Source organism: Amborella trichopoda, chromosome 12, assembly GCF_054954075.1.
Source record: "Amborella trichopoda isolate Santa Cruz 75 chromosome 12, AtrichopodaSantaCruz75HAP2 v2.0, whole genome shotgun sequence".
Lineage (NCBI taxonomy): Eukaryota > Viridiplantae > Streptophyta > Magnoliopsida > Amborellales > Amborellaceae > Amborella > Amborella trichopoda.
In genome coordinates this window covers 43,416,078-43,488,166 of record NC_142347.1, presented here as the reverse complement: position 1 = coordinate 43,488,166, position 72,089 = coordinate 43,416,078, and the positions used below count along the sequence as shown (strand labels likewise).

Sequence of the window (72,089 nt, the reverse complement as noted above, 5' to 3'; positions counted from 1 at the left end):
GGGCATCCCCTCTTAGGTTCTTACCACAGCGACTCAGCTAATAAAATTAAGGGAAAAGAATATTTCCAATAAGAAAAAAAATGTCAAATGCCCATGGCTTGTAGAGGTGTCTTAGTCATTTTATTTGTTAAAATTTGTTTTTCTTATTTTTTCGGGGTATGACTCTACAAAGAGTGAGAACGCCCCAAAATTCATGTTATGATGATTTGCAGGAAAATTTTTTGGAATAAAACAATGTTAGTTGTGACATTGTAATTGAAGTTGTTCTAGCCATCATATCTAGAAGTTAAAGTACTTAACATCTCACTTAATCTTTTTGACTTAATTTCAAATAAGGAAAAAGTTTATACATAGTCAAGGCTCTAAACAATCAAATTAGAGCCGACCTAAAAAATTTCACTAGAAGAGGTTATTTTGATGCCCAAATATATTTAAATTGATCATATGCATGGACTTGTGAAAAAAATAGATTTCAAGTTTTTGGAAATTGGGCATCTTGCAGTGTATTTTTGGACTATCAATTTTCAACATTTTCAACTTCTCGATTTATAGTATTTTTTAAAATTTTAATTTTATAATTAAAGGTGAAAATATATTTTAAGGCCAACACAAAGATTTCCAGTATTGAGACCACGACACTATTTGAAGGTGTGGTTTACTTTGATTGTTTAGAGCCTCAGCTCTATACAAACTACATCCTTCAAATAATATATTTTTTTTATCAAATTTCAAATAGCCCTATCAAACGAGTCATCATCATGAGTTATAAATTGTTGGAATTATTGGATGACATATTAAGGAGGTTCTCGCATGCATGATTTCAAAAAATTTCCCATCAAGTCAAATACCTAAACATGCAAATTGGCAGTAAATAACAAGATTGTCCATTATCAGGTGGGACTCACCACGATAAACTTGACCTTCCTGGTCTTAAAAGGAGTTGTCTACTACCTAGCCAAAAAAAACAAGGACAAAAAAAACAAGGAAAAAGAGGGGAACTGGGGTTCTGAAAATCCTCTTTAGGCCTAATTGTGCCACGCCTATGTCCTAGCCCTTCCCCGATCTCCTGTGAACGATAATTGGTGGAACTAGAAAATGTCGGTCATGGTCATCAGCCATTTGTTGGGGGGTGGAATGAATATATATGGATGAAAGGGAAAATTACAAAAAAAACCCCCTTAAGTACATTATCTATATAATTTATCTCCCATCTAATTTTTTCTTTCATTTTTTTTCCCACAACTATCTTTCTTCGCAAAACTCCCAATCCAAAAGGAAAAGAAAAAAGACTAAACTATCCTCCTTTCTCTCCTCATTGCTTTTACCCACGACTCTCTTCCCCTGCACTCCGACAGTCCATTTAAATGCTCCGGCAATACAAGGACTCGCTCCGATAATACACCTTCTTGAGCTATAATGCTCCGGCGGTTGAATAAGTCGCTCCGGCAACGAGGACACATACTCCGGCAGTACACCTTCTGGTGCCACAGCGCTCTGGCAATAAAGACAAGTGCTCCGACAGTACAAATATGTACTCCGACAGTACACCTTCTAGAGCCACATCTCTCCGGCGGTTGAATGGGTCGCTCCGGCAATACACTACTTGGGACCGTCAATTGACTTTTTTTTTTTTTTGTAAGGAAGGGCATTTCTATCAAAAAAAATAACAACTTTTTACCTTGAGGGGTTTTTACGAGGAAGGTGATTATGGGAAAAAAAGTGAGTGGAAAGGTTAGCTGGGGGTAAGTTGCATAGATAATATCCTTTGGGGGGTTTTTGTAATTTTTTCTAGATGAAACATCCAAACATAATAAAAAAAATGGATCGATCATTGATAATGTCCAATTGGGCCCCTTTAGGGTGGGCAATGGGCCTATTGGCCCAACCCGGCCTAAAAACCTAGGGCTTGGGCCACAAAATATGACCTGAGAACTGGGCAAGGGCCGACCGTGACACCTTGGCCCGAGAGCCGGTCCGAGTTAGGGCTAAGACAAGGCCAGCCCGATTAATCTTTCTTGTTTTATTTTTTTTAATTTTATTTAGCCCGACCCAGTCAACCCTCAAGGAGCTAGGGCCAAGGTTGCAGTTTTGTTTAGGGTTTTAGAATTAGGTGATCCAATGACGAATTTCGTTGGTGGGCGATCCTGGTCTCCCCCCTCCTTTTTGAATAAGATGGTTTTGTTTCTATTAAACTTATTAATCAATTTTCCACTGGTTCAGTTGATCCGGATCTGAACATGGATTTATGATCCAAAACTTAATTGATCATCTTAACCTCGAGGTGCGGATATGAAAAATAATGATTCTAAGTATTGAAAATAATGCATCTTCAAATGCAATATCTAGACCATCTATTTTTTATGTTTTTAATCATATATAAATATACTTGATTTGCACTATCTTAGGAGCTTTAAATTTTACAATCAAGAGCTTTTTAGGCCATCATAGGTTTTTTCCGCACAAAAAATACATATTTCTACATGATTTTGCGGTGCGCCTTACTTTGATTGTTTTCGCTTGAGACTTTATAGGAACCACACCTACAAAGTTCGAATAATTTTTAAGTCTCAACCTTAAACAATCAAAGACGCACTTCTTAATTTCCATGATTAAAAAAAGAGAGAGTAAATTTTCCTCTTTAATAGTACATGTGGACACCGTGACCCTCAGGCAATGAGGTATCGGTGTGCCTTCAAGCTGTAGATGAAGGGAGTGACTTGCAGGTGCCGTCTCCTTCCATTGCCCAATAGGGATGACAACGGGTTGGGTTCGGCGAAGCCGAACCCAGACTTGATTGGACCCAATGTAAAAACAAAAAATAAATATATTTAAATAAATGTAAGTATTATGTTAACATTATACGTGTATTATTTAATAATAAAGCTTACAATAGCTGCACTTATATAATGAATAATAATATATGTGGAATTAGAGTCGTCAGATATTCATCATATTATTCAGAATGGATATCATTTTATAAATTTTAATATTTTTTTCTAGAAATTGGATCATAATGAAATTTTAGACTTGTGTACTAAAAAAAAGGGCACATAATTAAAAAATATAAAAAAATATTTATCAAAATATAAAATGACCAAAATACTCTTGAAAAATGGTGGGGGTAATTTAATCATTTTAAATATTGAAAATAAATTTTTTATATGGTGTACAATAGTGTTAGATATATATACCAAAAATTTCATCTTAATCAGATTTATAAGAAAAAATCAAAATTCATATGGTGATATACATTTTGAATTACATGATAAAGATCTAACGATTAGGATTCTACTTATATTACTATTTATTATAGCTGCGTAACTATTGATAACTTTTTTTATTATTTAAATATTATAAATATATATTTAAATATTATTAAAATATTATATATTAAATATTATTTAAATAATAATACTATTCATATCCAAGTCAAATCCACATGAACTCAGACCTGGACCCTACCTGTCGGGTCCAATTTTTGGATCCATACGGAGTCCATTGCCATCCAACCTGGTGCTTGGATAACGAAGAACTTGGTCATTGACTGTTGGATCATATTTGTACATTCTTACACGTATTGGTGGGACTGACTTCCTCCACCACCGTCCAAATCATCAATGGAGGACAATAACCTCAGGTCATAATGGTAATCGGGACCACATGGATCATTGTAATCCGGTCCCAACAAGAATGACAATGAAAAAGATAAAATGAAAGGAAAGGTAACATTTGAATAACCTTCACCCCACCCCCCACTGTCACATTTCCCTATGCAAGCAGCATGTTTCAAATTTGAAACGGTCTCCATCTCTCTCAACTCCGAACACTACCGTTTGCATTTCAAATTCTCAGCTACTTCTCTCTCTTCCGCCAAATCCCTTCTCATCCCAAGGTACCAAAACCTCTCTCTCTCTCTCCTCTGAATTCTGAAATCTCAATCCAGAGTGTCTAAATCACTTCATCTCTCTCCTTTCTCTTTCCTCTCTAGTACCAAAGTACCCAAATCTCTCTCTCTCTCTCTCACTCACTCACATACTGCAGAGCACCTGAATCACTTGCATTTCTCTCTCTGTGATTCCCAACCTCTAGAAATCGAACATGGTTGTTTTCCCACCTTCTTACAAATCCCTCTACACAAGCCCCAGTTACCACCTGTCTCTCCTCTCTGTAAAACAAACCCATTAAAACCAAGTGCTTAACATCTCTCCTTTCTCTCTCTACTATCTCCAATGGCTGATTCCAAGAAACCCAACATGGGTTCTCACCAACCATCCTACAAAACTCTGTACACAAACCCCCTTAATGAACTGAAGCATGAAAACTCCATTAATGGCCGAAACCTTGGCCTTCACCTTTGCCGAAATTCTGTAATTTCAGGCAAAGAAAACGCAGTTCCATCCGTTAATAGAAGCCTTCCAAAGAAGAAGATTCCGACTGAGAGGTCAAAAAGTTGCCCTAGAAATGGTTGCAAGCAAAATGAGTTGGGCATTTGGGAAGCAAGGGTTTTGAAACCCTCTTCTCTTCAAGTTTGTATGAAATTGAATGAGCGTGAATCGAGAGTTGGCCAATTTGGGGAGCGGTTGATCAATTCTTTGACACCTGAAACTTCAATATATGATTGGGAGTATTCCGATACAGAGGCTGCTCCTGCTTCTTCATGGTCCACTCTGCCTAATAGGTATGTACAATGTGGAGAATGGGGGAAATCGAATGTTCTTTCTCTGGGTGCGGAGCTTTTCATGCCATGTTCTACTGTCTGTGTAAGAGAGAGAGAGAGAGAGAGAGAGAGAGAGAGAGAGAGAGAGAGAGTTTATAGAACTCTGTTATTTGATTTTACTGTCTTAGCTCTTTATGTTATGCCCCGTTCTAACTTCTGCTTCTCTAGTAGTCCATAGAAGTTAGGTGCTTTACAAGTTCTTTACTTCTTTTTTTCTGGTTTTCTTTGAGCCTTTTGTGGATTCTAGATTGTGTTTTGCAATGTGGGTTTCCAGGTCATTGCTATGTCGGCCTCTTCCAATAGACATCGGGCGCTGCACTTGCTTTATAGAGAGGGAACGATTGCAAGAATTGAATGGGGTTTATGTTTACTCTCTCTACACAAATGTAAGGACTTAAAATTCCATGAAATTGAATGAGAATGCACTCTTTTGTTATCTACTCTCATGAATTTCCAGTGTTAAAAAAATCGACTACTCTCATGAATTTCCAGTGTTAAAAAAATCGACTGGGCAAAAGTATTCAGGTCCTGGCCAAGCCGATTTATTCAGGCGAGTCCGAATAACTCACCGAATGACTCATCCGAGTCCAGCACATTTTTTCTTAAAAGAAACAATCAAATTTGAGTTTTCCTCAAAAAGTTCACAAGAAGAGGTTGTTTTGATGCTCAAATATTTTGAAATTGATCATCTCGACATCAAGATGCATGGAAATGAGAAAAAATTGATTTTCAAGTTTTGGAAATAGTGTATTTTGTAATGCATTTTTAGACCGTCAATTTTTAAGATTTTCAAGTTTTCATAGATCTATCGATCTATACTGTTTTTGAACATTTGAACTTTATAAAAAAAATAGGAAAATATATTTTAAAGCTATCACAAATATTCTCAGTAGTAAAACCACATTTCTCGATACTATTTGAAGGTAGGCTCTAATTTGATTGTTTAGAGCCGAGGCTCTATACAAACCGCACCCATATATATATAATCTCTTTGGTTAATACAGTTGAATGTGATAACTTTTATGACAGCGCTATTTTATTTTAAAGAACTATTAATCATATGTAAACTATTGTTTAAATTGATGAACGTGTCACTTTTGTGGTAGCACTATATTGTGCTACAAAAGTAATTCGCATAAAATTTATATTTTATAAATGATACGAATATGAAATTTATTTAAATTAGATGTATTGTTTCATCATAAAAGGGCTTTTGTGATTAGATTACCTAGAAGTTAAAAATATTAAAATTCTTTATGGTGATTTTGCCGGACCCGAGTGACGGCCCATTAAACATAAATCTCTCTCTCTCTAGCGAGCCTTTGAAGTCAGAAGGCTCTATATATTCTCTCTCTTGCATTTGAAGTCAGAAGGCTCGAGTTTTAGAACTCTGTGAATCCCTGTTAGAGAGATATATAGAGAGAGATGGGTTGGCTACACTAATTTTGCTTTGGTTTCTTTTGTTCGGAGCAGGAGGGGCATGGCCGACAAGATCGCAAGCTGGCCATTGCTCTGCATAGAAGGAGAAGTGGTCGGTCTGAGTTTATCGTAGCTCAAAACTTTGCAGGAATTCTCTCTTCTACTGATGACGGTTTTCTAGGAACAGTAACAGCTAATCTCATGGGATCAAGATACCACATATGGGGCCAGGTCAGATTAAAAATATCTTCTTCTTTTTTCCAAAATTGCAAAATTGAAGTTTGTTTGGATGAACAAATTAAAATGTTGGGCACCTAATTAGTTGAATGTAGCTTGAACCTTGAATTTCTGGATTAATGATTGTTCTTGGCTGAGTAAAGAGGCTTGACTGGTGAAATCTCATGATTGTTTAGGGGAAACGTCTCGATTTGCAGAGGAAACAATTAAAACAGCTTCTGGCCGTCATTGGGTATGCCGACTTATCTTTTCTTGTCTGTGAAAATAATGTTCTATGTGAATTCTCACTAGAATTTTCCTGCTCTATTTATCAGATTCATCCCAACTGTGACAACCTGGATGGGAAGATTTAGAAGCATGCGTGCATGGATCCCAAAACATCAATCAATGCAATTGAAGAGCACAACTCAGGTGGATTTCTTTTCTCTCCCTTTTTATTTTGAATCGATGCGATTCACTGAATGACTCTTCAATTAGAATTCTTTCAAACTCATTCTTCTTTTGGGTCATTCAGATTCAGCATATTAATGGACTTCCCAAGAACTGGGAGGAAAAAAGTAGTCGAGCTCATCAGTTGGTTTCGAAAGTCCCACGCTACAACAAGGTAAGCCTAGCATGTCTATCTCTCTCTCTCTCTCTCTCTCTCTCTCATTGTGCTACTGTAATTGTTAGGTATGGTAGTGCACTTTATTGAGCATCTTAAATTCCTAGGGCAACTTGGGTTTTCTCGACGTGGTACCAAATTAAGAGACCCGGAGTCTTAGCTCGTTTAGGTGTATCTTTTTTCCATGCATGTAACTATGTATATCAGTGTTCAAAATCAAGGCTCTGATTTGGGACTTGGCAGGGTCCCAAGTCCGAGTCATTTGTACAATTTATAATACTATATTGCAGGAACCAGTCAAGTTTGGCTGGTTCCTACTCGGATTCAGCACATTGCGGAGTCCAAATAACTCGTCTGAGAGCGACTAGACACGCATGAGTTTTAGAACACATGTATTTTCGCATTTGACAATCATTGTGGATCAACTCCTATCTGAATTCTTATATGCATGCTTGTATAAGAATAGAATAAGCATTGAGGTGCTTGGATGGATGACCTCCTAAGCTCTCCGTACCATATGTGATCCACTCTTGCAAGTCAAAATATATGTAATGGAGAAAGAAAAGATGGGTTTTTTTCTGGGTTCTGTCGTTTTTATGTGGGACTATTTTCCTTCAGTGGTGTTCATTTCAATGGATCTCAGTCTCTCTCTCTCACACACATGTTTTGATGGTTTCCTAGAACTCCAAGCGATACGAGCTAGACTTCCGTGAGAGGGGAAGAGCAGGGCTTAAAATTCAACCCTCCGTGAAGAATTTCCAACTTACAATGGAGGTAAGAATGCACCTCAAGTTCTTTAAAGATAATGTAAAACCAGGTCTGACAACCTATTCATATGTGCAGGAGAATGGAAGGCAGTCCATCGTGCTCCTTGGAAAAATAGGGAAATCAAAATATGTGATGGATTATAGGTAAAGAGTTTCTTTCCTTGCATCCAGCTATCTCGTTTTATCTCTAACTGCAACCCCATCTATGACACGCATCGGAATTTCTTAATTGTAAAAGAAACAGAACATTCTGAAACCTTCACTAGAGGGGCTTTTTTTAGGTAGGAATCGAATTTGGGATTTAGCATTGCAATCATCAACCACTAACCAATCAAGCCAAAGGACGATTCCTTTCACCGGAGGGGTTTGTTAACGTAATTACACCCACAATCACAATTGAATTTCCAAATTGTAATTAAACCTTCGAAAACCTTCAATGGAAAGGGCTTGTTAACATTCTTATGTATGTGTATCTTATTTGTTGTATTAATGCTTGTACATCCATCACATAGTTGTTGGGATCGGGAGCGGAAATGGTACTAGGATTGGGTTCGGGAGTGAGGGATCATGAAATGCTAGAAGATCCTTATGATTAGGATTCTTATCTTTGGGGTACGAGATCCCAGAATTTAAAATTCGAGATATTTTAGATATCCGTTCTGGGAGCGACATGATCGAAATTCTAGAAGGGATCGCCTACCAAAGTAGGAGATCCCGATAACTATGATCCATTGTACCCTAATATAACTATAATAACCACCATAACAATCCACTTTGCTCTGATTTTTATTTGTGAAATCAATAATGAATGTTATGAGATATGAAAGTGTGACAACTGTATCTTGGAAAATGTCTATATGAGGCAATAGCATTTAGAAATAACGCTATTGTAATGGGAAAGGTTTCTATACTTTCTTTAGAAGAACTATGCTTCCCTTACCATCCAGCCATCCAATTTTGATCATGAGAGCCGCTCACCATTTGATCTTAGATCCGACGTCTCAAAGTATTTTATTTTTAGTTTTTTTTATACAAATTGTATGAATATGAAATTTGGTACGTGCTATCTTCTCATTAGGGCGCACCTATAAAAAATATTAAAAATAACTTTTCGATAAAATATTATAACCAAAATACCCCTTGAATCTTTCAGGGGTATTTTGATCATTTTATTTTATTGAAAATATTTTTTTTTATATTTTTCACTAGCACGAGTTTAATAGAGGATTGAACGTACAAAATTTGGTGTCAAAATAGTTTATAGAAAAAAATTAAAAATAAAATAGTGTAGAAACGTGACATTGTGATTGGGGCAATCTTGGCCGTCCATTCAGAATGAACGGTTGGATAAGGGGAAGTATATAAATTTTATACCGTAGGGGAAGCATAGAAAGCTTGCCCTATTGTAATCTTACACCGTTCATTTACTTGAACAATGTGAATTTGGCACTATTTTGGAGGTGTCAAATTTCTGCATGTGATGTCTTAAAAGAGATGCCAAATATACTACTAAGCTAAAATAAATGGTGTAAAACAGCCGAACTTCTACAGATAAGACTGCTGCCTTATATAAACCACACCTTTGTATTATTGGCTTCCCATATTTAGTAATTATATACTATCATAAATTGGTTATTTGTGATGCTTTGCAGGTTCCCCTTAACAGGTTATCAGGCATTCTGCATTTGTTTGACCTCAATAGATTCCAAACTCTGTTGCTTCATTTGATACTCCATTTCGAATTCAACTTGAAACCTCTCCATACTTTCCCATCCTTGTGATGTTAAAAACATCTAGTTTTTTATTTCATGGAAGGATGCTTTTGTTAAGATGTTTTCTGTATCGAATTCTTCTTCAAGTGAAAGAAAATTTTGGCAAAGAAATCGTAAATTCATGTTTGTATGGAGGAGATTTGTTTAAGTCATCCTCCTTGTATTGCAGAAGCAAAGGCACACCTCTAAATTTTTCATGTAGATGCAGTTTTAGTGTTGAAAACCATTTAAAGGCTTGAAAACCTATTTTATTCCCTAGTTACGGAATTCAAAAATTCAAAAATAGTACAGATCCAATATATCTATAAAAGTAGAAAATCGTGAAAATAGGCAGTCTATATAACTCGTTGCAAGATGTACTATTTTTAAAACTTGAAATTCTTTTTTTTTTCTTCATATTCATATATCTCGACCTCGAGATGATTGGTTGGAGGGTTTTTGATACAAGCAAGAGGGGGAATAATATAAATAAATTACAAAAATAAAAGAAAATAACAAAGTGTTGAGAGATTATACCATCTCCTAAGGTTTGTTAGGAGTCTACTTCCAATAAGGTCTTTTCACAAAATCCAAAATGAATTTTTTTTTTCTTCATTTTTGTTCAGTAATTATATATTTTATAGAAGAAAGCGATCCTTAAACCTAAAGAAATCTTAATCAATATTATATTTTTTAAGTTTGTCCCTCAAATCTTTACAACTAAAAGAGCATAAATATTCCTTAAAAAACGAGAAATCCGAAATAACTTCAAATCTCAAATCTAGAAAATAGTAAAATAAAAAACCCACTGTAATATTTTTTTGAGATTGAAAGAAGCTCGACCTCAAGCTTGTTGATTTCAATATATTATTTACAGGCTTTCACAAAAGTTAGGGATGAAATCCTATAAATCTCTTCAGTACTTCGTCTTCTATCAAAGGACCAATTAACCAGACATTTGGTGTGCAGATAGTAGTAGAACTCTTGAATACCAAATTCAATCATAATTTCTCTATTAAGCTCAAAGGATAATATTTCATATGTTGCAACAAGCGTGTTTTCTTCGTAGCAATTGATTACTAAAATTTGTAGCTTCAAGGTTTACCTTTTCATCTATATTTCATTTTTTTTTCATCTGTATTTCACAACTTGGACTCTTTAGATGAAATCCCCCCGAACCAAACATTTTATAACAACTTTTACAACTTTTCAAAAAAGTACCTAGTAAAAAAGTCGGAGTTTCTTTTTTAACACCTACAACTTAACTTTTTCCATAGCACACAAAAAGGCGGTCTGATAGTATAAACGAGTGGTTCGGCACTGCCAAACAGTGGTCCGACACTTCCAAAGAGCGGTATGGCAATAGGCCCATGCAGTTTGGCAATATGCCCATGCGATCCAGCAATAGGTGCAAAGCGCGGTCCAGCATTTTGTGGACTCGGTTTGGAATTGTGCACTCGGTTCGGCATTCTTTCTAGTTCCTGAGCATCCTATGAGAATGTGACGCCATCACGGAAAATGGTATTTTTGTCAAAAAAAAATGATGACTTTTTTACTTTGGGGAAGGGATATTTGCTAGAAAAGTTTGTTTTGGGATAAAAGTTATGATAAAAGATTGGTTGGGGGTACGTTGTCTAGAAAGTCAAAGTTGGGGGTATCAACAATTTTTTTAGGATTTTAAAACTGTTATACATATTTTTTAAAATCCGATCAAACTAATTCGACCGATAATCATACCAATTTTGACTAGACTAAACCCCTCACCAGTTTAGCTATCGGTCTAATCCTGATAACATTTGAGTAAGAACTATGCGAGTCACCAATTGAAATTTTACGATGGCACCCACTCCGTCGAACTCCATCCATGCCACTGATGGATGGTGATAACCTCTGAGCTATGAAGTTTTCATGTCATATGGATCGTATTGCATGGACCTTTTAAGTTAGGGATTGTTTACAAATAAATCACTTATCTTTTATATAAAGATGTCAAAATCATTCTTATCTCTTAGATTTCAAAATGGTGGTTATAAGAGTGTTATTGATTACAGAAAATCTCAAATTACGTAACTCATCTCGAGTCATCTAATTTTAGATCTAATAAGTAGAAATGGTTATGACCTCTTTATACAAAAGATAAATGGCTTCCTATTGAACAATCCCAGCTAGTTAACCTCATAGAGCAGCCATCGAAGATCTAAGATGACCATATGAAGATGCAGAAATTGGGGATTTCTATGGGCAACCCCTAATGTTTCTTATCGCATCGCCGACGTCACCGTCCTGATCTCCTTTTTGACAATGACTTGGAGCATTCAGTCATTAATTTTGGCATTTGGAGTGTTGTCTTCTTTACTCATATATAACTCTTTTTAATTAAAATATTGATTTTCTTTTTTTTGCACGGTTATTTGTTAAAATGAAATTTTGTTTCCATTTCCATTATTTGAATAGTAAAAGAAAGAGAATTTTATCAATATTAATCAAATTCTAAAGTTTTTAGTCAAATAGAATATTATATGCAGGCCTTTTAATGGGAAAAACGAGTGTTCATCTTTTTATTTTTTTTAAAGTCTTCAATATAATTATAAATAATTATCTTTCTTTTTTAATATTTCGAGATTGTTTCTTCTACCTTTTTTTTTTTTGTTTTTCTTTGTTTTGAGATAATTTATTAATTTGGAAAAAGAGTTATTGTTGGTTTTCATTGTTTGATGATATAAAAATTTGTGATTGTATACTAGGAGACCATTTATTTTTAGTATCAGAATGTTACAATCACTGTTAACTATTGGATGTGAAATCTAATAAATAAATATTACAACATTCAGAAACTTTTTATTTGAACTGTGTCCGGACACATTCTCAACTACCTGATTTTAAATCAATGATCAATAATGAATGTGACCTCCTTGTATCAAAGATACAAAATCTCATTACATACATTTCCTTGAACATATTTGTTTCCAAATCAATGATGAAATAGCCATGTCCTCAAACACTTCCATGGGGGCGTGGTATAAATAGGCGGTCCAAGTTTACCTCAATCCGAACCCAACCCCGATTGCGTTCTGGTTGGACACGGGTGACTTGGTTTGGTGCGTCGAGAAAAATTGGGGTTTGAACATAGAAATCTTCTAAAAAAATTTCATTTGAAACTCATGGCCTATACTTTTTCATGTTCTGTGTATATGTGTACGTGAGGTAAATGGTTGAGCTCTTGGAAAATTATAAGGACCCGGTTTCTATGTGGCCAAGCCCTCATATGTAGAAATGTGGAGCTCTTAATAAATCTATTTTTGAGATGGATTTTAAGACTTAATTTTTAAGGACATGTAATCTCTAATATGGAGATCATCAATATGAAAAAATTAAATAAAATTTTAAAACTAAAAATAATAATTTTAGTAAAAAAACATTAGGACCATTAGTTTCCATTGTTTTTAGAGGGAACACCTACTTGCATCCATCTTTAAGATGGATGCTTTACACTTTCTGGACCACCTATGTAGAAATGAGGTCAGGCCCGCATGAAACAATTTTCCAAATTCTAGATATCCCAATTTGTACTTTTTAGGCATATGCCCATGCCCCTTCCCTAACCAAAAAAAAGAAGAAAATAATGTTTGATACAATACTATTAACCCAAATACTGGTTATTTTGGCATCCACCCTCAGCAAAAATGTTGTCTTTTTTACAAAATACCCTCATTTTAATCCATGTTTCTAAAATATGACACACAATATGTGTTGGCTTAGTAGAAAATGTGTCGGAACTTCAATATTCAAATTCTCTTGGTCTAACACAAAATGCATCGGACCAGCTTATATTGAAATTGTATCGGCTTGTCACATTTTATGCCCGATCAGCTTCTATATTCAAGTTGTGTGGGTCCAATACATTTTATGTCAGCGCAGCTAGGAGAGAGAAAATAGGAAATACGGGTTAAAATGAGGGTCTTTTGCTCCAAAAAAAGTGATCATTTTCGCTTGAGGGAGGGAGATGCAAACACAAACGGTGTTGAGGTTAATAATGTGATATCAAAAATAAGTGAAGCATACCTAAAAAATTCGAATTTAGGGGCATCCAAAATTTTCCCTACATTCATTGAACGTTTTACTTGGTATTGGCCGGCTTAATTTGAGTTAGTATGCATTCACTTGGTGAGATATACTTAGCACGTGGTTGAGGTGGTACGGACATGATTACAACGGCTATTAATAATATTGGTTTGGTTTGGTAGGGCCAATGCTTTACATATATTTGGCAAAGTCATGCCTAGAAACTTGGCTAGAAAATACAGACTTGGTGTTGAAAATGTTTGTCATAGTCACAAAATCAGTGGCTTTTGTACTCTTTTTGTTTGATGTGATGGTTTTAGTTTCATAATATTTCTCAACAAATGGATAGCCCGAAAATCTATTTACCCCTTTTGTTAGGAAATTTGAAATTGGATAGGAAAGAGGAGGATATTGAGATGGATGAGTTTCAAAACAAGAAGAGATAAAATTCAAAATAAATTTATTCAGAAGAATTTAGATGTGGAACCAATAAACGATAAGATGAGAAATAATAAACTTAGGTAGGTTGGCCGTATGTGGCTCCCTCCCAATTAAGTATAGCACCCATTAGGAGGTACAAGCTAGTTCAAGTAGAAGGGCTTAAAAGGACAAGACGTGGGCCCAAAAGAACGGTTGGAAGTAGTTTAGAAAAATATAAAGATTTATGGTCACACTGAAGATATGACATTTAATAGAGCAAAATATCGTATCAAGATTTGTGTAGCCGACTCCAATTAATTAGAAAAAAGATATGGTGATGATGATTAGGAAATTTGAAATTCCTACAGATGATGATCATTGGACTATGACCCAACCCAAAAATTAAAAAAATATATATGTATTGGGACTCGGTAAATATTATTGGACCTGAACCCAAACCCAAATAATGTTTAGGTCCAAGATTTGGACCGGTACCTAACCCGCCGGGTTCGATTATTTTTTACCCATACCTAGACCCGGATTGGGTATGCCCCTCAAGTATGAGTCCATCGCCACCCCTACCCCAGATTTAGTGGATTTGTAAACACCTAAAATAGAAAACTTGTTACTTTGTAGACCATTTCTAGGGCTTAAAATCTCTTCTTTTTTTTTTCAAATTCATTTTTCTCTTTTCTTTTTTTCTTCAAATCCATAATTGTCGAAGTTGAGACCGATTTGTTGGTTTTCAACAGCATTATAGACAAGCTTTGAAGCGTGACTTTATAGAGTCGCGGCCCTACAAAAACAATTTTAATACATATTTGGTTGTTTTTTCTTGCGGGAAAAAGTTTATATGGAGCCTAGGCCCTAAACAATCAAATTAGAGCCTACCTCAAAAATTTCACTAGAAGGGTTTGTTTCGATGCTCAAATATCCTCAAATTGATCATCTCGACATCAAGAGGCAAGGATTTGAGAAAAAAATAGATTTCAAGTTTTGGAAATAGTGCATCTTTTAATACATTTTGGACCGTCAATTTTTAAGTTATTCAAGTTTTCATAGATCTGCTTGATCTACACTATTTTTGAAGCTTTGAAGTTTACAATTGAAGTAAAAAATATATTTTAAGGCTAATCAAAGATTTCCAATATTGAAACCACATTTGTCGATACTATTTAAAGGTGGGCTCTAATTTGATTGTTTAGAGCCTCGGCTCTATACTATCCGCACTCCTTTCTTATTGTGAAGTACACATTTGGTTGCTTGATCCCCACAACTATTAATTGGTTTTATGGTTAACAACTTATGCTGTTTTTAATGTGCCTCATGTGTTAGAGGAAGTTGTTGTATCCATATTTAGAGTCAAACCTTATACACATGCTAAAAGAAATCTCTATCCAAGGTGATTGATACCCATATCCATGGTCCCTTCACAAAAAAGTTAACACCCACAATTTTTATTGGGCACTCTAGACCAAAGAAAAATGTTCCACAGGGCCCCATTATTAAGATATTTTTTTTCCAAAAAACAGGTGTTAAATCAATCGCAGTTCTTCGCATTATTGCGAGCTTACTTTCTAGAAGGCTTTCCACATTAAAGGGAACACATTTTTCCAAAGAGCTATTATCTTACTAGGTGTGGTTTGTATACGGCCGTGGCCCTAAACAATCAAAATAAGGCAAACTTTTAAATAGTATCGAAATATGTTTTTTAAATACTGGAAATCTTTGTGATGGCCTGAGAATTCATTTTCATCTCTAATTATAAAGTTTAAAGCTTCAAAATAGTGTAGATCGAGCAGATCTATGAACAATTGAAAATCTTGAAAATTGACGGTTTGAAAATGCATTACAATATGCGCTATTTTCAAGACTGGAAATTTATTTTTTCTCATGTCCATACATCTTGAGGTCGGGATGATCAATTTAAGGATTTTTGGATATCGAAACGATATCTTCTAATGGATTTTTGAGGTGCGGCTTAATTTGATTGTTTAGGGTCTCGCCCTTACATAAACCTTTTCCTATCTTAAATATGTTCTGGGCCTGTGTATTATAATTCACATCACCATTGAACTATTTGATTTGAAAGTGATCATTTATGATGGTAGTTTTTGTATACTATGAGACTATTATTTATTATTACAAGGAGGTCACAATCACTCTATAGCCATTAGATGTCAAATTGGATGACTTGAGGCAGCTCACAAAATTCAAAAAATCTTTTTTTATATTTTGAGCCCAGTTAATGATAAACTTACAACCACTCGATTTAAAATCTAATGAACAAGAGTAATTGTAACGTCTTTGTACTAAGTCCTCTATTACTGCATTTTCCTCTCTATAAATATCAATAAAAGAGATTATCGAGACTATGCAAATGTCTCTAATTTCATCAATAATGGTTAAAAGATTGAATGGTCTTGCTTGGTCCTCTCCGATCCGCCGGGTGATAACATATGAATCTCCTTCAACCACCACCACCTTTATCGGTCTATTAGCCGATGTAATCCTTAAATGGCTCTAGCTTCAGCTTCATTCACAGAACAGTGTAATTTTTTATTATCAAAATTTGGACAAATTTTCTATAGTGACAGTCTACACTCCAATTTTCTATGTGAAAATTTAATCCAATTTTCTATTTTGAAAATTTACCACCATGGTGGTGGGAGGACGAACTAATTTTCTATCTAGGGAGTGCAAGTATACAACCAAGACAATGTAAAAGGTGTCTCATATATACCTTCTTTTATATATATAGTGCATATGGGTGTTGTAGTAATTTAATGCACAAATGTTCTGGGCAATAAAAAGTTTGAAAAAAAAAAGACACAAGAATATACTGCCATGTTTTGTACAGGAGGAGATATTTTAAAGGAGTAATTTTTGCCATCTTATTGTTATGTAGTGCATAAGGCTATATATTGCCATGTTATTTTAATGGGTGGATGCCCACTTTTGAAACAACGTAGAAATATAAAATTACCCTCTGTGGAATTCAGCCTTTTGGGTCTAGTGCTTCAGTGCAAGGATCACTACACAATGGCCTTGGCCTGTTGGAATATGGTGTTTTGATAAATTAGTGGAAAATTGTTTCATGTGGGCTGGACCGCGACCGCATGACTACATATGGGTCCAAAAAGTATAAAGCATCAATCTTAAAGATAGATACAAGTAGGTATTCCATCTAAAAACAATAGAAATTAATGGTCCAAATGTTTTCTTACCATAATTATTATTTCTAATTTTTAAAATTTATTTATTTATTCATATTCATGATCTCCATGTTAGAGATTATATGTCCTTAAAAATTAAGCTAAAAAATCCATCTCAAAAATAGATTTATTAAGAGGCTCGCATTTCTACATATTTGGGTTTGGCTGCATAGAAACCAGGTCCTAAATTAGTGTTAAAATTGCTAAAGTGTATTTTCTAGAAAATATGTTAGTTTTTATGTTAGTTTATCATGAGTAATATAGTAAGGTTGCACTTGTAACTTTGTGTAGTAGGAAGTTGTAAAACTATTTGGTGGTTAGTAGTTATTGTTACAAGTGGGTAGTTATTGTGGAAAATATGGTTATAAAAACCTTTATTTAAAGAGAGGTATGTAGTGAGAAAATTGGGACACATGTTAAAAGTTAATCTTGGGTGTCAAGATTGTAATGCTTTTCGGGTACTTCGAGGTCACACGTGTTAAGGTTAATCTTGTGTATTGAGATTGTAATACTTTTGTGTACTCATGTTTTTCTTTAATGAAGTTTTTCTTCCACTTCATCTTGGTTCTTCTTTCTATTTGTTTGTGAGTCTTGTATTGATGATCAATGTTTTGCATTATGATGAAATAGATCTGTCAAGGTATAGTCAATTTGTACTATTAATCTGTGATTCAATATATATCTGTATTTGGGGTATTTCGATAATTTATATCATCTATATGAGACTCATTATATATCTTGTTGCGACTCGATATACATTGTTACAATTCAATATATATTGTTGCGATGGGGAGTTCATTTAGGGTTAAGAGAAAAACATAGATTTCTTTGTAATCAGATAGAACATAGAGACGTGAGAAAGAGAGCTAATATAACCCTATTCTCCGTGGCCAGTAAAGAAGCTCTCATCTCCTGTGGACTTAGGCATGTTGTCGAATCACGTATATCTTTGCATTGTGGTTGGTTGTCTTTTTCTATTGTATTTGTTCATTCTTTCTTGTTTTCGTGGATTGTTTTTCTTTTATACATCTTAGGCTAGTGTGGCATTGTCACACTAATTGAAAAAATGATAGTTCCAGGATTGTGGCTTCCGTCTTTCTCTACAATTAATAGCTCATTATGATAAAAAGTTTAAATTGTAGTCATATTCAAATACGGCCCTTTCTAAAGCCCATTTCAAATGAGATTTTTTATCTAAAATTTCACGAGTAGGTAATATCATATCACAAATCTGAATAGATAGCGAAACCTTAAAAATAAATGTATTTGAAAGACTTAATGAACGGTTCAGCTATTATAGATAAATAAATGTATTTGAAAGATAAATAAATGTATTTGAAAGATAGATTGAAAACCCATCTCTAAGTTGGATTTTTCAAGGAGAACCACATGAATAAGCGCATCAGCTCCAAAATATTTCTGCCATTCTTGTATTCAAAAGGTTTTCATTTTGTAAAAAGGTGTGGTTTGTATAAGGCTGAGGCCCTAAACAATCAAAGCAAGGAGCATCTTCAAATAGTATCAAAAGATGTTCATTTATACTAAAAATATTTGTGATGCATTGAAAATTATAAAATTTAAAGCTTTAAAAGCAGTGTAGATCGAGCAGATCTATGAATAGTTGAAAATCTTAAAAATTGATGGTCCAAAAAATGCATTATATAACGCATTATTTTCAAGACTTGAAATCCAATTTTCTCATATATATATATACATGTTGATGTCAAATGATCGATTTGAGAATTTTTGAACATGCAAGGAACCTTTTCTAATAAATTTTTGAGGTGCATCTTAATTTGATTGTATCGGGCCTCACCCTTACGCAAACTATTTCCTTTGCAAGGGTTATTAAATTTCAGTCTACTTTGGAGGTTGCACCAACCATTTCCAAGAAGTACCTTTCCAATTATATACAGCCAAACATATAGCTAAAAGTAAAAATTGCAACACCTTCAAAGTACTCCAATTGTCAATTATCTTAGTGGGCTCAAAATATTTCGCAAAATGCTCTCGGATCTTCCAACAATTATTATTGTTTTTCATGGGCTAGGGCAAAAATGTTGCAACCAGTAGAGGCTAACATTTTTGTCCTTGAACTACTTAAATGCTAAAACCACATAGTGAACTATTTAAATGATAAAACCACATACATCCAACTTCCTATTAGACTTTCGATATTCACCGGGTATAGGGAAATTATATGTGCAACCCCTCTTTCAGCCGTCCGATCTAAGTAGACAGTTGAGATGACCTCAATTACAATGTTATACATTTATGCCTAAATATTATTTTATTATTTAATTTTCCTTTTTACAAATCACTTTGATTATGAATTTGGGGCATCACATCCTCTTATTCGGCACACTTAAAAACAAAATCAAAAGATATTCCTCATAAAATAAATTAACCAGACTAACAATGGAGCTTATGGGGAATTTGGTCAGTTTCTTTTCTTAGGATTTTATATATATATATATATATATATATATATTAGGATCTAAGTCCAAACGGTACGCCTAAGGGGGACATTATTTCAAGGGTATTTTGATCATATTTAAGGGGTATTTTGGTCATTATTTTTTATCGAAAATTATTATTAGGGGAACATAGAAAGCTTTCTATGTCCCCTACAATATAGTAATTCCATTCATATTTAAGGGATATTTTGGTCATTATTTTTTATCGAAAAATTATTGTTAATATTTTTTATAGGTGCTTCCAATGAGAGATGACACGTATCAAATTTCATATTAAAAAAAATTGTATTAAAAAAACTAAAATAAAATACTTTGAGACGTTGGATCTAAGATCAAACGTTGAGTGGCTCTCTTGATAAAAAATGGACGGCTGGATGATATGGGGAGATAGATCTTCTATGTTGTAGGGAGAACATAGAAAGTTTTACCTATTTTACGATCCAAAATTTGAAAGATGTATTATGGTGAAAGATCATACACATTTCAATATGTGTAATCAGTGATTTAAAAAATAGATAAGTAACTAGGATTGGGCATCATAAAAACTAGTCTGGATTGGTGAGTCTGCGGTCCGGATCGTGATTTTATTATATCGTAAAAATCGGTCTGGATCGGAGAGTCGGCAGTCCGGATCGTCGTTTTATTGCACAGAAAAAATAGTGAACCGGATAAAAAATACGCGCAAAAACATTCAACTGGTCAACAACCGGTCTGGATCGATGAATCAATATTTTTCTGTAGCAAAATGACATTTTACTCTAGAAAATCGCCAGTTTCAAGATGATTTATAAAATCAGCAAGGGTGACCGATTCCGAGTCAGACCCGGCGATTTCGTGCCAAACCTGTGTTTTCTTAAATACCATCTAACTTTTGGACAGCGTGCAAGAGTTTATAAACACAATCTATTTTACTTTTTCTGAAAAATACTTACATGGTGATTCTAAAGTGGATAAAAAAAAAAAAAAAAAATCAAAAGTAGTTTGTCTACTTGTACAATGTACTCCCATGAGTAAATGCCATAGGGGCTCAAAGATTAAATAGGCCTCTCATCCCTCAACAACATATAATAATTGGAGCCATTTTGATCTGTTGAGAAGCTCAGTCATCCCAAATCCAAATATTCCACAATTACAAACATGCAAGTATCATGGCACAGAGACATAGAAAACTATATACGATTGTACGACCAGGAAGATTTCCTCTTATGCTTTTTCTTTGCACCAAAAATTTATTCAAAAGCAACAGGGAATGAATGTTTGATTAGGTATATCTACACTGAATCAAAATCATCAAAATGTTTGTACCCCTCCCATCTCCCTTACGGGCCCCCACTTTCCCCTTCCTGTATCCACAATACAATAATCAATAAAAAAATAAATCTCAATAAGAGAGAGAGAGTTAGAGGGAGAGGACCCAACCTCAATAGGGAAAATAGAAATGAACCCTCTTTTTAGAGAGAGAAAAAAACTCAACAAAAGGAGAGGCCATTTTAAAAGAGAGAGAGAAACCCAACAAGAGGGGAGGCCTCTTTAAGAGAGAGAAAGAAGCCACTTTAAGAGAGAGAAAAACCCAACAAAAGGATTTTAAGAGAGAGAGAGAGAGAAGCCAATTTAAGAGAGAGAAAGATAAAAAGCCAACAAAAGGACAAAGGGAAAGATAGAGAGGAAGTCGCAAAAAGGCCCGGCCCAACCAAGGGAGAGGAAGTAAAAAGACCAAAACGTCGAGTGGCAGAGAAAGAGCCCACGGAGCAAGAAAGGGTGGAACTGCAAAAAGACTAAAATACCCCTTCCCTCATAGGCTAGTCTCGCAAAGAAACCCTGATCCATACGCGTGCAAATCCCCAAACATGCCCTCGGTTTCCGCGAAATCCCCGACAAATCCTCCTGAGTCGCCGCCGCACTCGAAGTAAGTCTGAACATCGTCCGGAAAAGCGCTCGCCGAAAGAGGTTCAGATTCCGGCGACTTCGTCGAAATATCGGCCGCGGACGTCATCTTTAGCATCTCCTTGAACTTGGATGACTGTAAGAGCAGGCCGAGCGCTGAGGAAGCTGAGCCGTTGGATCGAGCTGCGGACGAGGATGGTGGGCCCACATGGTGGCTTTGCTCGAAACACCCTACCCCTAACGGCTGGCTAGAGGCTGACACGTCATCCAACGGAGAGGGTTTCGGGTGCGTAACGGCAGCGGGGTTAGGATTAGCATTAGTGCTGTTATTGGGACGGAGCCATTTGATGTAACGGCTGAGATCGAAGTTCGTAACGGCGTTAAGACCGCGATATTCGATCGCCGCCATATCATAGGCCGTTGCGGCCTCTTCTTGAGTAGCTGGGAAAATAAGGGGAAAAATAACATAAGTACTCAGTTTGTTTAAATTTTAAACTTCTACTCTAAATTTAGATTAAGAAGATATTACTCATAAGTGGGCTGGGATTGCCATCCCATATTGTAGTAATCTCACCCAAAAATCATTGAATAACCCCAAGATTGATTTCTTGCTCATTGATCACACCCTTTAATATTACTACAAAAAAACCCACCTCAATTTATGTTTTGGCTCACTAGTCACACCCTCTAAGCAGAATTCACCCAACAAAATGGCGCAATAAATCGTTTTTTGAGTTAATAATCACACCCCCAAGATTCAATTCGTCATCATCATCACTCAAACTTTGTCCCAACTATTTGTGAAGGCTTTTCATGAAACCCAACCCAACCCAGCCCGGCCCTCATTTATCCAAGCTAGGACCGGCTCAAGATCTGCCATGGCAGAGTTACCCCCAAGCATCAATTAGTTAACTAAATACCCCATTATTAAGAGTGATTTCATTTTTACCTTTGACACAAGGTGATTGCAAATAATCTTGGCCATTGGATGTAAAATTGATGGTTGCAATTATTACATTGATCCAGCTCAAAATTAAAAAAACTTTCCTCTAACATTGTGGCATAACCAAGCTATAAGATTTAAAATCTGGTGGTCATAAGTAATTCTCATCTCTTTGTACCAAAGGTAAATGGTCCCATTGAATACAATCCCTTTTTTTTTTCCTACATTGATAATCATGTACTAGTTTTGTTGTTTATTTTAATATGAAAAGACTTTATATAAGGCATCAGCATTAGAATTGTTTTGTTCAGTTCCTTATATAAACCCTCCAATTAATCATTTCAAGTTTGATGTATATGTGCATGAAAATAGAAAAGGGTGTGGTTTCTATAAGGTGCAATTTTAAACAATCCAATTAAGGTGCACCTCCAAATTTTATCATGACATGTAATTTTGGTGTAAGACATTATTAGGATTACCTAAAAATCTATTTTAAAATCTAATTATAAAATTTTAAACTCCAAAAATGATTAAAACCAAGTAGATCTATAAATATATGAAAATCTTGAAAACGAACGGTCTAGATATTGTGCTGCAAGATACACTATTTCTGGGACTCAAAATCATTTTTTTTCATATTCATATATCTCGATGTCGAGATGATTAATTAAAGGGTTTTTCAACATTAAAACAATCTTTTTCGATGGATTTTTGAGATGCATCTATAATTTTGCATTTTAAGGTTGCAACCTTATGTAAAGTTTTTTCAATAGAATATCTTAAGTCCAAGGAGCAATGCATTTTGTACCATAATATCCACATCGTTAATTTTGTAGATTTTCAAGTATTTATAGATTTGCCTTATCTTTGTCATTTATCCTAAGAGTTATTGCACTGAAATTACATCTCGTGCCTCATATAAACATCAACCAATAAATATTTAACATGATTTTGCTATCTATTAAAAAATAAACAAAATGATAGGCTAATTACCATAAGTTCCCAAATAAAGATATTTGTTGCCGAATACTCTTCCGATTCGAGCTTCCCATCTACCGTTATGATGATGCCTGGATTTACATAACAGGTGAAAAAAACAAAATGTTAAAAAAGAAGATATTAGGCTTAAAATAAAATAAATATTTATATTCATATCATGATCATCCCAGCATTTTACCAACTATATTGGGTCGGCATTTATATCTACATGAACAAATCCTTTATTTCAGAAAAAGGGGCTAATAAATATGTACCTAGCAACGCCTCTATACTTGGATACCCCACGAGAAAATCCACTGCTTTTCCTGTGAAAATAAATAAATAAAAATCAAAATTCCTTTGCTTAGAAATGTTTTTTTTTTTCTAAAATTGTTCTTATTTCCATAGCTAATTTATTTCCGTCATTTTTTGCTTGGTCAAAATTGAGAAAATTACCTTCTCAAGGATCCAATATACTCTTCTTTGGAGAGTCCTTCCATTTCCTTGAGCTCTGCCGTGTAAGTCGAAAGCTGTTACACCAAATTTCGTCAAAAAAAAAAAAAATCACCTGAAAAGTAAAATCCGGCCACAAATTGGCCGGGAAATAAAACCCGGCTCGGCGATAACGGAAAACTTACCGGAAAGTTTAGAATAGTGTCATGACCCCAATATTTCAGAGCTGCTAGGTCATAGGCTCGAGCTGCTGCTTCTTCGTCATCGTAGGCACCTGAAAATTGTAAGTAAAATTTAGAGCAATGCGTTGGTTTCATGAAAAAACCAGTAGATTAATGGTGAGATATGGCTTTAGATCGAGAAACTTACCCAAATACACTGAATCCACCGATCATTCCGATATCAGCCGGGCGATCAACCGGAAACAATTGATATTTCCACAGTCAGAGAAAACAAAGAAGAGATATAGAGAGCGAAAATACTGGAGCAGGAGAGAGCCCCAGCTGAGAGAGAAACAAGTGAAACTAGAGAGAAAGCGCATCAAGATGTGAAATGGAGCAAATACAGGAGAAAAAGAGAGTGGCCCAGATGAGAGAGAAATGAATGAAACCAGAGAGATATAGAGAGAGAAAGAGTTAAATCAAATCACCTTGTCTTCCTTTCTTGTTCTGAGACTCATTCCAACAGTTCTTATCCCAAAGATGAGCTTCATAACGACCTGTCCATCGATGCCTGAAGCAAAAAACAAACCGCCCACATGAGCTTCCACGATCTCCATTTCCGGAAAACGACAGACTCGGTATTCTTCCTCGCCGAAAAACTGAATTTCCCGTCGTCTTTGTTGCCGAAAAATGCAAAAAAATAAAAAAAATCGGAGATGATAACCTTGTGACCCCTCGATAAACTGAGCTCCTCTGAGGTGGTGAATCTCTTGGCACGCTTTTTCGAGTTCTCTTGAGCTTCTGTGTAGTTGTGGTTGAAGTGGTACTATAGGGAGTGGAAATGGTGGGATTGGTGCTTTGGTGGTTTGATGTTTTCGCCATCGTAGAGAGAGAAAGAAGAGAGAGAGAGAGAGCGAAAGTGGTGAAACCCCAAAACCCCCCAAAAAAAATGGGGAGAATGGAGAAAAGATACAATAATCCTGTGACTGAGTCCGAGGCCCCCTTTTTATGCTCGAGATGAGAGAGAAAGTAGGTGCCCTTAGAGAGAGAAAATAAATAAACGAGGAAGAGAGAGAAAGGATTCAAATGAGGGTAGTTAAAGAGAGATGGAAGACTTAGAGAGAGAGTGGGGAGCTCTAGCAACATTTTAAAAGAGAAAATCAGAGAGATGGGGTTTAGAGAGAGAAAGAGGATTCTTAGAACCAGAGAATCGGATGGGTTTAGAGAGAGAAAGATATGAAGTTATGAGAGAGAGGAGAGCGTTGAGAGAAAAAGACATGTTCGAGAGAGAGAGAGAGTGTGTGTGTTTTGGGTGAAAAAGACATCAACGTTGTTAGAGAGAGAAAGTCACAATTTGTAGAGAGAGATAAATTATCTTAGAGAGAGAGACGGCTAAAGGCGAGTTTTGGAGGGAAGTGGGTGGCAGGATAGAGGGAAATGCCGGCGATCCGTCGGCCGTCCGACTGTCTCTTGTCGTCGGCAAGTGCTTGTCGTCCGTCACTTAAAAACAACAAAAATTTAGAGAGAGAGCAGTCTAAGACAAGAATAGAGAGAGAAAGAGAGGGTGTGGCTTAGAGAGAGAAAGAGGGGGTGGCCTAGAGAGAGAAAGAGAGGGTAGAGAGAAAGAATTAGGGGTTGTGGCCTAGAGAGAGAAAGAGAGGGGGTGGATTAGAGTGAAAAAAAGATGGGGGTTGTGGCCTAGAGAGAGAAAGACAGGGGGTGGCTTAGAGAGAGAAAAAAATAGGGGTTGTGGCTTAGAGAGAGAAAGAGAGTGGGTGTTATTTTGGCTGGCTCCAGCTCTCTGTCCATGGTTACGGTGAACTGGAGCCAGGGGTATTATGGACAATATAAAAATGAGGGGCCCTTTGGATTTATTCACAGCTTTTGATGGAACCAAATGGCACCAGCCTTTTCATTGGTGTTACTCCCTTGTTCCTATTGGCTACTGCCTGCGAGAATATAACTAATTTTTTTCCTCAATTACTTGATTTTCTATATGGTTGTTGCAATATTTTAATAATTTTATGATCATGATAGATTGTATATAATGAGACAATAAATTGTATATAATGAGACAATTTACCATAGGAAAAAGTTTATATAAGGTTTGAACCTTATACCATACGGATACGGATGAGGTGCACCTAAAAAGTCGTTTTTATGCTAAAAAATCTTGACCTCGAAATATATAAACATGAAAAAAAAAAAAGATTTCGAATCATAAAAATAATTCATCTTCTAAAACATTATCTAGACCGTCATTTTGAATCGTAAAAATAGCTCATCTTCTAACACATTATCTAGACCATTCTTTTTCAAGATTTTTAAATATTTATAAATATGCTTGATCTTCACCATTCAAGAATTTTAAATTTCATAATTAAAGGCAAAAATAGATTTTCATATCATCATAAAGTTATGCAGCACCAAAACTGCTTTTTCAACATAGTTTAGACGTTGACCTTACTTCAATAGTTTAAGGTTGAAACCGTATACAAACCTCACCCACAATACCCATTTACCTTCATACAAAGACGTATAATCATGTGATGTGAAATCTGATAGTTTGGGCGTGCCACAAAGTTTCAAAAAATTTCTTTGGAACTTTGAGTTATCAACATAATCAATGCAACGACTCAATTTCATAGTTAATGGTCAAGATTAATTGTGACTACCTTATATCAAAAGTAAAAAATCTCATCGTATACCTTCCCATATACATAGAGCCAATCCGAGGAGTAAATCTCATCACGGGTAGATATTTATATGAAATTAATATATTCTTTACAATATCATTACTCTTGTGCATAATATTATTTGACTTTCAATTTTTTTGATTTGCGGTTGTTTTTGTCATTTCTATCTCAAAACATTCGATTTTCAGTAAGTTACTTTGAACAAAATGAAAATAATTATACAAAAGACACAAGTAAATCTGATTTTGAGTTTATCTAAATGATTTTATGAGGGACACTACCAAACAAGACATAATTCATTATTATAACTATTTTAATTGAAATAGTGAATTGTTCCCGATAATGAGTACATCCAAACAAATTCTCCAAATATTACGAAATAACTGGAAATTGACAAGGTTATTAAAAAAAACAGATGGGAAATATATTACCCCGAAAAACTTATATCTTCGAAATTACAAGTGCCTAGACTTTAGATATTAAGTGCAGTATGAGCAAAATGATATGGACACGAGTGTCCATGATTTCTTCTTGTGTTGATACAAAAAGACACGGCACTGGCAACGTTTCTTGAAATGTCATTAAAAAAAAATTCAACATCATCTAAAACCGCATCTCTCTTCTAAAAATAACTCATGGATCTTTCATGTATAGAAAGCCAATTTCGAAATTGGCACATCTGACACTCGTATCATTGTCAAATATATCTTTTAAGGAAAATTGTTTCATGTGGATTGGACCGCATTTCTACAATATGCGATTTTAATTTTTTTATATTCATGACCTCTATATTAAATATTATATATTCTTTAAAAATTAAGATCAAATTATATTTAAAAATATATATTTATTGCCAAGCGCGTATTTCTACAATATGCGGGCTCGCTGCAAAGAAACCGTGTCCATCTTTTAAATTATAACACATGTTTCGATTTCTATGTAACATAGACTATAAGTTGCTAAGACCTCACCCATATAAGAAAATACAGGTTCTTTCTTCTTGTTTTTTTGACAGAGGGTCACGACTGATTAATTTCAAAGTACAAACATTACAACGATTTCAAATGCCAAAAAAACATTACATAATACCAGGAAAAAGTTTGTATAAAGTTGAGGCCCTAAACAACCAAATTAAAGTGCACCTCAAAAAATAACTAAAAAAAGTTTTTTTGCTGCCAAAAAACTACCGGATCCAATCGTCTCGACCTTAAGATACATGGACTTAAAAAAAAAAAACTCCAGGTTGTCTTGTAATGCATTATCTAGACCGTCAATTTTGTAAATTATCAAGTGTTCATATATTTGTTTCATCTTTACTATTTTAAAAATTTTAAAATTTATAATTAGAGATGAAAATAAATATTTAGGCCATCATAAAATGACAACTTTCAATGCTATTTGAAGTTACGCTGTACTTTGATTGTTTAAGGCCTCTGTGGTATAATACAATCACAATCAATAAGAGTAAGAAACATTAAAAACCAATTCTATACAAACACCGAGGTCACGATTATGCAAAAGCTCTCTCTCCCTCTCTAATCTTCAATGGGAGTGGTTAGAATTTGTGAATGTTTTGAAGACTTTTTTTTTTTTTTTTTTGCTACTATTGGTATCTCTATATGTCCATATGACCGAACATTCTCAATTATGAAAGAGTTGGCACAAGGAGGCCAAGGGGAATTTTGCTTAAAGTTTACCTTTTTCGGTGGGTTTTGGTTATTAGGTGGGGGTTTTATTGGGGGTCTTTATTGGAGGGTTGGCAGGCACAAAACGTTTTTATGGTGCACCTACAATGGCGGTTTAGTAAGTCTTTTGGCATTTTGCTTGGTTTTCTTCATACCTATATTGAAGACATGTTGGAAAGGTTCGTTAAACTTGCAATCGGATTCAATTGGACTTCAGAGTGGAAAGCTCCTCATCCTCAAAAGGACCACAAAGTTTTGCTTAAGAGAGAGAGAGAGAGAGAGAGAGAGAGAGAGAGAGAGAGAGGAGAGAATTGCTCAAAGTTTACTCAAAGTTGGAGAGAGAGAGAGAGAGAGAGAGAGAGAGCGCGCAATTTGCTCAAGGATGTAGTGATCCTCAAAAGACAATACAAGTTCATTAGTTCATGAGAGAGAGAGAGAGTGAGAGAGATAAAGAGAGGATTCCTTAAAGGACAACATAGTTCGCCCTTGCAAAGTTTGTTATAAAAGGAGAAAATTAGTGTTTTCCAGTGAGGAGCTAAGAGCATTTTAGTGGATATCTTGTCATTTGATAAAATCTTCAATGTTATTTGGGGGTTGGACATGTTTTCAAAGGTGGCATCTTTTTAGTTTGCTCCTAGGTTGGTGGACTAGGAGGTTGTAGACTTCAAGTTGAAGTCCGCTCTTCGGGAAAACTAATTTACTTAAATATAAAGAAAATGAAAAAGTTTAAAATGTTTTTCAACCTTATATTATTAAGGCGCATCCTAAAAAATCATTGAAAAGGTTGTTTTAATGCTGAAAAACTTGTAAATTGATCATCTAGATATATGGATATATAAAAAAAGGATTTTGAGTCATAAAAATTGTCCATCTTGTATTATTTGAACCATCTAATTTCAAAAAAACTAATTGTTTATAGATCTGCTCAATCTACAACATTTAATTATAGTAACCTTAATTCTACAAATAAAATTGTGGTCTTATATAAACTTTCTCCTAAAAAATACTTTTAAAAAATTTAATTTACGATTATCTTCCATAGACTTTTTAGTTGAATTTTACTTTTGACATTTTTTTAGTATTTAACTGAGTTCTTTTGGTGCACTTTTTTATTGGGAGAAGGCTAGGATTTTGTTTTTATAAGGTAAAAGGAATCTATTTATTTTAATTGATTCAGATGCTTCTTTCTAAACCAATTGGTATCAAAGTCTATAAGATTCATGAATCACAATGCTACCAAAGTCTACTCCTGTGATCGATGATCTATTACCACAAATCATAAAAAGTATAAACAAAATCACGGAAATTCAAAAGCGAGATTCAAAGTTTTGAGTGGCGATCGGTGAAGTGAATGTTGTGGCAGCGATTGGAAATCATTATTCATCGAGAAAAGGGTGCTCGCCATCATATAAATCTAGCACCTACTTTTACCTTAAAGATAAATTTACCTCCACAATCGATTACGGGTGCTGATTTGTACACAATATGCAAATTGTGATGCAAAAACCATAATCTGAGGAACATTCACATGATCTTGATCTCAAGGTCGATCTTCCATGGTTATATGAGGAGCTCAAATAAAAAAAATCAAAATTGTAGTTGACATCCTAGACTTCCCCTACAAGATGCACACTAAGTATTTGATCAATTGGTTCATTAAAGAAGATAAAGTACCAAGCCAAATTGTGGTATTCAATCATCAACTATTTGAAAAGCTTTTAGAGGATATGATGAATGCAATGAGTTCTAGATCGAGCTTCTCCCAACTTTGAGAGAATGATGTAAATAGCACTTCATTTTTTCATTTAGGAGATTGGATGTAGCGAGAAATAATAAATCAGAAAAAAATATATAAAATAAAAATAGTCGAGAGAAAATAACATCTCTCAAAGTCTGCAAGAGAATCCACCCCAAAATGATCTTATCACAAGATCAACTTTACTTAATTCCAATCTCTACTCTGTTAACAAATAGGGGCCCTTTCTATTTAAATACGACTGAACTAATAAAATAAATAAATAAAATTTATCTCTCATTTCTAAAACTATTTTCATTCCTTTGAAAGATAACATTTCTAACTACATGTTTATCAAAAGTTTGACTCTAAAGATTAGAACATATCATCTAAGATAATCATTCATATTTCTCTCTATCTAAACGGCAACTCTTAAAATTCTAAAATAAATGTCCTTTATACCCCTCAAATCTCTGCGACAAAAAAAATAAAAATAACCCTAATTTTATTTGCATCTTTATCCCCAGGTTGGGAGAAGCTTGACCTCGAGCTTATAGAACTCAAATCTTTTAGAGGCCGTCTCAAAAGTTGGTGATGCAGTCCCGCCATGCGCCGCGATACTTTTTTTTTCAATAAATAAACAATATATCCAACACAATTTTTAGTAGAAGTTTGAGACACCGAACTCTAGAATACATAACTAAATCTTGATTTCTCCTTCAACATCATCTTTTACATCGAGTTCTACCTCTTACTATTCTTCTTCCTTTTGTTACAATATACTAAGTCGATATCGTTGTATCATCATCTTTTGTATCAAGATCTACCTCTAAATATTCTTCTTCCTCTTGTTGCAATATACTAAGTCTATAGTGTTGTATCGATCTGTGAAAATCTTCCATGTGTCTATCGAATTATTGACCCAATCATCCAATTGCTCAAATCAATTCAATGCTCCATATGATGTATGGATTTTTTATCTAAAGGCTCTAATACCAACTGATGCATGGAGAAATAATAAATTAAAAATATAAAAATATAAAATAAAAAAGGTTGAGAGAATATACGTTCGCTCAAACTTTACACGGAATCGACCCTAAAAAAATCTTATCACAAGATCAACTTCACTCAATTTCAATCTATGTTCTATTTGTAAAGAGGGACCTTTCCACTTTAAATACAACTGAAATAATAAGATAAATAAATAAAACATATTTATCTCTCCTTCTAAAATTCCTTTCTTTCCTATAACGGATAACCTTTCTAACTACATGTTTCTAAAGAATAGAACATATCATCTTAGATAGTCTTTCCTATTTCTTGCTATCTAAAAGATGACTCCTAAAATTCTACAATAAATCTCTTATACCCCTCAAATCTATACAACAACAAAAAAAATACAAAAATCACCTCAATTTTTATTTGCATCAAGATTGAAATTTAGATATGAAGTTATATTATTATTTTTAGTTTAGAAAATTGAGGGATAGAAATAGAATTTTATTTTTATATTTTATGTAGTTTAGTGGGAAAAGAGTCTTTTACCCATTGTAGGAATGAAATCCAAGATGTCATGTTGTGGCACCCACCATCCTGACCACCTATGTCTTGAGTCCATTCCTAATTGCAAGTTTAATTTTTAGTGAATAAAGCGTTAAGATTTGCTATAGATTATGGTTTCTCAGAGAGCAAGTTAGTTTTTGGGCCATGTTACTATTATACGATAGATAAGAAAATATGAGTTTATTTTGGATCTGGGGATAAGATTTTTTGGGGGTAGACTTCATTGCAAACCCTAAAATAGAGTATAATATCTCAAGTTTTATTTTTGGGAAAATATCTCCTTAGCTTCTATTTTTAATTTCTATTTCTCATGAGACCCAAGGATTGACAATATTACTGGTAGCATAAGGTCTCTATCTTTTCTATCTTCCAACCCCCTAGATCCCTTTGACCATGAATTTTTGACCCAAAAAAATACTAAAATGACACCCTCCCAAAACTCTTTTCTTTTCTGTTAATTTCACCGTCTATCTCTCTCTCTCTCTCTCTCTCAAATCACTGTCTCTTTCTCTCTAAACTCCATCTATCTCTCCATTAGCCAAAGTTGCAGAGAAGTTCCCCTCTCTACATTGTCTCTCTCCACTCTCTCTTTTTAAAAATTATCTAGCCCCTTTTGCAGCTCCAATATAGCACAAAGTCTTTCTAAAAAAACCACAAATTTGAAGCGATATTGCCCTATTGCTGCCCCAACCTACAAATCGTCACAAAATCGAGCCTCAAACACCTACATCCGTGGATTTCTACCTTATGGAGCTTCCTCCCTCTCTCTCTCTCTCTCTCCCTCTGTAAAGGACTGAAGGCCCACCCTCTCTATGAAATGGCTCAGGCTCTCAATTTCATCGCCCCAACCCAAGCCCCCAAAGCTCGAGCTCGATTTTTAGCTCAATCTCTCAGCCCCATCAAAGGTATGAAAGATTTTTTTAACTATTTCTTATTAAATAAATATATAATATTTTATGGAATAAAATCGCTAAAATATATTGTTGGGTTATTGTTTGTTGAAATTTGTTGTATTTGACCTATCATTGACAATGAAGGGATTGATTGCTCATAGCTTAAGAATTATTGAAGTTTTTCTTATGAATTCGTTATGGAGTTTGGCTTTTTTTCCCTATTGTCATTTTAGGGCTAGAATGATCTTGGTGGTAGGAAATTTTGGGTTTTTTAAAGATAGAAAATCATTCAGTCGTTTAATCTAAATTGATTGCTCATGGCTTAAGAACTATAGACGTTTTAATTTTGAATTTGTTATGGAGTTTGGTTTTTTTTTGTCTATTGTCTATTGTCATTCTAGGGCTAGGATTTTCTTAGTGGTAGGAAATTTTGGGCTTTTTTAGATTGAAAATGATTTAGTCATTTGATCTCAATTGATTGCTCATAGCTTAAGAATTATTGTAGTTTTACTTATAAAATTATTATAGAGTTTCTCATTTTTTCTCTATTGTGATTTTAGGGTTATAGTAAATTTTGGGTTTGTTTTACTGTATCTATTTTCTCTTGGTTATCTTTGCATCAACTGTTTCTTATTTGATGATCCATCCTCTTTCTCTTGTTCAAATTTAATTTCTCATTAAAAAAAAACTATCTAGCTCTTGTTAATTTTAGTAGGAGCTCTTTCGAGAAAAAAAAAAACCCAAAAAACGGACTTTAGCTTAGTCTATATTGCTAGTTGTATATATTGTGCTTATCTATATTGTTAGATTGAACTATAGCTCAGAGAAATGGTATTGCTTAGCTATAGCTTAGAGAAATAGTATTGTTTATATACTAGAAATTTAGGATAAGGTTTTTTTTCAATTTCAAATACATTCGGATTCGCGTCTACAAAGTCATTTAGTTTTGTTTCATTTCACAAAAGAAAGGCATTGTGTAATTTAATTTGGATATGAACTAGTTTTTACTTTGTAGAAATATTGAATTGCTTGTTTATCTTAAAAGTTGGGTCTTTTTTTGAGGCTCTTTATTTCAACACTATTATCCATAATTTACTAAAACATCCAGACACTAACAGGATAAAATCATTAAGATTGTAGTATTCAGATAATCAATGTTATAAATGTTTTCGTAGGTTATGTATCCCCCAACAATATGCCTACCTACCTCTTGTTAACATTTAGTTGTAACTCTTTTAAACCCCAACAATATGCCTACCTACCTCTTGTTAACATTTAGTTGTAACTCTTTTAAAAAGATCTAGATTGAGCTTACCTAACTTGGGCAAGTTCAATACATCGAGTGTAAATTATTACAAATCTTGTGAGGGACAAAAGAAAATGAGTTATAGCAGATTGATTTATTGTATTTTTGGTGGAGAACTACAATCAAATGTCGATGAGACTTTAGATCATATTAGTGGTGATGAATGTATAATTATGATTGACAGTAAAACTAGGTTAGATGACCTGTGAAAATACGTAACATAGCGTTTCTCACTAGACATGCACTTGATATCATTGAGGTATATTGTTCCGAGAAATAGAAGATTTATTGTGAATCTATTCATTGACGATGACATTGAAAGGATGTTGAATGCACACAAAGGTGAGAATAATGTGTTTATCTATGTATTTGATAGGAGTGAACAAAGGGGTGAAAGTACTTCACGTAATACTAGGGCAATTGAAGAGGTCAGACCCCCCAATCCTCTAATGTTTTGGTCTCTGATTCCGAATAAAGCAATGCACCAAGGTTGTTTAGTTCATCGGAGGATGCACTTACCAGTGTAGGGCAGCAGTTTGAATCTCTAGATGACTTCCGAGAAGCCCTTAGCAAGTTTGCTACAACACATCATTTGACATACCGTCTTGTTAAAAATGAGGGGTATCACATAAAGACGAAATGCAAAGGTGATGAATGTAAATGAGAGATATATGCTTCGAAGTTTGGTAGAATGAATATTTTTAGTATCAAAACATGGAAAAGAGAACACTCGTATAATATTGAGACAAGCAATAATATACAGAGAAGAGCGTCTCAAAAATTTGTTTCATCATTAATCAATGATAAAGTAAGTGACATTAGGCATTACAAGGCTAAAGAAATCATGGATGATTTGTCACGAGATTATGGGTTAGAAATACCCTAATGCAAGGATTGGTGAGGGCAAGAAACAGCCATCAAAGACTTACATGGTTCGCAAGATGAGACATACAACTAGTTACCCACATATGTAAACCGTGTGATGGAGACGAATCCTAGTAGCCATACGACATGACAAGTATGACAAGTTGGTAGATTTCGTGGAATTTTCTTAAGCTGTTATGGCTCAATACATGGCTTTAAAAGTGGATGTCGTCGACTTCTATTTCTCGATGGGATATCATTGAAGGCACGATATCTTGGGACTCTACTTGCTGCCAACTCACTTGATAAGGAAGAACAAATGTTTTATGTTGCATTCGCTATTGTGGATGCCGAAAGTACAGAAAAACTAGTTATGATTCATGGAATATCTAAAGATTGCTATTGGAGCAGATTATGAAATCATTTTTTTGTCAGATAGACACCTTGGCCTAGTTGAAATTGTCTGTCAAGTTTTTTAGAATGCCCATTATGCCTTCTGTGAATGTCATTTAGCGGAGAATTTCAAGAAGAAAGTAAAAGACATACCTAATGATATTAAGAAGGTAGTTGTAAAATACTTTATCGAAGTATAGGGAGCATACAGGTCGCAAGAGTATTTTGAGAAGATGAGTGAAATTAGATCAATTTTTGAGGATGCATTCAAGTGGTTCATGGAAGCATTGCCAGACCATTGGGCCACATCACTTTTCATGGGTAAACGATATAACCAAGCAACAACTAATGTGGCTAAGTCATATAACAAGTGCATTCTAGCAGCACAAGACATGTCAATTTTTCAATGCGTTGACTTGATTAGAAGGCAAATCATGAAACTAATAGCCATCCGCAGCTTGAAAGCTGAAACCTGGACTACAATACTTACCCCGCATGCTCAAAACGAACTGAGAAATATCATAAAGTAATCTCTTTCCGTTAGGTCTTTATATCAAGTGGAGCAGTGTTTGAAGCAATGTGTGATCACATGAATTATAAGGTAAATATAATTACATGAGAATGTGAATGCCAGAGTTGGCAAATAACAGATTTGCCGCCCTACAATCATGCTTGTAAAAGCCTTCAATGAATGAATACGGATCCCATTGACTATTGTGAAGACTATTTTACAGTTGCAAAGTTTCGTGAAACATATTCCGAACCTATCGTGCTAGTTACCTTATCAATCTATCTGGGTAGATGTGTGAACAACTTCCTCCTGATGGAATAAAAGTAATTCCACCTCACTCAAGACGGCCCCATGACCGACTAAAAAAGAAGCGCATCAAATCGCATGAAGTACCAATGCGACTTATTCACTATAGTCAGTGCAAAAGAACTGATCACAACATGGCAACATGTAAAGCATCCACTTGAAGGCATATATTTGTACTTATCTTTACCCACTTGTGAGAAATTTTGTTAGTCATATATTAATGGTGTTTGCTCCACTTGTATTCATTTCGCGATATTAGCGCACATATATTTATGTTTGTTTCTTTTCTATTGGAGCACCCACTCTTGGGAAATTTTGTTATTACATAAAGTAATGGTGTTTGTTCCACTTATGTTCATTTCATACAATTGGCGCACATATATTTATATTTGATTCTTTTCTGTCTCTTTTTTAATTGGATATGCCACTTTTATCTCTCTTTCTTTATTGCCAATTATGAAAATAGAATTAGCAATGCAAGACCCGGAACTACCAAGAGGCACAGGGGAGCCATGCACTTCATCTTGTCAAAGGCCAGAGGTACAATGGTTTATTTGTTTTAGTTAATGATTTACATTAATTAAGTATTTCTCACGTTATTGACTATTATCATTTCTTATTAATTTTAATTTTAGGAGAGAAATATACTTCATATCGACGAATCAACTAAAGCCCTAGCAAAATGGAAGCTTGATTAACGACAGGTAGCTCTTATTTAAAAGACCGGATTGAGCCCATTGATGGATATTGGGGTCTTGCATATCGATTGCTGAGGGCATTTATAGGAAAATGGTGCAATGACACAAATAGTGCATGTCTAACCATCAGTGAAATGGCTCCAACCCTATACGATATGTGACAGATATTAAGGATACCCGTGACAGGTGAGTCAGTAATCGGCATCACGTCTGAAAAGTATGTTGCTTTTATCAAAGAGTATTTTGGAGATTGTCCTAAAGACGTCACCCCGATGCGTCTTAATCATACATGGTTGAGGAAGAGATTCAAACAACTACCCTAAAAAACCTACCAAATTACAACTCATGCAACACACACGAGCGTATCTCCTTTATTTAGTCGGCACTACTATAGTTGTCGACTCATCTAAAGGATCGGCGCTTACAATATACCAACAATTGTTTCAAGATTTTGATGAGGCAAGGAAGTATGCATGGCGTGCTGCAGCGCTTGCTTTCTTGTGTCGTTCCTTGTCTAAGGTCTCAGGCGAGGAAAAAAATCATTTTAGTGGGCCAGCGACCTTATTACAAGTATTTCTCACCATCTTTATAGTTTATATTTACAATATTACAATTTATTTGGCTTATTACTTTTTGTTTTTTCTATAGTGTTGGATCTATGAGTATTTTCGAGCTGTAGCCACCAAGCCTATATTGGTCATCAACCCAGGAATGCTTAGAGTTGGCATGTAGAAGAAATAACTACGCCACAAAGACATCTCATTTGATATGGTTAGTAGTTGGCTTGTTGGCTTGTGTGCTTATTTAATGTATCATTTTTTTTGTAGGTGACCTGACAATCATATAAAGAGTCAATGAAATTGTACAGTACTTCATGTGTCGATCATACCTCATAAGTTTCAACATTGCAAAGTTCTATATGCCCTATCGCATGCTGCAACAATTTAGGAAGGTGCAAGGGATTCCTTTTACGCCACCCACATGGGATAAGAGTGAGAAGAGTTGAGCAGGCAGATAAATTATTGGAAGCAACGAGAGCATAATGTTATCAAGGCAGCCCTGGATAAATTTAGTGGTGTACCTACAGAAGAGTACATGGCCTGGTACAACATGTTTATGCAAAGATTTATAAAAAAAACCCATGCGCCCTTCATTGCATACGTAATCCCTTGTACAATCCCCCACAGGCCATGATGACGTTAAGAGATTGGTATACTATTTATTATATGTATTTTGTTATTTTATTATCTTAATATACCTTAAACTTACAAAAAATAAAACTAACGGTCTATTTTGTTTTTTTATTGTCTACTTGCAGCGACATACCTGTATAGAGATGCTACAAGCTGCACTTAATGGTGAAGTATTAACGGGGGAATCTACGCGTTATGTATAGGTGGCTCGTGATCAGCTATTGAGTAATACTTCTGTAGAGACAGGTGCTGAGGAGACAGCAAGGATGGAGAAGTGGAAAGTGAAAGTGAGGAGGATGATGACAGTGAAAGCAAAGAAGACGATGATGATGGAGATGATGATGTCGAAAACCACGATGAAAATAAGAGAAGAACAAAGAAAAAAGTCTGATCACTTTCAAGCCCCAACATTGCAAGATGAATTGATGTGGAATTTACGATCACGAAGAGATGGAAATGCCTAGGAGGGAAGGACTATGGGATTGCCTAGGTTGAGGAGGAGAAATTGACCTTTTCTTTTAGCTTGATATGTATGTTTGAAATAGATGTTAAGTAAAGAAAATGGTTGATATAGCTTTTGATGTTGAGTTTGATATGCATTTTTTTATATTAATAAGGAAATGGTTCAATGATAGTTGAATATATATGTTCTTTGTCTTTCTTAATGATAATGGTATTTCTTAAAAAGGAAATGGTTCCAAGCATAGTGCAAGTTACTCAGATCAATCATCCACTTTCTGTACTTATCAATAGACAATAGAGATGAGCCTTTATCCCATTTTCAAGCCTTTCTTGTTCTTCTTCTAAGCAGATGCATGAGTATAGTATATGGTCCCTTTAAGATACTCATTGCATAATATAAAATTTTACTGTTTCTTGATTTTTCAAGTCTTATGGATATGCCTTTACTGAGTTCGAACCGAGTCATATGATCATATATAAACCATCTGCATCCCTTGTCAAGTCCCCATCGTATACCGATTTTTCTTTGATTGACATACCAATCTAGGATAAATTGTTATGGTTAAATCTATCCCTTCCACAAATAGAAATGATGAAGATGCTGGAATGTGAAAAATAAGCAGTCATTTCATTGTGACTGACATCAAATCCATCTTCCACTTGAGTCAAAGCGCACCGACATTGTTTATGTGAGATTCGGCACTGTGTCCGGCAGTGTGTTAGTGTGCTCTGGCACTGTGTTATTGCGATCCAGCAGTGAAGCACTCTGGAATCACAGCACTCCGGCACTGTATAAGTGCGCTCTGGCAGTGCAACACTCTGGAGTCACATTGCTCCAGCACTGTCTATGTGCACTCCGACAGTGGATCATGCGCTTCGGCACTGTGTAAGTGCACTTCAACAGTGAAATCTTGAGTCACAGCACTTCGACACTGTGTATGTGCGCTCCGACACTGCGATAGTTCGCTCCAGCAGTGGAACACTCTGGAGTTGTGTAAGAGCGGTCCGACAATAGAGCAGTCTGGAATCACAATGCTCTGGCACTATGTAAGTGAGCCCCGGCAGTGGAATCTGGAGTCACAGCACTCCGACCCTATATATTTGCGCTCCGGTAGTAGATGATGTGCTCTGGCACTGTGTAAGTGCGCTCCGGCAGTGCAACACTCTGAAGCCACAGTGCTCCGACACTGTCTATGTGCACTCTGGCAATGGATCATGCGCTCGCAGTGGAATCTTGAGTCACAATGCTCCGATACTGTGTATGTGCACTCCGGCAATGGAATCTTGAGTGACAGCACTCCGGCACTATGTATGTGATCTCCAACAGTAGATGACGGGCTCCGACAGTGCAACACTCTGGAGTCACAACGCTCCAGCACTGTCTATGTGTGCTCAGGCAATGGATCATGAGCTCTGGCACTGTGTAAGTGCACTCCGATAGTGTAATATGGAGTCATAGCGCTCCAGTACTATGTACGTGCGCTTCAGCAGTGGCTCATGTGCTTTGGCTGTGGAACAATCTGGAGTCACAGTGCTCCAACATTATGTAAGTGCGGTCCGGCAGTGGAGCACTTTGGAATCACAACGCTCCAGCACCGTGTAAGTGCGTTCCGATAGTGGAACAATTTGGAGTCCCAGGGCTCCGGTACTGAGTAAGTGTGGTCCAGCAGTGGATGACACTTTGGCATTGTGTATGTGCGCTCCGGCAGCAGAGTACTCTGGAGTCACAGCGCTCCGGCACTGTCTATGTGCGCTTCGACAATGGATCATGTGCTCCAACACTGCGGTGGTTCGCTCCGAAAATCAACGTCAAATCTGGCCAAATTGATTTTTGTGTATGAGAAGGGAATTTTGGTCTAAAAAAAACACCAACTTTTTCCCTTGGGGGGTATTTGCATAGAAAGTGTGTTTTTTGGGAAAAATTGAGACAAAAACTTAGGTTGGGGGTAAGTTACACAGAAAGTGTAGTCGGTTTTTTGTAATTTTCCCAATCTTTTGGCCCAAATTAATATCACAACGACATCCAACTCGATTTGAATGTGCAAGAACCCCTTTTCTCTTAACCAATCACACGAGTGGCAATTTCCTAGTGATTGCCGGCTAGGGATGTCAAAGGTCTGGGTCGAGCCACGAATTAGGACCGTAATAGGGCATGGTACGGGATTCAGGTTGGGCCGGTGGAATGCGCAATATTTATTGGGTTGGGCAGGTCTTTTAACAGGCCAGCCCGAAATGCCCAGATCCTTCTTGCCCCCCCCCCCCCCCCCCCCCCCCCCCCCTCTCTCTCTCTCTCTCTCTCAATGTTAGTACGGAGAATTTACCCGATTTGGATCTGAAACCCGAATTTTGGATCCTATTTGGATCCAGGTATGAATCCAAATATTGGATCCAGGTATGGATCCAAGAATTGGATCCGGATCCAAAATTTGAATCCGAATAAAGATTCGGATTTGGGTATAGGCGGATCTAATTCATATCTGACCTAGATTCAAATTCTTATCCAACCCAGTTTTTAATAATGGTATATTTTTATTTTATATGTATACATAAATAAGTAATTTATATAATAATATATAAAATTTTAAATTTTAATAGATCTAATATGGATTCGGATACTATAAAATTTCGGATTCAAATCCATATTTGAATATTCAAGATTTGATCGGATCTAGATCTAGATTCGATATGTACTATTCAGATACGGATCTGGATGATTCCGGACCTGATCCGACCCATTGTCACCCCTACTCAATGCAATGGCCAATGCCTAAGCAAAGAAAGGGGCAGCAGAAAATAGTTTTGCAGTTCAGTAGCCAGTCCTAACCAAGGAAATTTTAATTGTTGTTTGCACATGGTTTATTTGTTCACATAGATTACTTATTCTGAGTTGTTGGTGCTCATTGTCTCTAGCTTCTTCATTACACAAGTTGTAAAACTCGTTACTGTCAATCTCTTTCCCATCATTACAAAAGTCAGGCTCATTCCAAACCAAAACAACAAAAGCGATTGAATGGGGGCAAATGATCTGAACTCACATTGAATTGGACACCTTCTCCTACCAAGAGGGAGAGATTTCACTTGGAATCAAAACAATTTTAACCGGGACTCTATTAATTTTGGGGGTTTATATCAATTTCTAGTCGAAGCGGGGTTTCTTGGCATTGACCTAATATAACTGCTTAAACTCATTATTAGATTTTAGAAAGAGAAAGAGAGGTTGGATTTTTAGAGAGAGATAATTGATTTTTAGAGAGAGAAAGAGAGATTGGGTTTTTAGAGGAATAGGTTTTTAAAGAGAGAGAGAGAGAGAGAAAAAATAGGTTTTTAGAGACATAAATAGAGATTGGGTTTCTAGAAAGAGACTGTGTTTTTAGAGAAAAAATAGATATTGGGTTTGTACCTAGATAATGGGTTTTTAGAGAGAGAGAGAGAAGTAGCGGGGATTGGGAAATGTAGTGATGAATGGGTCATGTCTACTCACCCCTCTTTCTAATATGTTTTATTTCTCAATACTTTTTAGGGAAATTATCAAAACCTCGCCAACACCCTTTCTCACAATTTTTAGCTTTTTTCGGACTAAAATAACCTTCACGGTCGTCTTTTTGCTGTAATAGATACTAAGCTTTACGATAATTGAAATACTGTAATCAGTTGAAAGAGTAATAGGTTGAAGGAGTATTACGGTAATTAGAATTCCATAATAGCTTGAAATAGTATTACGGTACTTTAATTATTGTAATAGTATTACGGTATTTTAATTACTGTAACATTTTTCCAGTCAATTACAAACGCATATTGGTTGAAAAGCTTCAAATCGAAGCTAATATCAGGGCTACCCCTCTCCTTCCGCGCTCTTTGTGAACTTGCTTTGGAAGCATATAATCTCCACTCTTTGGATGTAACGATCTACTAATAGGATGAACATTGGCCAAGATTTCACATTCTCTGTAGTATTTTTAGTTTTAGAGTTTTGGGTCGTGGGCATTTGCAGAAAGGAAAGAAAACTTGAGAACACGAGTTACTTTAATACATAGCAGCATTTGCAAAGACCATGATATATAGCAAAATTTATAAAACGATAAAGAAGGAAAAAATAATAATAATTTGGATGAGCAATACTGTGTAAAGAAAAACCGACATCAAAAAATGACGAGAGATATTTGACAGAATAAATCATGACCTCTCTCTCTCTCTCTCTCTCTCTCTCTCTCTCTCTCTCTCTCTCTCTCTCTCTCTCTCTCTCTCTCTCTCTCTCTCTCTCTCTCTCTCTCTCTCTCTCTCTCTCGATCTCTCGAAGTGATGGTCTCTCTCTATAAAAAAACTCAAACGCACATATTCTATGGAGTGGAGTGAGAATTACTTGAGAGGAAGAAGGAAAGTAACAAGAGAGGGGGAGGGTGTTGCTTTGAAGTACAATAGCTTCAAGGATATGAGGCTTTCAGAAGTAATATCTACCTTCAATATTACTCAGAGGGTGTGAGACGCACCCATTGTTCTGTTTTTTAACCAATATATATTTTAATTGCGTAAGTTGTAGAGAGAGAAAGTAACAGGTCCATCAATCATAGAGAATTTTGAGAGATACTCATGATCTGATTTCGACGAAATTTTTGTGAGTTTTCCAAAGAGATATTCTGGAAGAGGTTCGCCTTCCTTTGGGATGGCATGTCACGAATTGAGGTTCTCCCTCTCTCTTTCTGTAGAAATTGGTTTATCTATGTAAGTCTTTGTTCTTCATTGTTCTGCTGGTTATAAAAATTGAAAACATTACAGTACTAAGCTTGTCGTAAAGAATGTGGGAACCTTTACGACAATTTAATTACCGTAATTCTACTTCAACATATTACGTTATTTTAATTACCGTAATGATCTTTTAATTTATTACGGTATTTTAATTACCGTAAATTTTAATATATTTTACGGTAAAAAAAAGACTACCGTAAAGGGTATTTTTGTCCTAAAAAAGTCAAAAGTTAGGAAAAATGGTGTAGGAGGTTTTGGAAAGTTTTTTTTTTTTTTTTATTTTCGATTTTATTAAAATATAGGTACCCTACTTTTTTTTAAAAAAAATAAAAGTATTTTAGCAATTTTTGTTTTTTGAGATTGCATACAATGAGATCATTTTACCTTTGATACAAAGAAATCACAATTAATTAAAACATCCAATGTGAAATTTGATAGCCCGTGTGTATCTCAAAATTCGAGAAATTTCTTTTGAAGTTTGAGCTTAGTCAATTGAATAAATGCAGCCATCTAATTTTGTATCCAACAATCAAGATTACTTGTCATCACCTTATACCAAAAGTAAATAGTCTCATTGTATATTTTTCCGTTTTTTTAAAAGGAAAACGCTTAATTAGAACCGAGGCTCTAAACAATCAAATTAGAGCCCACCTCAAAAATTTCACTAGAAGAGGTTCTTTTGATGCAAAATATCTTCAAATTGATCATCTCGACATCAAGATGCATGGACATGCGAAAGAAATGGATTTCAAGTTTTGAAAATAGTACATCTTGTATTGTATTTTTTGACCATTAATTTTTAAGATTTTCAAGTTTTCATAGATCTGCTCGATCTACACTATTTTGAAGTTTTAAATTTTATAATTAGATATGAAAATATATTTTAAGGCAATCACAAAGATTTCCAACATTGAAACCATAATTCTCGACACTATTTGAATTTGCACTCTACTTTGATTGTTTAGAGCCTCGACTCTATACAAACCACACCTTTTTTTAACTTACTATGCAACATTTGAGAGGGAAGAGAAAAAACAAAGATCTAATTGGGCCAGGATGGGCCTTTATTTGGGCCAACCAAGGCAACGCCCAATAGACCACAACCGGGTCGGGTCTATTGTGGTATTTTCAATGTTATTAAATTCGCTTCGCTTCTGCTGAAGAAGCCGAAGCCTTCGGATTTTAAGTATAAACTGAAGCGAAGAGAAGCGCGGTGCTGTCGGTTCGGTCAGATTTGGGCCGCTTCGGGCTGCTTTGGCCTACTTCGGATCTACTTCGGCCGAAGTTTTGGGCTGCTTTGGTAAAAAAAAAAGTACCTATATAAAAGTTTTTTAAAAAAACAAATTTAGATTTTTAATTGTTAATTTTTTTATTATTTTATATTTTATATATGAGTAATGATACTAAGAGACCCTTCCACACTCATGTGAGTAGGATCCCAAATGATCACCATTAAATTTTGATACAGATATCTAGAAACCCATCCGACCATTAAATTTTAAAATAAATATCTAAAAAACCCATCCAAATCCCACACGCGGGCATAAAGTTCAAACTTTTTCCCAAATCATCGAAATACGAAATTGCTTTATTTTTCTCATCAGACCACGGGTATTTTCAGGCGGGGCCAAATAGTGCTGGGGCTGCTGACTTGGACGAATGGAAATCTTTTAATTGAGCTTACCGAAATATGCACGTTGGGCCCACCCCTTGTGGCAGCTCAACAACGCACCAAAACTGTGGAAGCGTAAGCAACCGGATCATGACACGTGGAGGAGTTGTTCGTATGACGTGCACCACGTGTCCAGAAACAGTAAGACGATCCTTAGCGATTCGAGCGGCCACCAATTGACCTGGGATTGCCGAAAGTTTGAGGAAATTTCGTCAAAATTTCGGCGGTGGCCTTTAATTGGCGGATTGGAGAATGCAAAGTCGTTTATTTCAATTTTCAAAATTCAAATTTGATGTTTAGATTGGCATGTCTCTAATTGATATGATGAAATTTTGGGGAAACTTGGATTTATTGAGGGACACGGCTTTGGTGAGTCAGCCGACTGACCTATTACCGAGCGGTCCCTTAACTATCCAGCGCCCATCTCAAAGATGGATGTCAAAAACATTACATCTACTAAAAGTTAAAATGGATGATGAAGAAAAGAATTCAAAAAATAATATTTATAGTTTTTGAATTTTTTTTTCCAAATTTGGATTATTGTCATATTTGAGAATATCAAACCCTAAAATGTTTGATAGAAAAGGCATCTTTGAGATATATTTTGTAGGGAGACCGCACAAAAATAGTGTTAGTTGGCCAACTCACCAAAGATTCGACTTTGAATTAAAAATTTAGGTTAGCATATTCTCCACCACGCTTAAAATGAGACAATTCTCATAAGATTCAATCTCGTAATTTTCATAAAATTAGACAACTTTCAATTAGATTCAGTTGGTATTTCAAAATTAGACAACTCGACAACTTTCAATTAGATTCAATTAGACAACTACAGATGGTATGTTCTCAGTGAAGTCGGTGTATTAATTATTATTTTATGATAGATTAAGATGGGAACAACCAAAGCTAAAATCCATTCGAAAATGACGAATTCCGCATAAGATTAAAATCTTTTTATGGACTCTTTTGCAAAATAAAGTGCTAACAATTGATAATTTGAAGAAGAGGGGGAAAATAATCATCAATAGTTGTTTGTTGGGTAAACATGCTGAGGAGATGGAGATCATTTGTTCATTCATTGTCAGTTTACTTCAGTGTTGGACTTGGGCCTTTTAAATTATTGGTTTTCAAATGCCTTTACCTACACATCATGGATAGATCAACTCTCGATTTTGTTTTACCTAAAAAAAGGGTGATGATATGGTAGAACTTTAGGACTTCAATCCCATGGGAAATTTGGTTGGAGAGAAATATGCAAATTTTTGAAGGTCTCAGTTGGATCGGGTGAAAGATAAGATTTTTAAAAATGTTTGGTTGTGGTTTTCTTATACGAAATAAGGTTTCGGAATTTCAATTATTGATGCAAATCCTGGATGTTTTAAGTTGAATATTGATGGTAGTTCTTTGGGAAACCTAGGACGTGCTGGTTTTGGTGGTGTGGTTAGAGATTATCAGGGTGCAGAGATAATAACTTATTGTGGCTCGTGTGGGATAACTACAACAAACAAAGCAAAAATGTTAGCTATGCTTCAAGGTTTAAGGCTTTTGAAGTATCGTTGTGATCAATTTGCTTGGTTATGCTTCAAGGTTTAAAGATGTTGAATGATCGTTGTAATCAATTTGCTTGGTTGGTAGAAGGGGATTCTCTCAATGTTACCATCTGAATGTTTGGATCTAATAAACTACCTTGGAGCTTGAGAAGGTTTTGGTTGTAAGCTTTCGATATTTTTCGTATTAAGGTTGTAGCTTTCAATCATGGTTTTAGGGAAGCAAATGAGATGGCAGACTCGTTTGCTAAGGCTGGAGTGTTGGCACTGTTTTTGGTGCTCAAGTACTTCTCCTTTTAATTGTTGTGTTTATTTTCTTTTCAATGTAACTATCTGGGTTGATTGAGTAATAAAGTATTGAGATATTGTCAAAAAAAAATTTGGTATTTCAAAATTTCAAGTCTAAAAAATTATAGCTGAAAAAATAGGATATTTTTTATGGGAAAAGTTTATATAGAGCCGAGACTCTAAACAATCAAATTAGAGCATATATAAAAAATTTCATTAGAAGAGGTTCTTTTGATGCTCAAATATCCTCAAATTGATCATCTCGACATCAAAATGCATGGACATGAGAAAAAAATGGTTTCAAGTTTTGGAAATAGCGTATTTTGTAACACAATTTTTTACTATTAATTTTCAAGATTTTCAAGTTTTCATAGATTTGTCAATCTACACTATTTTTAAAGATTTAAAATTTATAAATAAAAATAAAAATATTTTTTAAGGCTATCATAACGATTTTCAGCATTGAAACTGCATTTTTCGACACTATTTGAAAGTAGGCTCTAATTTGATTGTTTAGAGCTTAGGTTCAATACAAACCACACCCAAGTTTTATTAACATATGTATTTGGGCTCCATTGGTTATGGTTTCCACATGTCTCAATGGATTCTCATCCATTATTTGGAGCTGAAGTCATAAAAATCTCCACTTGCAAAGTTAATTAAAATTGGGCGAAATGTTACTAAAAGGTTAAAAAACCAATCAGTAAAATGGCAAAAAGGTACCCATCAATTGCTTAAATTTTTTAAAAGAGATATAGTTATATTGTCTAAATGTTGACAACTTTGAACAAGTAAAGGCATTTCAACAGTTTGACTCATCTTGAAAAAATAGATATACTACCATAATTATCAATACCGAACCACACTTACATGTCTTAGTAGGTTTGATTCAAAGCAAAAAAAATGATTGTTAAAAACTAGTTAAAACCAATGTTTGACACGTCCAACTAGCCGGTTTAAATCGATTCAAAAAGTCAAACAAAGTTGAGTAAAAATAATACATTATATTTTAAAAAATAATTAATTATATTTTCCATGTATTTGTTAAATATAGTCAAACTAACGATAACATATTGCCCCTGTGTCCCAACCTTAATAGGGGCAATTAAAGAATTTATGAAGGACCCAGTATCTATGCAACCAAGCATGCATATGTAGAAATGCGGGCCTCTATTGACCAAGCATAGACTTCAAAAGAAATTTTCTTGAACTTTGTGACACATCCAAGCTATCAAATTTCGCATCAAATAGTTATAAGGAATTGTAACCACATTGTATCAAAGGTAAATGGATACAAGGTAAATGGTCTCATGGTATACAATCCCTTTTTGAAAAAGTACCTGTGTGAAACAAAAATAAGAAAGGAAACTCAAAATTGTAAATTCTCGTGATTTAAAAAATGCTGGATCGGCACGGAATAGCTCGGTCTGACTTAGGAATTAGTCATCCCATACCGATTCTGGCAATATATAGGAAATTATCTGGGTCTAAAAGAAAACTGACAATTTGCTACAGTAACACGACAATTTTGCTACAGTAAAAATGACAATTCACTGATTCAGATTGATTTTTAGCCAATTCACTGTTTTTGCGGGTATTTTTTTTGACGATTCACTTTTTTTTCTGCATAGTAAAATGGCGACCTGGATCGTTGATTCACCGATCCAGACCGGGTTTTGGTGATTCCTGATCCAGGTCAACAATCCGTATTTTGAAACACTGGTAATTTCAGATCTTTTAAGTCCCTCATTGATTTTATTTGGAGTTCCGGATCTTTTGAGTTACTCACTAAATTTTGTAGAATTTTGAACCCTTACCTAAAATAAATAAATAAATAAATAATTTATATAAAGTAAAAACTTATACTATAGACGTAAGGTGCCCCTCAAGAGCCCATGTAAACATATTGTTATGATATTGCAAAACCCTCCAATTGATTATCTTGACTTTGAGTTGTATGCATATGAAAAAAGGAAAATTGATTTCAAGTTTTGATAATTGTGTATCCTGTAACGCATTATTTGAATTGTCTATTTTCAATATTTTTAAGTGTTTATAGATCTACTCGATCCGAACCATTTTTAACGCTTTCAATATCATGATTAGGGATGAAAATAATATTTTAAGCTATTATAGAGTTTTATGATACCAAAACTACGTCTTTCAACATAATTTGTAGGCATGGCTTACTTGGATTGTTTAAGGTTGGAGCCTTAAACAAACCACACCCAACAAATAAAAGTGTCGTATCTTTTCACTTTTTGAAATACGAAGCAAATTATACACAAATCTTTTTCCATTCATGCGGTTCGATTTTAGATTTTTTGAAAAGAAATTGTCTACAAAAAGACTATTTATTTTTATTACAAGAAGATCATAATTAGTCACATTCATTAGATGTGACTAATTATGATTTTCAATAACACTCATTGAAGTTTTATATGTTTTCAATAACACTCTTACAACCACTTATTTAAAAGATAAAAATGATTATGACTTCTTTATATACTTTCCCTTTTGGGATTGTTTACAAAGAGAGTGTTGAAGATGGTCTAAATCACTCGTTATCATTTTCGTTTTAAGTGGAAGATCTAACCATTACTCCCGTCATTTTCGTTTGCTTCTACACTTCAATTTATGGTTGATTTAAAAGTATTATTAGCACATCATAATTTAGTTAATCCAAGACGTTGTTCTCTTTCGTTTTTTTTGGCGGATAACACCATTATGTCTATTATCATTAACTAAAAGTTTTGAGAGTATTTTGGTTATTTTATTTTTCGTGAATAATTTTTTTTATATTTTTATTATGTGCGTCTTGATGAGAAGAACACATACTTGAAATTTCAAATGATTTGGATTTGTAGAAAAATAAATAAAATTCAAACACTACCAGATATCCGTGATCGTCAGATAAGCTTAGATTCAATCTGAGCCGTTGGGCTCATATGTTAGCTAGTAGACAAATATCAACTTTTTTCAATTTTAAAAATTAGGCTATGAGTAATGTTAAAGTGATTTGGGAAATTTCTATTTGGATTTCGGTTTTTTTATGGTCTCAAATATGGGTAAATTTATTTGAATTTGAAATTTCAATTCCACCCCATTCAATAGACTTAAATAACATTAAGAGGCAGAATTTGTTGGATTTTACCGAATTTAGTTCAAGTCAAAAGATATTATATTCATATGAGAGTATACTGTCTATTTACTCCCTTGGATAAAACCTCCTTGTAAATAATTTTAGGACGCCAAGTTTGGGGATGTAACCTTTTCAACCTGTCCCATGCCTCGATAAAAAGATAGGTTGTGTTAGATAGACTGCCGATGTAAAATTTTATCAAAACTTATCCGAGAATTCTCATAAGCCTTTACAACTTATAGGTTAACCTTAATTAAAAAAATAGTTCTTAAGTGCACCTTCCGGGAAAAATAATGTCTCACGAATAGAGACCATCCAATTTTTAAATAATAAGACCTAAATGTTGGAAAACTCACATAGCAAAGTTTTTATTTTTGGAATATTCCTCTAGTAATTCTCAAGGGCATCCCAAAATTTCAGACTAAAAAAATCCCAAGTAATTCTTCTAACAAAGGGAGCAGAAGTAAATTATGCACCTGAGGGACCGTAGTATAAAGTTCTAACTTAGCAGAGCTTCATAAAAAAATAGAAGTTAGAAATCACCCTTCTTTTCACATTCGAATTCGAAATTTTATTTTTTGACTCATTTTGGAGCCGCAATATAGACCGAAATAATCCATCCGAAATTTCGTTCCGTAGTCCAACTTCAGTTCATCTTGGTCTATTGGTGCTCCACTTTATCGTCTCTGTACATAAGGAATCTTGACTGTACTAAAATAATCAAAAAATAATGACATAAAGGAAATAACATGATAACCCTCTCATCAATAATTTGGACGGTGATTGAATGGTGCTGGCCCCACGTACTCTAGCTCAGTGACCGTCAAACCCATCAATTGGACGGTGATTAATATTATTATTTTTCCACAAAATACCATTTAACTTGTATAATTATGCGAGTCGGTTTCGTGTTGTGAAGTCTAGAGAGAAAGTCTTACTCTTGTTAAAAAAAAAAAAAAAAAAAAAATTAGAGAGAGAAAGAGAGAGCGAGAGAAGGAAGGGGGGGGGGAAGGCATGAGTTTGGTTTGTTATTGGCGAGCAAACTCTCGACTTCAATTTTTTTAATCTTTCTCTCTCTTAATTTACTCTAATTTTGGTGGACGGGATAATAATAAATACCGGTTTTACATGGCCATATAACTTGGACGCATTTGGTTTGAAAACCAGTTTTAGAGATAGAGAGTTTTTAGTGTGTTTTTTTAGAGAGAGAAACCGCTAAGATTGGGCCCCAGATTTCTTGCTGTTATCCGGGCGTGTTTTGAGTTGCAGAAAGAGGCGTGCGAGTTAAGGCCCGGGCTTTTCCAAGGTTTTAATTCTCGAATATCATTTTTTTTCCTTTTTCATTTTTTTGTTTTTTTTGTTTTTCTATGTTTTTGTGTAAAATTTTATATTGTCATGGATTGGTTATAAAATAAAATTACCTTTACTGAAGAGTATTTTGGCCTGAATCCCTTCAGACTCATGGATCTGAAGGGCAAGAGGTAAATTTTCGAGTGTCCTTCAAACTCATGGATCTGAAGGGAAAAAGGTGAATTTTCGGTGATTTTCTTAAATTTTGAATGATAATTACTGGATGGCTTTTTATGGAGGTTAATCGGTTATCATTTTGTCATGTGTTCGATGTGTAGATGTTTTACTGAATATTGGAGTTCTTTTTTTAATTTTCTCAGTTCTATGAGAAATTGGAACACTATAATAGCTCATTTTATTTTTAAATACGAAATTTAGGGTAAAATAGACATTAATTAGGTGAGTCGAGGATAATGTGGGGAAATTTGGTGAGTTGTTCATTTGAAAAGATTCAAATTTCAGAATAGTTTTTTTTTTCTCAATTTTGCAGGCCTCAAATTGAAGCTTTACGATCACGAGTCTGAAACAGGGGTTTTAAGGAACAGATTTCTTTTCAAGAAACCAAAGGAAAACCTCGTATTCCCTCTATTTTCTGGGGAAGAAATTTGTATTTCTAGTATCGTCAAGAGGCCTTCAAATTAGGGTTTTGAGAATGGGTCGAATAGGTCTGGTGAAAAGGGGCGTTAATGGAGAAGAGAAGGTAATGACAGATGACACAAAGTTTAAAAAGGAAGCATTGAGCTGGAAGAAGATGGAGTATCGATTGGTGAAATACGATGCTTTGCCTGATTATTTGAGAGACAATGAGTTCATACTGGATTATTACAGGTGTGAATGGCCATTGAAAGAGGCATGCTTCAGCATCTTCTCTTGGCATAACGAGACGCTCAATATCTGGACGTATGCTCTCTCTCTCTACTGAGTTTGAAATTTTCGATAAACTTCTTTTAACTAACTTTCCCATTTGTTTTTTGCGTTTATGAAATTTGGAAAAATGGTTAACTTTTTCTTAACTATTTTCTCCATTTTTGTAATCTATTAGTTGGGGCAAAATCGTTATACTTTTTTTTTTTCATTCTCTTTATTTTTCTTGGAATTTTAATTTTCCATTCTCGTTCCTCTTTAGTCTCTCTACGAAATTTGGAAAATAGTAAATTCTCAGAAATGTTTTTTTCATTCTGTCTTTAAGTTATTCAGTCCTTTTGCACATGAAATTCATAATGTGCTGAAATTACAGAAATTTCAACTGTTGAACTTTCGAAATTACTGAAATTTTGATTAGTGTTCAACTATTTGGCCGAGTATGGACTCCACCCTTGGCCCGGACAAGTACCCAGATATAACAAGGGTATATTAAAATAAGAAAAAAGAAATAAAATTTATATAAATTCGTGGGATCTATGCGTAGAAATTATATATATAATTTGGATATGCTTCACACTGACTTGAGAGTTTTTCTTCTATTTTTGTATTGGGATTGTATTTTCATCTGGAGTTTTTTTTTTAAAATGTCCCCAATTTCTTTTGAAGTCCATGTTTTCCATATTTTGATTGGCTTAATTGGATTCCTTATGTTATTTCTAGATTTTTTTCTACTTCCAAGTTTAGTCGGGCTGGGGTTGGCTCTTAAGGCCCGACCTAGTTTTAAAAGCATTGATTTTGATATTTCCTTTGTTCGGTAATTATGCAGGCATTTAATAGGCTTTCTTCTTTTCCTGGCGTTAACAGTAATTAACGTGCTTGGAATGCCTACAGTTTTGGACATAATTTACGGCTTTTCCAGGTTTGGTTTTATGCTTAATTTATGCAAATTTAGTCCCATTTTTTTTGGCCTTTTTTCTTCTTTTTTTGTGAATTTACAGTAATACCTTCTTCTTCTTATATTTTGTGATTTTGTCCATTTTTCAGATCTGTCCCATCAGTTCTTAGCGCAAATATCTCCAGCTATTACTTCCAGGTAATTTTTTTATTTGATCAAAATTTAGTGAGGTTTAATTTGTCATAAAAAAATGATCTTTAATTTACGCATATGATTTCGCCAAGGCCTATTTAGGAATAAAATTACAATTGTCGTGTGATTTGCTGGGAAAGGACTAATTCAATTGTTGATAAAATTTTAGTGAGGTTTATTTTTTTTATAAAATTATATTGAGGGTAATTCATCATTAATTTTCCCAAGGCTTATTACAGAGTAAACTTCCAATTATTGAGTGTTTAATTGGGAAAGATCTAATTTAAAAGTGGTATCTTAGATGATTTAATTACAGAATATAGACATCAAGACTCCATATTTACAATACAGCCGCGTGAATCATACAAATTTAATTGGCATTTTGTGAAGGATGTAGTTTCTAGGCTTTATGGAGAGAAAAACTAAATCGTCGGCTTGAAAGTTGGTTTGAAAAACACTTCAGGTATGGGAAATCCTTATTACTGGTATTTAAATTTATAGCTAAAAAATGATATCGGTATCGGGATTTGTGAACACTTGAAAATGGACAGTCTAGATAATACATTTTAAATACACTAATTTTTAGGATTTGAAATCCTAATTTTTCCACATCCATTGTGTTTGTGGCTGACGTGATCGATTGGAAACTTGTCCAATAGCGGAACTACACTTTAGGTGAGATTTATGTTACGGATTTACTATTTTTTGTTTATAATCCCTATTCTAACCGTTTTCCTTCCGTTAACCATGGCCCTAGGGAATAAAGGAAAAATGGGGAAAATGAGTGTCTTTATGCTGGCGAATCACTAAAGTTATTTGGGCAGTTTCGACTTGTTTAGCGTGCGGTTTGTGTAGAGCCTAAGCTTAAAACAATCAAATCAGAGCCTACCTTCAAATAGTATTAAGAAATGTGGTTTCAATACTAAAAATCTTTGTGATAGCTTTAAAATATGTTTTCATATATTTTTTTAAATTTTAAAGCATAAAAAATAGTGTAGATCGATAAATTTATGAAAACTTGAAAAATCTAAAAAACTAACAGTCAAAAAATGCGTTACAATATACGTTCTTTCCAAATCTTGAAATCCTTTTTTTTTTTTTTCGCATATCTATGCATCTTGATGTCGAGATGATCACTTTGAAGATATTTGGGTATCAAGATAACTTCCTTTAGAGAAAGTTTTTAGGTAGACTCTAATTTGATTGATTAGAACCTCGGGCTCTATACAAACTTTTACCCTTACCCTTGTTTTATATTTAAAAATAAAAATATTTCAAGATTCTTTTGGCTTGAAAAGTATGGCCACCATTTCGCATGTTCTCTTATCAAAATTGGAAACGCATTAATTTGAAAGTGATTGCTTCACGTGATTGGTACTAGGAAGTTTGGGAAAAGTATATAATACACTAGAGGTGTAGAGTATGCATGGTCAATGGAACGCAAACATGCATCTTTCGATGATGCACGGTGGAGATTGGCTATAGTTAATGCCGCAAATTCTCCCTCATTTGGAATGGACGGTGGATGCATGTGGTGGATTATATATGCAACCGGTAGGGTTAGGTGTGTCGCAGGGCACAGTTAATTTTTGTGCGTCCCCATTCTAAATTTGAAAAAGTTTATATGAGGATGGCAGGAGAGTTGCCCGATTGGCCAAGCGCAAAAGAATATTTTGAACTTTGTGAGCACCACATGCAATCAAATTTAAACTATAAGTAATGCCAAATGATTTCATACTCCCGCAAGAGTATTCTATCCATTTATTCGTCTGGGGTAAAAGTCAATGTAGGAATAACTTTAGGATCCCAAAACGATGTAACCTCTTTAATCCATAGAACAACCTCACTAAATTTTTTTTTCAAAATTGCATTTTCCATGCACTTTGAAATAATTAATTTCTTGAGATCGAACATAAACTGTCCATTTTAAAAAAGTGGGGCTAAGTATTAGAAAACTAAAAATTCAAAATTTTCTTTTTTGGAAAATAAAATAATTATATAGGATCTAAAAATTTCAGTTGAAAAAATCCTCCTAACTAAAGCTTCTAATGTACCAGTTGCTCATGCACTCATGATCAATAATGATTTCCTTTATGCCAAATGTAAAGGGTCTGCGGCCGTTTGAAAAGAAAAAGTAAAAAAGAGTTTGTAATATACATGCACTTGTAAAAGATCTTGCAAGTTGTCACAATTGTGTATCCCCGTGAAAAGAAAGGGAAAAGGCCATAGATACAATTTTTCTTACTTTCAAGCTCCCTCCCATTGTCCCAAGACTAACAGTTTCAAGAGAGAAAATAAGAGAGAGAGTGTCAATTTACTAGGGATACTAACTCACGGCTTTATTGATACCTAATAGTACACCTCAAGTTGTCGAATGTGCACCATGATTTATATGGTCATGGTAACGGTTTTGAAACCCAAAATTACCCATCCAGATCGACGATCAAAAGATGGGGAATCGGTTGGGACATAATCAGATCTAGATGGTATGGGTCCCAGCAAGTTCCCCCCTAGAACAATACCTTTTTAATGATTTCTTTTTCTTAATTTTATCTAATGCTTTATTAGATTTCCTAAATCCCCACGTTCCCTATTTTAAACGTTTATTTCTTTTATTTTTAACATGTTTTTGGATAACTGATTTGGACTGATCCGAATTGCCGATCCAATAATTCCGCATGAGTCTACGGGGCCAACGATCCGCCCCATTGAACCGGTTTTGAAACACTGCCACAAATCGTGTTATTATGACATCACACTCTCCCATCATCATCACCATCCGTTCTATTCATGAGACGTTGGTGAACCTTCCAACCGCCATTGAGTTAATGATATACTTTTCTTTCTTTTATTTGGATCATATAACAAATGTATTCAATGAACTAGCTCCATTCCGGGAATTGTCAATTCGCGTGAGTTACTCGATCCGAGTAGCTTCGAGTTGTGTGTGCAACTTGGAGAATATTACAAAAAAAAAAAAAATTTATTTTTTAAAAAGATGTAGAAATTTCTCTTGTGATTTTCACGTTTTTGATGGTGCATGAGTTGCCATAAATGCTCTGCTCTTTATATATATATATATATATAACTTTTAAAGTGTTCGGGAAATCTGTTTTTCTAAATCTATTTTTCCCTATTAAAGCTTATTTTAACTTCATTTTATTTTACTTTTTGTACCTTTTTTTCAGATTTTTTTTATTTTTTTTGTTTTTAAGGCATTTTTGGCCTTGCGCAAAACATTTGTGAGTCCACTCTGACTCGCTCGAGCAACACAGCCAAATCCCTCCTTGGCCAAGCCGAGTTTCATAATCTTGAACTAACGTATACCATAGAAAACTTCCTAAGATTTGTGTTTCTTCACAGGAATTTACCGTGGGCAAAAGCCAACACCACACTGAATCGGGCGACCTATCCACCACAAACCCAACTCCACAATGGCCCATGCTAGTCTTCCTATGTGGAGCCATGACCTGCCTCCTTTGCAGCAGCATAAGCCATCTTCTCGCCTGCCACTCTCGGCACCTCAACCTCTTTCTCTGGCGCCTCGACTACTCAGGCATCGCGCTCATGATCGTAACCTCATTCATAGCTCCAATTTATTACGCATTCCATTGCCACCCCATCTATCGCTTCTTCTACCTCTCCACTATCACTGGACTTGCAGTCTTAACATCTATCACCCTCTTCGCACCATCCCTCTCCCGTGCAGAATTCCGACCTTTCAGGGCCGCTCTCTTCCTTGCCATGGGTTTCTCAGGTGTGATTCCTGCCGTTCATGTGTTGATCATGCATTGGGATAAGGAGGGGTGCATGGTGGCCCTGTCTTATGAGGTGTTGATGGCTCTGTTCTATGCCGGGGGAACTGCATTTTACGTTTCGAGAGTGCCCGAGAGGTGGAGGCCTGGCACCTTTGATCTCGCGGGTCACAGCCATCAGATCTTTCATTTGTTTGTGATGGGCGGGGCGATCACACACTATGCAGCTGTGCTGGTGCTTCAAGGCTTGCAATCAAAATTGAAGTGTCAGTGATTTTATGTACATGTAAGGTATGTATAGGTAGGAAATTGATACCCAACCTATTAAGAGCAAGGTGAGGGGAGTGTTGGGGTTCTTGGAGGGTTCTGAGATTGATTTAGATTGCTTTGATGGGTTTGTAATTTGATTCTACAGTGTTGCTCCACACATGGTCGTTTCTGCTGAAGTCCTCTAAGTGTGGGATTGGGGATATTATTTGTTCACGACATTTTTGACAATAGAAATTGTTGAAAAAAAATTGAGAGGTGGAATGTAAATTTTCTCAGTGTGTTTGTTGTTTGTTGTATGGAGCCATTTGGACCCACACTTATGTTGTATTGAGATCAAGGTTGTAAAGAAATTGGTGGTTCGATTCGGAATCGATGGAGTCAAACGGGGACTCAGGGGCACCAGCCCGAGTCTTTCTGTAATCAGGCAAGTCTTCATTTTTTTGGTTTTATGAATCGCAAGGGACAAATATTAATTTATTTCACTTCATAAAAATCTCTCAAATTTGTTCCAATGCATTTGTATCTTGTTGATCTGCAATAGCTCTAAACAAACTTTTCCATTCAAGACCCACATTCTATGAAATCTCAAGATAAAAATTCTTTGTTTTTTTGGTCCTGATTTTTGAAAACCAATCCACATTTCTATTGATTACTCATTATATTCACCACTAAGTTTTTTGAAATTTTTTTCAATATGATCCTTTTGGATCCCTCTAACAAATACAAATTATAATTTGTTGGATTGCAACCATATTTGAAAAGATTTGAAGTCAAAATTTTAGGACCTTTTTTCACACAAAATAAAAAATATTCATTTTTTGCAGTTAATATTTTACCAAATCTGTTCAAATTTCTCCAAAGATGTTTCTAAGATATTGATATAGAAAATACCTTAAAACCCATTTTTTGAATCAGAACGAAAAATTTCAAATATCGGTTTTTGTTTTCTTTTTTACTAATTTTTCTGCCAGTTTCTTCTCAAAATGTTTCTTGATTTTAGTTTTTTATTTTGTTTTGATTGAAAGATTCAAGGGAAATTATTGTTAATATACCTTAATTTTAAGAAAATCGCAAAAAAACCCAACTTCCTAAAACCTCATCCACACATTTTTTTCCCAATTTTTGGCATTTTCTGGACAAATATATCTCGCCCAGACCCTTTTTTCCAATTTTTGGCATTTTTTGGATGGAAATACCCTTTTACAATAGTCTTTCTACCGTAATGCATTGCAACCATTACGGTAAATAAAATACCGTTGTAAATAGAGATAGAATTATGGTACTTCTAGTACCGTAATAACTTAAACATCTATTACAGTAATAACATAGAGTATCACGGTAATTAAAATACCGTAATACTTTAAAGTAGTATTACTGTAATTTAAATACCGTAATATTGCCCGACTCAACACGAAAGATTTTCTACTCTCTCGAGCCTACTATTTATTTACTCCCTCGACAAAAATCCACGCTAGCTGTAAAAATTTGAGATTTGAAAAAGTACAGTTTGTGTGGATTTTTGTCGAGGGAGTAAATAAATAGTAGGCTAGAGAGAGTAAAAAATCTTTCGTGTTGAGTTGGGCAATATTACGGTATTTTAATTACAGTAATACTACTTTAAAGTATTACGGTATTTTAATTACCGTAATACTCTATGTTATTTCGGTAATTAAAGTACCGTAATAGATGTTTATGCTATTACGGTACTAGAAGTACAATAATTCTATCTCTATTTACAACATTATTTTAATTACCGTAATGGTCGCAATACATTACCGTAGAAAGACTACCATAAGGGTATTTTCATCATAAAATATAGAAAATTGGGAAAAAGGGTTTGGGCGAGGTTTTGGGAAGTTTGGGGTTTTTTTTTGTGATTTTCTTAAACTTAAAGTATATTAGCAATAATTTCTCAAGATTCTATTGAATGAAGAAAATATTTCATTTATTATTTTATGTGTTTCCTTTTTGTTTTGGGAAAGATATATATGCTTCCCTTACAACATAGGAGTTATATCCGCTCCCTACCATCCAGCTGTCCAATTTTGATCAAGAGAGCCACTCATCGTTTGATCTTAGATCCAATGTCACAAAGTATTTTTTTTTTAGTTTTTTATAAAAATTATATAAATATAAAATTTGGTACGTGCCATCTTCTCATTGGGGCGCACCTATAAAAAAATATTAAAAATAATTTTTTGATAAAATTATTGCGAGTTCAATAGAGGAATATCCAAAATTTGGTGTCAAAATAGTTTATAGGAAAAAATAAAAAATAAAATAGTATAGAGACGTGATATTATGATTGGAGCAATCTTAGCCCTCCATTTAGAATGAATGGTTGGATAAGGGAGAGGATAGAACTTCTATGCTGTAGGGAAAGCATAGAAAGCTTGCCCTTTGGTTTTTAGATAACCGAGACCGAGCTATTTGGAAAACTTTTCATGCGTACTCTCGGATCTTGAAGATTCAATAGCAAGGACAAATTTGTTATTTAAAAAATGTTGAAACATTGGTATAATTGTAATAACGCAAAAAATTTGGGAATGAACTTTGCGAGGATATGCATGGAAATTATCAAAGGGTGTGGTTTGTTTAAGGTAAAGTAAGGCGGACCTTCAAATAGTGCCAAAATATTATTGTTTCAATGTAATTTTTTTTTTTATGATGCTTGGAAGTTTATTTCCATTGCCAATTATAAAATTTAAAGCTTAAAAAATAATGTAGATTGAGCAAATCTATGAACATTTGAAAATCTTGAAAATTGATGGTATGGATAATACATTACAAGACGCATAGTTTTCAATACTTAAAATCTATTTTTTTTGCATGTCCATACATCTTGAAGTCGAGATAATCAAATTGAGGTTTTTTCAACATCAAAATCACCCCTTCTAGTACATTTTTGAAGTGCGCCTTAACTAGATTGTTTAAGACCTCACCCTTGTATAAACTTTTCCTTTTTTTTAATCCAAGACAATGACTTCTTTTTCACTCAATGATATTCTGGTGCTTGGTTGTCCTTGGCCCGATTCCTCAGTACCAAAATCGAATTAATATTAATTTTGAAATTTACTCATATACCAACATTTCATTATAGAGCGTAGGCTCTAAACAATCGAATCAGAGCCTACTTTCAAATACTGTCGAGAAATGGGGTTTGAATATTGAAAATCTTTGTGCTAGCCTTAAAATATATTTTCATCATATTTATAAAGTTTAAAGCTTAAAAAATAATGTAGATCTATAAAAATCTTGAAACTTGATGGTCCAAAAATATATTACAAAATACAGTATTTCCAAAACTTGAAATCAATTTTTTTTCTCATGCCTATGCATCTTGATGTCGAGATGATCAATTTGAGGATATTTGAGCATCAAAACCAGCTCTTCGAGTGAAAATTTTGATGCAGGCTCTAATTTGATTGTTTAGAGCCTCGGCTCTATATAAACTTTTCGCATTCATTTATTGCTATTTGCAATTTTGGATGTGGGTTGGTTTTTGTGGAATGCAAGATTCAAGAGTGTTCAAAGTTAAGTCAATATTCTCCCCCTTGTTTGGACATGCAAACACTACTAAGTTGTGATAGTACAAAAGAATCCCCAAACATTGGGTAAAAAGCAAGATCAAGAAGAAATATGAGGGAATAAACCCAAGTTTAGGGGTGATCACCCTTCTTACACAAGTCCACAACTATTTTATGCCATATATTATACAAAAGTGCATTAAAATACACAAACCTATTTTAAATCCCAGCCGTTGGTTGAAAGTTGAAAAGTTGAAAATTTTAAAATCCCAACCGTCCGTTTCTAACCTATGCAGCACTAGGACCATTGGCCACCCCTTCTTTCACCTTCTTGTAAGTGTATTTCCTTGCCACATAAATATAGAATCCAAAGTTAATCAAGTTTAGTGCTGTTAAACACCAATAGAAATAATCCAACCTAGCCATGTTTAAGTTATTGTTAAACCAGCTACCATGCCGTCCTAATCGGCTCCCCTTATCAATTACCGATATGACAAATGAACTAAGGAAGCTCCCAACCCCAATAACACTCAAGTAAAGAGCCATCCCTTGGCTTCTCATGGAGTCTGGCATTTGGGTATAAAAAAATTCTTGAATTCCTACGAGGGCAAAAACGTCTGTGATCCCGAGCAAGAAGAATTGTGGGACCAGCCAAAACACACTCATCAGGTGATGCGGTGCGACATGGAGCCTCCTCGTCTCGACAAGTGCCGCGACCCCGGTCGTCGATATAGAGAGGAACAAGCCAATCCCTATTCTTTGGGTTAGGGTTAGGGTTAGGGTTAGGTTTAGGGTTTCTTTGGATTTTTTGTGAAAACAGTAATCATATATGATGGAGAATAAGAAGCCAGTGAAGGCACTAACTGCTATGAGGGATGCAGCTGGGATTTTGAAATTGTGGAACACACTTCTGTCCATGGTGGCTCCTTGTTTTATGAAGAAGGTGGTGCTTTGGGCTATGGTTATGCCAAGGGCCAGGCATGTGGTCCATATAGGGACCATGCGCATGACTAGTTTTGTTTCTTCTACTTGGGTGAGGGTGCACAGGGTCCACGGATTTGAGTCCTTGAGATCAATTGACGAGTCTTTGATGGCTGCTTTATCCAAGAACCTGCAGTTTTAATAAGGGAAAAATCAGTTTTAGTGGGAGAGATTCAGTGGTGCAAAGGGATTCCTCCACTATTTAGGCTAACCACATTCACAAATACTTTTTGGACCATAAATTTTAGGAAAGTAACCTCTTCAACTTAGTTAGGGAAAAAACAGGGAAATTTAGGTTTTAACCCCAACTTACATAACACCTTTCACTAAAAATTCAATTTTCTATGCTCCACGGGGCATATTGTGCATCTACTCCCTCAGTCAAAATAACTACTCTAAACGATTTTTTTTCAATCTAAAATTTTGATAACCACCTAAAATTCACTAATATTTGAAGCTTGGGTTTTCTAACACTCAGATCATACCCTCCAGTAATTGGACGGTATTGGTTCGATTTAGATACATTATTTTTTCAAGTACATAAATGGTACAATTTAAAATTATTTTTAATTGAGGTTAGCCTAATTTGTTATATCCCTAAATTTGGGATCCTAAACTTAGGATCCTTACTTGAGTTTTACCCGAGGTAGTAAATAGTCTCAAGGGAGTATGAAATCTCTTGACTATACGTAATGGCATAGTTTTTTTGCGATGATATGGACAATCATCGCCCTATTTCATGGTTTGAAATAAAGGATTGTCTACAAAGAGACGATTTGAAATAAGGGATTGTCTACCAAGAGACCATTTTTTTTTTGTATAAGGAGGTCACAATCATTCTTATCCCTTAGATTTCAAAATGGGTCGTTGTAAGACTGTCATTGGTTAGACAAAAAGTTCCACAAAAAAAAAAAAAATCCCAAATTTCACGATTCACCCCAAACCATACAATTTGAAATCAAATGAGTGAGAACAGTTGTAACCCTCTTCTACAGAAAAAACTAAAAAATACCTTTGTAGATAATCATTTTACATAAATAATATAGAAGTCATTACTTCTTGTGAGAGGTGTATTTGTTAATGTTAAGAGAAGGGGGTATGGAGAGGGATAACTTGTACATAAAGAGTTATTCAAGATACATGGACTTTCTTAAAAATGTATAGAGAGTGGATATTACCTAAAAATGTACACAGAGAGAGAGAGAGAGAGAGAGAGAGGGGATATTTCTTAAAAATGTGCTCTAGTGGATGTGTGTGTTTGGATATGTGGGGGAGAGAGACAGATCACCTAAGTGTGTTGGTGTGATCCAGCAAACGCTTGCCTTCCCCAACACTTGAATCCTCATGAAGCAAACTTGGATCCAAGGGGTGAACCAGCCCTCTCTTGTGAAAAGCAGCAACCAGCACTTGAGCCACGCTTGTGAGAGGGCTCCCTTCTGGTCTCACACAAACATAGAAAGGTGAACCAAACATGAACACTATGAGAGTGATGACCATAGACATAGTTGGTATTCCATAACCAAGCCCCCAACCGACATTGTCTTGCACATATACAACCACAGTTGCAGCCACTACAACGCCCAAGGCCAAGATTGCAAACCACCAGTTAAAGAAGGAGGCCTTCTCTCTCCTCACTTCTTCAGAGTCGGCCTCCTCGAATTGGTCGGCACCGAAAGCCTGCAAGCATGGCTTATGACCCCCTGTTCCTAGGGAGACCAAGTACAGGCCCAAATAGAAGAATGCTCCTTGAATTTTGATGGCAGTCTTGAAGAATGGTATAGAGACTGTAAGCGTCATGAGAGCGAGGCCCTTCGAAGGTGAAAAAAAATCATCAATAACCAGTGTTTTATCAAATATGAGCACGTATACTATGCTCTCTCTTTACTTCTACTACCTTGATCAGAAGACTTGGGAGGATTTTTTTTATCTGAAATTTTGAAAACTACTTAAGAAATTTTGGTAATTACTAAAGACTTTGTAGAATATTTTCGTATCAATAGGCTAGAGTCGAGTCTATTGATAAGCTTAGGCCTAGCTTGGGCCTTTGATATTGCTATTTATAACTAGCATTTTCCCCCTCTTTTCGTCCTAACTCATGCATCGATGTGTGTTTAATGGCTTCTGTTTTTTCATCCTTTTGAGAGTCTTGCTCGTGTACAAATATCTACAAACCTCATTTTATTAATGTTTGGAATTACATAAGCAAAATGTAGGGAAAATGAATGAAGGCCGTGAATTTGTATGACTTTAGCAATCCCAAAATCATTTGGCTTGTTCAAACTTGTAGAGGAACCTTAAAGTTTGAAACGCCAAATAAAACAAAAATGGTCTTTACAATGAAGAACACATGTTTTGATAGATTCCACCCAGGGTAGAGAATTTACCCTATCTGAATTTGAAATCTAAAATTCAGATGCTATCCAGATCTAGGTATGGATCCAAGATTTGGGCCTAAGATCCAAAAATTTAGATTTGAATAGTAATTCGGGTCGGATCCGGGGTATAGGTGGATCGATTTGGTTATGATCGGATTTTTTAAAATAATATATATTACTATATCTATACATAAATATAGATGCTATAATTTATATATTTATTAATTTACATATGTAATATATAATTATTTTATCGTTTGTAGTTATATTTTAATTTTATAATATACAAAATTGGAACTAATCCGAATTCGGATCTAGATCGTAAATATAGTTTTCGATCCGGGTCCAGATCTAGATCCAAATATTTTGGATCCAAATATGGATCTGGATCCATCCGAATGAGGATCTAGGTGGATCTAGACCTGATCCAAAAGAATTCTCAACCCCAATTGCACCCCTGTAACCATAGGAGTACCAAAATACTTTGACATTGCATCAATCAAATCATATTTATTCTTGGGAGTAGCTAAGATCAACCCACTAGCTGACAACTATAGTAAACACCAAATGGCCCATATTGAAGATGGGCAAATCTTATGGTCATAATCGTATTTTGTAGTTGAATTTTATTTTTTTTTTACAAATCCAAATCACTTTGGAGCATCTAATCTTTAAAAATAGGCGAATCTAATAAAAATATTTGAAAAATAATTCACAAAAATAAATTGACCAAAATAACTCTAAAACTTTTAAGGGTATTTTAATTAATTTATTTTCTATGAATTATTTTTTAAACATTTTATTAAGTGCATCTTAATGAGAAGGTTAGAGGCTCATATGGATTGGATCTGTAAAAAAAAAAAATTTAAATTCAAATACAAAATATAGTTGTGATCGTCAGATGGGTCAAGATTCAATTTGGACCATTGAGCTTATACTATTCCATCATCACATGGGCTGACATGATCTTTTATTTTCATCCTTTTGTATGTAATCCCATTTATTCTTTTGTATGTAATCTTTTCGAACCCCTAACAAATGACCGAGCCAATATTGTTAAATTCCCTTAGGAGTGCTCTTCATTTTAGACAAAACCACTTTGGTCCTTCCAGAAATTTGGGTGGAATTTTCCAAGTATTTTTTAAGGGATTGTATACAATGAAACCTTGATACAAGGTGGTTACAATTCCTTACAACCACTTAATGTGAAATTTGATAGCTTAAATGTGTCACAAAGTTCGAAAAAATGTCTTTTAAAATTTGAGCTTGATCAATGAAATAATTGCAATCACCCAATTCAAATCCAATGTTCAAGATTAATATGACCGCTTTGTGTAGAAGGTAAAATGGTCTCATTCTATACTTTCCCATTTTTTAAAGCTAAAAAAAGAAAGAATTAGTTGGCACTCGTTTAAAAGCGTTTAATATAAAGCCATGTCTTATAGAATTATGATTTTTTTTTAATTTCATATGTTTTATAACCGCTTTTATGTATAAAATTTTTTTATATATATAGAGGGTAATATTAAAAAATTTATTGATCTATTCATTTAATTGGGGAAGTGATTTGCTTCGCTTCCGTTTAAGGCACTTATGCCACTTCAGGGAAGAGAAGAGAATTTGATAACACTAAACCAAATAAAAAGGAGTCGGTATATGGGTTAAAGCACTTTGGTCATCGTAGGGATGCTAGCTGCCGTACCCTTTTTTTTTTCTTCTTCTTTATTTATTTAATTATTTATTTATTTATGTATGTATTTATTTATTTATTTATTTATTTTATTTTTTTTGGGTGGGGGTGTTAGTTCAGCTGTAAGAATCGAACTTGATAACAAAAGATTTTAACTTATGAAATTTGATATAATAAAATCATTTGATGTTTAACCAATGATGTTAGATTCGGGGTTTGGTGAGAAAAACAAAGCAATCTGGTGCTTCGGCTAAATCAAAAAAAGATTTCGGAATGTTTTTAATTTAACATAAATAAATTAGATATTTGTATTTAAAATATATAAAAATGACGATAAAATTCAAAAAAAACCTTTTATATAGATATTTATTTGCTTCGGCCAAAGCTTCGATCAAATAGGCTTAGACCTAGCCGAAGCTGACTTAAGCGACAACCTAGCTTCGATTCGGTTCGGTCTAGGCCTAAGTTCTGAAGACTTCAGCCGAAGGGATACGAATTTAACAACATTCTTTGATCATGCAAAAGAAAAAAAAGAAAATTATGGCCATGCATGACAGGATTCAGACCTTTAGAACTTACCATGATGTAAACAAAGGTTGAATAAAGCACCATTCGATATCGCCCAAAATAAGTGTCGGCCAAGAAGGCTCCAGCTAGTGGCACAATTGTGGTCACTCCCATCCATGTATTCACACTTTGTGCAGCAACAGCTAGCCCTTTTTGCAACTCGCCAGTTAAAAAAGTAATCAAATTTGATGCAATTGTATAATAAGCTAGCCTCTCCCCAAACTCCACACCTGATTCAGAATCAAAACTATTGTTATTAAATTGGACATTTAAAAGACAAAACCGTCTTTCCATTTAACCAAACATAAAAGACACCTTCAGCGGGGAAAAAGGTTAGGGTCGAAATAGTAACATCCGTACATCCCACCTAGTGGTTTTCATTCCCATTGATACCACTTTACTTACCCTTTCAAAAATTAACTCCTAAACTATTCGAAAAAACAAATAGCGGTGATGAACATCAAACATGCCTTCAATTTAGACCCTATTTGGCATGAATAGCTCTCTCTCACCATCTCTCTTGTTTACAAAGGATAATTTGGGGTCTAAGAGCGCTCTCTCTATCTCTATCTCTCTCTCTCTCTTGTGTACATAGGATGAACATCAAACATGCCTTCAATTTAGACGCTATTTGGCATGAATAGCTCTCTCCCTCCATCTCTCTTGTTTACATAGGATGCACATACCTATGATAAAAGCTGCTGCTTTCCATCCCTGCTCCTGCTTCCTTTCACTTCTTGCCATGGCTTCCAACCCTAAAAGCATTCACCTTTAAGGCCTATCTATGGCTATGGGCACCATATAACTTAATTACATTGCTAAAAATCGCCATATATATCTTGTTTATACTTATCACAATAAAAGAAAAGCAAGTAAAGAAACTTGCCTAAAAGGAACGCGTGGAATAAAGGATTCGCTGCATGAATAAAATCAGCCATCCAAATAGAGTAAAGAGCGGCTATGGTTGACATCGGTGCTTCTTTTCGTATGCAATGTGGGAGACATTTGTCGACTTCAAATTTCAATGCATGTAAAATAAGATTTTTGTCTGAAATATCAGAGAGAGAGAGAGAGAGTAGGGATGGCGACGGGTTGGATACGTGTCGGGTCCAGACCCAGACCAGAATAGTATTTCAGTCTAAAATTTGGACCCGTATCCAGGCCCAATGGGTCCTGGGTATGGTTTGGTCGGCTTCATTGCCACCTTAGAACTATAAGCATATTTTTTATTTTTTTTTTGCCTATTTTTTACTATCATATACCTTACGAGTAAGAGCTTTTTTTTTTTTTTTTGCCAATAAACCTATAAATGTTGCCAATGTTGTGACTATAAGACCACCTACCACACGCCTAAAAACACATGATTGCCAATATATACCTTATGACTCTGGGTATGAGTCGGGTATAGATTAGATCTGGCTGGACTAAGATCCAGACCCGAATTGTATTCGGGTCCAAATTTTAGACCGATACCTAGACCCGAGGTCAGGTATACCCTGTCAGATCGCGGGTCTTGTCGGGTCCATTGCCACCCCTAAGAGAAGAGTGAAAGAGAGAGGTCATCTTTCTTTATCCAACTTTATGGTTATAACTCATGTGTTCTACATTTCTCCCATGTTTTCTTAACCATACCACATTCCAAAAGCTAAAGAACCTTTATATATAGTTCATTTGGCGCTGTAGATTTCTTCATTAATAAATACATTTTCCTGTTTTGCATTGACCTATATCCCTTAAATGAGATTATGGAAGGCTTAGAACACTATTTTGAAGAGGGTTTATATAATATTATTGGACTGTTTTTGGTACACACAGGTCGCAATTAGCCTGTCAAATCGAATGTCTCTAGATGTTTCACTCTTTTATAAAGCTTGATAAAGCACTTCTATAACTTTTGGTGTGCTCAATTAGCGGTGGCATTTGGGCTGGCCGACCAAAACCGGGAACGGGTCCAGTATTGGACCAGGCAGGTTGGAGCCAGGTCCAAATGATTGGGACCCTATATAACAATATAAAGTAAATAATAGGGATTGTACATTATGAGACCACTTACTATTATTAGAAGGGGGGTCATAATTACTCTTAACTATCGATATCAAATCAGATAGCTTGGGACGTGTTATGAAGTTCGAAAATTTTTATTTTTTAACTTTAAATCTAGTCAATGACACATTTACAATCACCTGATTTAAAATTTGACAAGCAATAGTAATTATGAGTTCTTTGTATAAAAAGTAAATGGTCTTTTTATAAAAATTTCTTAAATTATATACGTTTTTTATTATTTTTAGTTGTAGACCTAAATTATATACGGTTTTTATTATTTTTAGTTGTAGACCCAATGCTACCCATCCCTGATCTGGATCTAAGTTAGACCTTTTTTTTTTTTTTTTTTGAAACGATACGCTCTCATTAGGATCCAAGCTAGACCTTGTCGGGTAGGGTCCAGCTCAAGGTCGACCTAGACCCAACCGACCCGTTGCGACCCCTATGATCATATCCCCAATTATAATAACGTATGCATATTGTGGCAGCATTTCTATCTCCTACCACTTCCTTGATCATCTGATAGGAACAACGCATGGTACGGCAGTATCACACTGCTTAAGCCCATCAATTTTCGAAATTTTTTACTAACTTTTGAGATGAGAAACGACACTCCGAAACCTGCCCTCGCAGGTATCCGGAGGCATTAGCAAATTGTAAAGACCATTATTTTTAGGGTGTGGTTTCCATAATGTTGCAACCTTAAACAACCCATTCATGACGCACCATCAAATTTTTTCATAACACATAACTTTGATGTCAAATATTTTTAAGATTATCTACAAATCTATTTTCAAATATAATTATAAAATTTTAAAATTCCAAAATAACATATAAATATCTTGAAAATGGACGGTCTAGATAATGTGTTGTAAGACACACCATTTTTGTGGCTCAAAATCCTTTTTATTTTTTCTTCATAATCATACATCTCGATGTCGAGATGATCACTTAAAAGGTTTTTCAACATTAAAGCAATCTTTACCGATGGATTTTTCAGGTGCCTCCGTATTTCTATTTTTTACGGTTGCAACCTTATATAAACTTTTTACTTTTGATATAAGGAGGTCGTAGTTTTTATTGGGTAAGTATAGGTTACCGTCACTATTTGACTGTTACATTTTAAATATGGTGGTTGTGAGTATCCCATCAACAAGTCTTAAAGTATAAAAAAAAAAAAAAATCTTAAACTTTGTGATACACCTCAAGACATCCAATTTGACTTTTGATAGTTAATAACAATTATGACCTTCTTATAGTAAAGATAATTGGTCTCATGTATACAATCCCAATTGTAAAATGCTAGCATAGTCTACATTGCCAAAGTCTAGACATCCTCTTGGCCAAAGACCTTCCCTATAAAACCTCCATAAGCATACCCATATTTAAATCTTTATTTCTTTTTGAACGTTAAGTGAACTTTCATTGAGAACATAAAAAGGATTACAAGATAATAGAAGTGGTAAAAGAGAAAAGAAAGAAAAGATAGAATGGAGGGGAGAAGTGACAAGAAGAGAGAGGTAAAAAGGATTACAAGATAATAGAAGTGGTAAAAGAGAAAATAAAGAAACGATAGAATGGAGGGGAAGAAGTGACAAGAAGAGAGAGGTAAAGAAAGACCCGAAAGGGGAAGAGCTAAAGGCAAAAAAGTTAAAAGTGCAAATGAAATTGACGCCCATTAAATGTGAACATTCTCTCCACTACGAAGGCCTCCATATACACATTCGCAAAATCTTTTCATGGTGATAAATTCTACTAATATATTAGCCATAGAGTCACTTCTCCATACATATATCTGGTTAATTGTTAACTAAGAAAAATTTATCAAAATACACACAAAAGATAATCTATTTAAAAACACCCGTCAAAATACACACGGCCATGAGTTAGAATAGTTGAAGAAAGGTAAATTGTTAAATTATCAAAAAGTTTTATAGGTGTTTTATTAAATTTCCTTTCTCTAGTTATTTTTAAGATTTTAAAAAAAAAGCCCTTTTAATTTATAGGATTGTCTATAAAAAGACTATTTACTTTTTATACGAGGAGGTCACAACTATTATCATTTATTAAATGTCAAATTGGATAGCTTGGAGTGAGTTACAAAGTCCGAGAATTTTTTTTTTTGAAATTTTATATCTAATCAATGATACTATTAAAACCATCTATTTTGAAATTTAAGAGACAAAAATGATTATAAACTCCTAATACAAAAAGTAAATGGTCTCTGTAGATAATCCCTTAATTTCCTGCACCAAAAGTTGATCGTGGCGAGATAATAGTCATTGGGGATGAGTGAGATATTTTGCAATATAAAATGCTCATCTTTGCAACAAGATAGCAGTCACAAGAGATGATGAAGAAACTTGTGAGTACATAGCAACCGATCAAGTTGGAGAAAGAGAGAGAATCTGCCAGTACATATATCCAGATCAAGTAGACCAAAAAGGACATATATTATTGGCAGTGACTCTTCTTTATTAACCAATTTATTCTCTCAAGGATTAGGTACCATATACTGTTTGAGTACAATATTCTTACAGTTTTATCCAATGGTTTAAAAAGCGGATTGGTGATCCGCATCGGGTATTTCAAAAACCGATCAGGATTGACGAATCGACGATCCGAATCGGGAATTCGTTGAATCGGTCTGTTTAAAGCTTCAAAAAAATCCGAAAAAATTATTAAAATTCATTATAAATATTGTTTTTTAGGAATCCAATAAGAAATGAAAGTACTACATTAATAACTTTCATTTTTTTCATCAATTTGTGAATATTGAGATGCTCTTTCCCTGTATAAACTTATGTTAACCATTAAATTTGCATCACATAAAAGAAAAATGATAGAATTATCATAGATAAAATATATAATTATACATGGACTATTAGAAAGAGTAGACTAATCAATGAAAGAATGGCCATTAAAATCTCGTTTTGACGAAAAATCCTAATCCGTTAAAAAAATCCAAATTATTACAGACTAACTAACTATAATCCAAAATTATTAAAACGTAACTAATTATAATATTATATACTGAAATTATAATTATTAGTTTACATTTTATAATTCTTTTATTAGACAAATAATAACAAATTAAAAATATTTTATAATATTATCTAATTTAAAATGTATTATTGACAACTGTAATGAAATAGTAAATTACATAATTTATAATGTAAAAATTAATAAATAAAATAAAAAATTTGGCTATCAATGTAAAAATTAATAAAATACGTACAAATTTTGGAAATAACACTTCAATTTTTCAAAAATTTATTTTTTTAGGTTTCTATAATAAATTTAGTGAAAGAGATTGTTAGTAGAAAGATGGAGATTTCAAATAGAATAAACTTTTTATGTTTTATTTTTTTATGCCTTTCATATTATTTTAAAAAATTATTATACCACTATATACAACAAAAATTAACTGCTATACAAAAAATTAACTTTTTTATTTTTCATTTTTTTATGTTTTTTATATTATTTACAAAAATTTTATATAACATATACAACAAAAACTATACTACACAAAAAAATAACGCCCACGGGGGAACTCGACCTTGAGAGGTCACATGAAGGGCAAAGGTCTTAACCACCACGCCACCTCACCATATGTGGTTATAATTTGATGATTAATAGAATATATTTAAACTCCCTTTTCATTTAATGATGTTTGAGAATTATCCCATATTGAAATATGGGTATTTCACTTTAGTATATAAATACCTATGTAATATAAATTAAAATGTCTGTGTAGAAATATTGGGGTAACGTCACACGTGTCGCACGAGT

The 72,089-nt window shown here is 34.7% G+C and overlaps 4 protein-coding genes across 6 annotated transcripts; 2 read left to right on the top strand and 2 right to left on the bottom strand.

The window, feature by feature from the left end:
• Positions 1 to 3,757: 3,757 nt before the first annotated feature.
• TLP8 (tubby like protein 8) lies at positions 3,758 to 9,627 on the top strand. The gene is made up of 9 exons (XM_011625607.3): positions 3,758 to 4,678; positions 4,992 to 5,103; positions 6,191 to 6,367; positions 6,550 to 6,605; positions 6,688 to 6,784; positions 6,888 to 6,977; positions 7,659 to 7,751; positions 7,821 to 7,888; positions 9,397 to 9,627. Exons 1-9 carry the CDS (start codon positions 4,230 to 4,232, stop codon positions 9,470 to 9,472), a joined length of 1,218 nt encoding a protein of 405 aa, XP_011623909.1. The 5' UTR covers positions 3,758 to 4,229; the 3' UTR covers positions 9,473 to 9,627.
• An 11,238-nt stretch (positions 9,628 to 20,865) lies between these two features.
• On the bottom strand, positions 20,866 to 25,076 carry LOC18435312 (AP2-like ethylene-responsive transcription factor At1g16060). 2 transcript variants are annotated; one of them, XM_006845358.3, is made up of 8 exons: positions 24,813 to 25,076; positions 24,577 to 24,659; positions 24,297 to 24,305; positions 24,113 to 24,201; positions 23,931 to 24,004; positions 23,750 to 23,800; positions 23,490 to 23,566; positions 20,866 to 21,994 (listed from the first exon to the last, which is right to left on the bottom strand). In XM_006845358.3, the coding sequence occupies exons 1-8, from the start codon at positions 24,968 to 24,970 to the stop codon at positions 21,462 to 21,464; spliced, it is 1,074 nt and encodes a 357-aa protein (XP_006845421.1). In that variant the 5' UTR covers positions 24,971 to 25,076; the 3' UTR covers positions 20,866 to 21,461. The 2 variants fall into 2 exon arrangements, with proteins under 2 accessions (XP_006845421.1, XP_088709963.1); XM_088853837.1 differs by lacking the exon at positions 23,750 to 23,800.
• A 25,869-nt stretch (positions 25,077 to 50,945) lies between these two features.
• On the top strand, positions 50,946 to 57,480 carry LOC18435310 (heptahelical transmembrane protein ADIPOR2). Of its 2 annotated transcripts, none has more exons than XM_006845356.4 (5): positions 50,946 to 51,091; positions 51,626 to 52,035; positions 52,826 to 52,918; positions 53,044 to 53,092; positions 56,450 to 57,480. In XM_006845356.4, exons 2-5 carry the CDS (start codon positions 51,788 to 51,790, stop codon positions 57,113 to 57,115), a joined length of 1,056 nt encoding a protein of 351 aa, XP_006845419.1. In that variant the 5' UTR covers positions 50,946 to 51,091; positions 51,626 to 51,787; the 3' UTR covers positions 57,116 to 57,480. The 2 variants fall into 2 exon arrangements, with proteins under 2 accessions (XP_006845419.1, XP_020523789.1); XM_020668130.2 differs by lacking the exon at positions 50,946 to 51,091 and adding an exon at positions 51,188 to 51,313.
• A 3,228-nt stretch (positions 57,481 to 60,708) lies between these two features.
• Positions 60,709 to 67,096, bottom strand: LOC18435309 (protein NRT1/ PTR FAMILY 5.6). The gene is made up of 4 exons (XM_006845355.3): positions 66,938 to 67,096; positions 66,264 to 66,481; positions 62,908 to 63,428; positions 60,709 to 61,749 (listed from the first exon to the last, which is right to left on the bottom strand). The coding sequence occupies exons 1-4, from the start codon at positions 67,014 to 67,016 to the stop codon at positions 60,927 to 60,929; spliced, it is 1,641 nt and encodes a 546-aa protein (XP_006845418.3). The 5' UTR covers positions 67,017 to 67,096; the 3' UTR covers positions 60,709 to 60,926.
• Between the last annotated feature and the right edge of the window lie 4,993 nt (positions 67,097 to 72,089).

What these genes read in the sequence shown, in the direction of transcription:
- LOC18435309 (XM_006845355.3), bottom strand. Translation starts at nt 67,016, where the DNA reads ATGCTTTTAGGGTTGGAAGCCATGGCAAGAAGTGAAAGGAAGCAGGAG. An exon ending in CAACCTTTGTTTACATCATG is followed by an intron (nt 63,429 to 66,263) that starts GTAAGTTCTAAA and finishes TCACCTTCGAAG; the next exon opens with GGCCTCGCTCTCATGACGCT. An exon ending in GATCACACCAACACACTTAG is followed by an intron (nt 61,750 to 62,907) that starts GTGATCTGTCTC and finishes TTAAAACTGCAG; the next exon opens with GTTCTTGGATAAAGCAGCCA.
- TLP8 (XM_011625607.3), top strand. Translation starts at nt 4,230, where the DNA reads ATGGCTGATTCCAAGAAACCCAACATGGGTTCTCACCAACCATCCTAC. An exon ending in TTTACTCTCTCTACACAAAT is followed by an intron (nt 5,104 to 6,190) that starts GTAAGGACTTAA and finishes TGTTCGGAGCAG; the next exon opens with GAGGGGCATGGCCGACAAGA. An exon ending in AAATATGTGATGGATTATAG is followed by an intron (nt 7,889 to 9,396) that starts GTAAAGAGTTTC and finishes GATGCTTTGCAG; the next exon opens with GTTCCCCTTAACAGGTTATC.
- LOC18435310 (XM_006845356.4), top strand. Translation starts at nt 51,788, where the DNA reads ATGGGTCGAATAGGTCTGGTGAAAAGGGGCGTTAATGGAGAAGAGAAG. An exon ending in GAGACGCTCAATATCTGGAC is followed by an intron (nt 52,036 to 52,825) that starts GTATGCTCTCTC and finishes GTAATTATGCAG; the next exon opens with GCATTTAATAGGCTTTCTTC. An exon ending in ATAATTTACGGCTTTTCCAG is followed by an intron (nt 52,919 to 53,043) that starts GTTTGGTTTTAT and finishes TCCATTTTTCAG; the next exon opens with ATCTGTCCCATCAGTTCTTA.
- LOC18435312 (XM_006845358.3), bottom strand. Translation starts at nt 24,970, where the DNA reads ATGGCGAAAACATCAAACCACCAAAGCACCAATCCCACCATTTCCACT. An exon ending in GTTTATCGAGGGGTCACAAG is followed by an intron (nt 24,660 to 24,812) that starts GTTATCATCTCC and finishes TTTTTGCTTCAG; the next exon opens with GCATCGATGGACAGGTCGTT. An exon ending in ACACTATTCTAAACTTTCCG is followed by an intron (nt 24,005 to 24,112) that starts GTAAGTTTTCCG and finishes TTGGTGTAACAG; the next exon opens with CTTTCGACTTACACGGCAGA.